The 71894-nt window shown below is 37.9% G+C and overlaps 3 protein-coding genes across 6 annotated transcripts; 2 read left to right on the top strand and 1 right to left on the bottom strand.

The window, feature by feature from the left end:
• Nucleotides 1-46449: 46449 nt before the first annotated feature.
• ALYREF (Aly/REF export factor) lies at nucleotides 46450-50335 on the bottom strand. The gene is made up of 6 exons (XM_007482854.3): nucleotides 50017-50335; nucleotides 49439-49570; nucleotides 47874-48021; nucleotides 47224-47287; nucleotides 46947-47124; nucleotides 46450-46745 (listed from the first exon to the last, which is right to left on the bottom strand). The coding sequence occupies exons 1-6, from the start codon at nucleotides 50254-50256 to the stop codon at nucleotides 46731-46733; spliced, it is 777 nt and encodes a 258-aa protein (XP_007482916.1). The 5' UTR covers nucleotides 50257-50335; the 3' UTR covers nucleotides 46450-46730.
• ANAPC11 (anaphase promoting complex subunit 11) lies at nucleotides 49419-65470 on the top strand. Of its 4 annotated transcripts, none has more exons than XM_016430714.2 (3): nucleotides 49419-49587; nucleotides 52449-52575; nucleotides 64833-65470. In XM_016430714.2, exons 2-3 carry the CDS (start codon nucleotides 52467-52469, stop codon nucleotides 64976-64978), a joined length of 255 nt encoding a protein of 84 aa, XP_016286200.1. In that variant the 5' UTR covers nucleotides 49419-49587; nucleotides 52449-52466; the 3' UTR covers nucleotides 64979-65470. The 4 variants fall into 4 exon arrangements, with proteins under 4 accessions (XP_016286200.1, XP_007482917.1, XP_016286201.1 ...); XM_007482855.3 differs by lacking the exon at nucleotides 49419-49587 and adding an exon at nucleotides 50477-50605; XM_016430715.1 differs by lacking the exon at nucleotides 49419-49587 and adding an exon at nucleotides 50948-50968.
• NPB (neuropeptide B) lies at nucleotides 50339-69542 on the top strand. The gene is made up of 3 exons (XM_001379652.4): nucleotides 50339-50586; nucleotides 68635-69132; nucleotides 69309-69542. Exons 2-3 carry the CDS (start codon nucleotides 68896-68898, stop codon nucleotides 69435-69437), a joined length of 366 nt encoding a protein of 121 aa, XP_001379689.2. The 5' UTR covers nucleotides 50339-50586; nucleotides 68635-68895; the 3' UTR covers nucleotides 69438-69542.
• Nucleotides 69543-71894: the final 2352 nt, after the last annotated feature.

Genomic DNA, 71894 nt, shown 5'->3' with positions numbered 1-71894 from the left:
TCGATAGTTAGATTCTTGGAGAGGGGCAAGCACCATTGGTTGAGTATCATGCCCTTTTTCTTGTTTATCCATTCTATCACTTAAAGATTTTAGTTCCTTCTGAATCATTTCCAGTAAATTGTTAGTTTCTTCCTGTTTCTCTTTATGGCCTTTAGAGACATAAACAGCTATTCTCTTCAACTCTTCAAAATCCATCTCAGGCCACCTTGGGCAATGCATTTTAAAATAATCCTATACCACTCTGCAACAGTTGTTGACAAATTGTCCCCTTGGTTGCTTGATATCCCTTTCAATAGAAAGGTCAAGATCCAGGTATCTACCTCTCAACTCAATGAGGCTATCCATGAACTGGGAGGGTGTCTCATCATAGAATTATTTAAGGTTTTAAAATTTGGTCCATGCACTCAGCCTTTTGGAGCATTCTCACATTACTTTGAAAATGACCCCCCTAGTGTGATATAATTGCAAATATTTTTCAGGGTCATTATAGTCCCATTTAGGATCCTGAGATGGGCTGCATTGTGTCTTCAGACTTCATTAACATGAGAGATGATCTTATTCCTCTCATGTTCTATTAGAAAGTCCTGGAGCAATTTTTTAACATCTTTATAAGAAACGTCATATTGAAAAAAAATGGCAATCTTTTTTATTACTGCTATCAGTTCTTCTTCATAGCTAGGGGTATCTTGTTTTAATTCCTTTATATCTTGGAGTGTGAAAGGCATATGTTGTATTAACGTTAACACATCCCCATTGCATCCTATTGTGGGCACTTCCCTTAAGGGGAAAAGAACTTCATAGAAATTGGTCAGTGGTTGTGCTTTCTTCAGAATTGTCTGTGTGGATACCAAGGCAGCACAGGTAGGAACTGGTATGGTAAGAAGACAAGGTTTCCTCAGGTCTGGTCATGGGGTGGGAGAAGGGATAGGAGAGGACAGAAAGTTGGGAGAAGTAGCAGGGGAGGGAGGATTAGCCAGGAGTAACACAACACAAGAGAGGAAGTTCTCCACCTGAGTCATAGGAGAGGGATCTTCTGTTTGCATTTCAGGAGAAATAGGATTTTTCTCTCTCGGTAGTTTATGAACAGGCTTACAAACATCAGACACTTTTTGGATGGAATCCTCCTTTTCCATTGGACCATGCAAGAAGTGCTTGCAATTGTCCAATTAATTTTGCACTTCTGCCTGCGTTTTACTCAGGGAATCCTGTTGAATCTTAACATTTAGGATCAGGAAAAGAAAATTCCTAGCAACATAAGGATAAGGAGACATTCCAAAACCATAAAGGTTCCCAATTGGGCAAAAGCCAGAAGGCTTTATTGCAGAGTAGCAATCATGCTGCTTGGCATTGTAATCAGGAGATTAAGAAAATAATTTCAATTTATGATGATGATGATGATGATGATTTTGGTGCTGCCCTCCAGTGGTCGAAAAGCAGCACCACAAAAAAGGGTTGCCAGGTCAGCAGAGGGAAAAAAAAATTGAGCGCTCAATACTAGCCTCTAGTGGCCAAGAGGCAGCATGACAACAGAGGGAGGGTAAGGGGCAGGGTTAAGATAGGCCAATGTACCAGAAACTAAAATGAAGGATCTGGCTGCAAAGGTAAGATGGGTGGATGGCAGGTGAGGAAATATTTTGCCTGAGGCTAAGTATAGGAGAGGCAACAGGAGGCAGCTGCCTCCCCGCCCCCACCCACCCCCGCCGCCCCAGGGTAAAACACTAGAACCACATGCTTCCTTCTGTGGGCAAAAACTCCTCTTTCCTGACTTGGCCTGGAGTAAAAAGAGTTTTTATAAATTATTTTTTAGCTTATTTGGGCTCTAAAAACCTCTTGAGATAAAAAGGACCAGTTTTTTGTTACTTTAATGCTGCTCTTCCTTACTAGTCTTCCCAGGTTTTACTTCTCACTTAAGTTAATTTCAGAGACATATGTGGGGCTTGGAAAAAAGGAAAGTAGATTTCCAGGAGCAAAAAAAGCTAAAACGTTGTTAATTTCAGCTTTACAAGCACTCACTCTAATAACAAACAACTGAGCTACGGTCAATAATTTTCTCCATTTTTTTTGGAGATTTTTTTGCTGTGGGATGGAGCAGAGGAGGGATGCTCCCCCCTGAGAGGGAGTGTAAGCTTTTCCCCATGTGTGGTCCTCACTGCTAGTTTTTTTTTTTTTTAAGGAACTCAAAAATGAAATGTATATCATTCATAACATGGCCAGGATCCACAGTGTGAGTGTACATAATTTTTTCACCAGGTAAAAGTATTTTAAAAAACAGTAGTACAACAACTTATACAGTTTCTAAAAAGTACCAAAATCCCCAAAATTATAAGAGTCCATTTAAGGATAACTGCAAACAAACCAACTATGATTAGGATTCACATTAGTTTCTGTGTGACATCCAAAAGAACCTATGAAATCATGAATATTTGTCACAAGTTCTACAGATTTAGCCAATCTTTTAACTTTGGCAAATATATTATTAACAAAGTCTATTATTGCCATCATTCCAAAATTTGGTAGGAGAGAAACCCAAAAAACTGTTGATGAATAATTTCAAAATATAATAAGTCCATTTTGAAGCTACAAGGCTTCACAGGAAAAATTATTCCCACCTCCAGGATTAGATTTTAACACATCACAGGGTAACTAAGCCACTTGGGCACCTCCCTCCCTCTTGGTATGAGACTGTAACAGTGTACCAGAACTGTCTCCAATATGTCCCAACCATTTTTATGTCGAGCTAAGGACTAAAAAGTGAAAATCATTGCAGATGTGTCATTCATTACATTTACAATAAACACAGAGATGGGAAAATACAACAATGTCAATGCACTCTACTTAAACTACAAATAGACCCTTACCTCTTATTACAAACAACTCAGAGACAAGCAAATAAATGATCAGTCAGAGGAAGGGATGGTCTCAGATATCTAAAATCAATTCTGAAGACCCATAAAAATCAATTTAAATTATTAAACAAGTAAATTCCCAAAACTTGTATACAGGTCAAAACCAATGTGATGGGGTCCATCAATCATCTCTGTGTGACAATTAACAAAGGCAAAAAAAAAAACCCCACAAACAAACCCAAAATGCTATTTATGGGCTTTTACAAAGATATTTTTCTACAGTACAATCATAATCATAGGGGAGATACAAATAAAGACAATTTAATAGAAAATTTCAATTTTGATAACTTATGAAGTGTTAACAATATTTACATACATCTTGTATTTAGAATTCAGTTACAGAGACTTCATTCTGGGGAAGGGAACAAACTGCAACAGTGAACATCAACACAGCAATTAGGTCTGAAAAGGTTTAAACTTCACATCCAGACTCTTTGAGGTTTCTTCCCCTCCCAAGTACTATCATTCATCACAATTTCTTTGTCCACACCTCTGGGATTCCCCCATACTGAGGGGAGTTCCCACATTGAGTACAGGTTTTTGGTTATGAGTTTTTATCTTCCTCATTGGAATATTCCTCCTATTAATATTACTATTCCTGAAACTTCTATTCCTGTTTTCCTGATTCTTCTTCTTACAATTCATAATTACATGATCAAATTTTCCACAAAATAACATGTTAGTGGTTGTTTTGCAACCTTTTTTGCAACCTTTGCAACAAGCTCCCTTGTAAGGGAGCTATGATCTTTCCTTGCTTTACCTTCACAACTGTTTCAATTAATTCATTTATTTCCTTCCTCAATGTATCTACTAAAGTGGTATTCTCCTTATCCTTCTCACCCTGTTTATCAGTCAATTCCTTTTTTCTTTCCTTAATGCTTCCACTAAATCAGGGTTCTCCTTTTCCTTTTCCTTATGTCCCTTAAAAGCACAAACGGACACTCTTTTCAATTCTTCAATGTCCATAGTAGGCCAGTTTGAACAGCTAGTCATAAAATAATTCCCAACTACCTTACAACTGTTTTTGACAAATTGCATTCTGATTTGTCCAAGGTCCTGTTCCCTATAAAGATCAAGCTCAATACATCTTCCTCCCAGCTCAGTCAGTCTATCCATAAACTGGGTGGGATTTTTGTTATCTTCTTGCTTAAGATTTTCAAATTTAGTCCATGTACCAGGCCTATCAGAACAGGCTCTCATAGCTTTTAGCAATGCATTTCTATCCTGGCACAGTTGTAAGTAATCTTTCTCTGAATTTGGGTCCCATTTGGGATCTTCAGTTGGCCAATGAGCCATTCCCACTCCTTGGGCCTGATTAACAAGAGAAAGCAGCTTATTCCTTTCCCTTTCTTTTAGCAAGGCCTGGATCAAATCTTCTACATCAAGCCATGTGGGATTATATGTGCAAAAAATGCTTTCAAACTTATTTATCACTACCACAGACTCAGCTTCATAGGAAGGTATTTTTTTCTTGAATCTCTAAATTTCCTGTGGAGAAAAAGGTGTATGATGGCTAATGTTTACTAAATCTCCACATCTGTTATATGTAGGGACAACTCTCAGAGGGAAAAAACCTTTATTTGAATCATCTGGGGCAACTGCTACTTGGCCCGTATCCTGGAGTTCAATGGAGTGGGTCATAGTGAGACAGGTAGGGGAAGGGGGTGGTGTGGTGGAATGGAGCTGGTCAGCAGGTGGAGAGGCAGAGCAAAAAGATCAGGGGTTGGGCTGGGGGTATGGTGGAGAGGAACAGGGGCAGGGTGGAGAAGAGTGGGGGAGAATATGGGGGCAGGGTGGAGAGGAAGGGGGTGGGACTGGGAACAGAGTGGAGAGGATGGGTGAGGTCTAGAGGAGTCATAGTAAGGCAAGTGGGAATGAGGGTAAGGAAAAGGCCTGAAGTAAGGATGATACAGGTGGGGATAGGGGAGATGGATGGGCACTGGGTAGTGGGATGTTAAGGGAGGGTAGAGAGGTAGATTGGGGGAGAGGGGATGGGAGGAGTAGGGGATGAGTGAGGTCTGACAGGGAGAGGAGCTGAGGGGTTCAGGTCCTGGTTTGGGTCAGTATGAGGAGAAACCAGGTGGGATGATAGAGCATGTTTCTTGCTAGCTTTCATGGAAGGAGTTAAGCTAGAATGGTTTGGTTCCAAAGAAAGAAAGTTTTCCTCACTGGAGGGGATGGTTAATTTATCAACATGATATGCCCATAAGTACCAGTATTTATAATCTTTGGACCCTTTGTTTTTAATGGCTAACTTTAAATCTTTTAAGATCTTGAAGTCAAAAGAGCCATATTTCGGGCAGGTAAAAGATATGTCCATCCATGCCTTACAAAGCTTTCTAGCTCCTTTCTTTGTCATCCAATTTTCCTTAGGCAAATTAGGATCTCTCCAGGAATTTAGAAATTTATGCAGGCACGAATCAGAAGGAGTATTTCCTGATTTCCCTTGTTGTGTTGCAGTATTTCCCATATTGTCTAGTCTGTATGTCTTATTTAAGCTAGTTTGAGTATTGCTAAATGATCAGCTTAAACAATGAAAAGTTCCTAAAACATAAAAAAAATGGAGACACAAAGTTCTTTAATGTTATTGTGGAAGGCAATAAGAGGAGGTTTAAAACAAAAAGCTAATGTAAGGAAACAGTAATTGTAGCACAGCAATAGTATCAATAATGAATGTGTATTCAGTGTAATAATTGTTGTTATTAATAATTAACAACAACATGAATTTATTATAACTATTGATGTTGTTATTAATAACAAACAATATGTATTTATTATAATTATTGATGATATTATCAATAATTAATAATATGTACTCATTACATTGTTATTAACAATTAATAACCATAAACCACAAACAATAAGTATCAATAATAAATAATAACCATTAGTAATTAATAATAATGACTGATAATAGTTATTGAAAATTAATAACTATTGTTATTGATAGTATTATTAATACTATTGTGGCCTAAATTATTCCTTAATAATGCATGTAATTAATTTGATTTAATGTTGGCTTTGTTCAATTTTAGAAATTTGGTTTTAATTTAAATTCAATATTATTAATATTTCCTATTAATAATCCTTTTATTTAAATGTATTCAATTTAATATTATTATTTTAGCTCACTATTAGCAGTAGCAAAGGAATTCTTTTTATTTTCCTGCAGTTTTAATTCTCGACAGTAGGTGGTGCTATAAATGAGTGTAGAGTGGAAGGCACCTGTGGGTAGACCTATCTAAGCAAGGAGTCAGATAAAGAGAAATAAAAAATGTGGCTTTTAATATGCTAAGGAAGGCAGGCAGTCTGCCAGGAAAGTTTCAGTGGCTTTTTATATGCTAAAGGAAGGCAGGAGCAAAGTTTGAGGATGGGGGAGGGAGAGAGAAAAATTTAAAGAGTAAAAATGCAGTTTCCCCTCCCCCAGAGGTTAGACAGTGGCCACGTTTTTTCAAAGTTGGGGGTGGGGAAGGGAGCTCCTAACCCTAGTTCACAGCCTTGAAGGACCCCCAGGATTAATTTAATGGGTGTTGCCAAGCAGGTTCCTGCAGCCCAGCAGGTGTGGCACTTGAGGAAAGTCAGGCAGACACTGGGCTGGGAAAGACCTGTTTGGTTCTAGTGCCCATTGGTTAAAAAAAACCAAACAAACTTGGTCCCATTTGGAATTGGAGGGGGTCTTACACCAATTCCTAGGGGGCCACCCCTATGCACTGTTCCCCCAGTCTGCAAGGGCTGATCTGTACTCAGTGCGGTGGGAGGGCTTTGCATCACAGTCCCAGCAGCCAGCTATGCTCACAGCAGCTAAAAGCCTGCATTTTCTTAAGCCTGGGAAAATCAGACTGTCCTTTACCTCCCCACTCTCATCTTAAAACGGGTCAGGTTGGGTCAGGTGAGGAGGAGAACCATTCCCAGGGAGCCCTTAACTCTAATTCACAGCCTGGAAGACCCCCAAGATCCATTCAAGGGGTTCCCCCCTGCCCTCCACTGCACTAGGCTGAAAGAAGGAACACTAAGACCTTGTGTGCTATGGAAAATAAAAGAGCAGAAGTTCTTGCTGGGTCTTAAAACCCACCCGATTCTGTATGGGAAAAAAGGCCCCTTCATGCCTATTCAAGCTGAAAGAAAAAAGGGGGGGGTGTAGTTGGGGGGGATGCCACCAGGGAAGGAGCTTTTCTCACCAGTCTGTCTGAAGAGGTGCTTAGATGATTCCATTTCTCTGCTCCTTTTCTCAGCAAGTTTCGTGAATGCAGGCAGGTGCAACTGAGTTTCTATTCTTAAACTAAGCACTAATAAAATTAAGATTTGTTTTGAAACCAAAGTGGCTCACCAACTGTAAGAATTGAAAATAATATTTCTACCCAGATATATATTTTATAAAGTTTATTGAAACGGGTAATCAATCATTCCTAAGTAACCTGACCACGTGATCCCTAGCTTGCCAGTCTCTTTCCTCTTTCCCCCTTCACCTGCCTGCTCTATTTTTCAACTTCTTACTTCTTCCTTATTCCTTTTCTTCTTGATTCTCCCCCAATTCCTTCTCAATTCTCTCTCTAAGAAGCCCCAAACCTTGACCTTTATTGATGCACAGCACATTGATCGACACAAAACCTGGTGCAACTGTGGTATGTCAGGAATGTTTGATAGACATGTAAAGCTCCTCAGGAAGGGGGAGGGGATAAATTCCATTGACACAATATGGACCAAATATAGCTAAAACTTTATTTAGGACTGCGCAGGGGGAAGTCAGTGGGTTCTGATTCATCATCCATTTTCACACACATGGGTCACAGTCTTATACATTTCTGGTGATTAAATCTAAAATATGGGCAGGGGAGAGTTAATCCCATCTTCACTGGCCTAAGGGGAGGAACCATTGGGACAAAAAAGGTACTTGACACCTGCTGGTATTTGCTAGCTCTACCTAAGCTACTTTAAATTCTATTGTTAATCTGAATTTGTGAAGTTGGGCTTTTCCCTCAGGGGGAAACTCATGTGACAAGGTCAAACTAGAGGTCTTCACCTTCAAGCTAACTAAACTGGGGGTATCAGACCTGATGGGGCTATAAATTTAGGGATTTCTAGATTTCTAGATTTCATATTGACACATGTAATAGAACATTAATGAAAAGAATATAAAGTAGGAACAGCATCCTAAGCTTTGCTGTCATTAAGCTAGTTTTTCCTTAGAAGGTATTATAACCATTTTAAAGACTTGATTGGCTCACATTACCAATTGATAAATAAAAATGGTTTAAGGATAGGAACAGGAATTTTTTTAAAGGAAGAAATATAAGATACTAAAATTCAGGTTAAAGATGCTCTAAATCACTCATATTTAGGGAAATACATGTGATAATAAGGTTTTTTGAGGTTTTACTTCATAACTACCAAACATTGGTAAAGTTACAAAAACAAACAAAAAATAAATTTTAGAAGGGTTATGGAAAAACAGGTACATTAATTCTCTGTTGATAGAATTAGCAACTGGTCCAGCCATTTTGGAAAGCAAGTTGAAACTATGCCAAAAAAATATTAAACTGTGCAAACCCTTCAACATATCAACACAATATTAAGTCTAAAGTAGCTCTTTTGGGGTTGAAAAAAATTGAAAACAAAAGGAGTCCATCAATTGAGAGATGACTGAATAAGTCATGGTATAGAATGTGATGGAAGATTATTGTGCTCTAACAAATGGGGGACAGCTAGGTGGCTCAGTGGATTGAGAATCAGGCCTAGAGAGAAGAGGTTCTGAGTTCAAATCTGATCTCAGAGCCAATGCACAGTATTGAGTCTAAGATGGAAGGAAAGGGTTTACAAAAAAAAAAGAAATAAAGAGAAATTTTATCATAGAAAGACTCTAAAAAAGAGGCACCAAAAATGTTGAAGAAAATAAGCTCTTAAAAATAGAACTGATTTAATGGTAAGAAAGGCACAAAAAGTCATTGAAGAAAAGAACTTCTTAAAAATTAAAATTGGTCAAGTGAAAGCTAATAACTCCATCAGAAATCAAGAAAAAAAAAACAAACAAAATCAAATGAATGAAAAAAGAGAAGAAAATTTGAAATTCATTGGAAAAACAACTGAACTGGAGAAAAGATCAAGGAGAGACAATCTAAGTATAGCTAGGTGGCTACCTGTCTAATACATAGAGTACCAGACCTGGAGATGAGAGTTCTTAAGCTCAAATGTGACCTCAGATATTTCCTAGTTGTGTAACCCTGGGCAAGTTACTTAACCTCAATTGCCTAGTCTTTACATATTCTTTTGTTTGGGAACTAATACTTAGCATTGATTCTAAACAGAAGGTAAGGATTGTTTTAAATGAATTATTGGACTCTCTGAAAGTGTTAAAGAAAGAGCCTAGATTTCATATTTCTTTTTTTTTTTGACCTTTACTTTCCATCTTAGTCTAAATACTTACTATGTATTATTTCTAAGATAGAAGAGCAGTAAGAGTTAGTCAATGGGGGTTAAGTGAGTTTCCAGGGTCACACAGCTTAGAAGTGCCACCTAACCACTCTCCCTAGACATCATATTTCAAGGATTTATAAAAGAAAACTGCTCCAATATCCTTTTTGATAATACTGCGTATTGGCTCTAAGGTAGAAGAGTGGTAAGGGCTAGGCAATGGGAGTCAAGTGACTTGCCCAGGGTCACACAGCTGGGAAGTGTCTGAGGCCAGATTTGAACCTAGGATCTCCCGTCTCTAGGCCTGGCTCTCAATCCACTGAGCCACCCAGCTTCCCCACTCCAATATCTTAAATCCAGAGGGCAAAATGGAAATTGAAAGAATCTACAGTTCAACTCCTGAAAGAAATCTCAAAAGGAAACCTCTCAAGAATATTCTAACCAAATTCCAGAGTTCCTAAATCAAAGAGAAAATACTTCAAGCAACCAAAAAGAAATAATTCAAATTTTATGGAACCACAACCAGAATCAAACAAGATTTTGTAGTTTCCACTTATTTATTTTTTAAAATATCTTATTCCTCCCAATTACATTAAAGTAATTTTAACATTCTTTTTTAAAATCTTGAGTACCAAATTCTCTTTCTCCCTTCCTTCCCCCCTCCTTGAGATGATAAGCAATCCCATGTAGATTTTACATGTGTAATCATGTAAAATATTTTTCCATATTAGTTCCTCTTATCAAGAAAATGATCAAAAGGCAAAAAAAAATAAAGTGAAATATAGTATGCTTTATTCTGGTTTTAGACTCCAATAGTTCTTTCTTTGGAAATAGATGACATTTTTTTCATTATGAGGCCTTTAGATCACTTTCCAATTCTTTGCCACCACATAAAGAGCAGCTATAAATATTTTTATATAAATAGGTCTTTTTCCTTTTTTTAATCTATGGACCTAGTAGTGGCATTTCTGGATCATAGAGTTTTATAGTCCTTTGGGCATGGTTCCAGATTTTTCTCAAGAATGGTCAAATCTGTTCACACACACCCCACTCCACTGCCCCAATGCATTAGTGTTTCAATTTCACACATACTCTCCAACATTTGTAATTTCCCATTTCTGTCATTATAGGCAACTTGATTGGTGTGAAGTGGTACCTCAGAGTTATTTTAATTGGTATTTCTCTGTAAAAATGGAGACTTGAATCCAGGACTTCAATCCCCAGAAGTCCTTGCTCCACTTCCCCAGAATGCTTTGTAATCTCACTGAATTCTCACCTGGGCCTAGAGCAAATTATTATTTAAAGGGTCTCCACCTACGGTGGGGTCTCTTGGCTTTCCTGTTTCCCCTTCCAAGCAGGCGGGTCTTTTCATGATGTAGGTGAGGTTGGTCTAGGCCTCTCTCTCTCTGGCCTAGACACGTGCTTTTCTTACTTGTATATTCTTAAATTCTTAATCTTAAAGAAACCTCTAAAAATATAATACTCCTTGCAGAGAGAAACTAATTTCTACCTGTCCCAGCTTCCCCCCAAATTTTAATATTATATCTCTCACCAATAGTGACTTAATACATGTTTTCATATAACTATAGATAATTTTGTTTACTTCATTTAAAAACTGTCTGTTTATATCCTTTGACCATTTATCAATTAGGGAATGGTTTCTTTTCTTATATATTTGAGCCAGTTCTCTATGTAGTTGAGAACTTTCTGTATATATTTTTCACAGTTATCATTACTATTTTTTTCTCTCTGTCCTTTCTCTTCCTTTTTCTCAACCTCTTTCTCTCCTTTTACTTTTCTATCTTTAATGCTTCTGATCATTGTCTCCCCTAATCTGTACTCCCTTCTATCAGCCTTCCTCCTTCTCTTATTCCCTTCCCCTCCTGCTTTCCTGTAGGGTTAGGTAGATTTCAATATTTGTTATTCCTTTTTTTGAGCCAATTCTGATTAAAGTAAGGTTCTAGTACTTTCCTTCCCACCTCCTTCATCTTTCCCTCCACTGTAAAAGTTCTTTCCTCACTTTTTAATGTGAAAGAATCCCCCCATTTTACTTCTCCCTTTCCCTTTCTCCTAGTCCATTCTTCTTTCTTATCCTTTGCTTTAATTTTTTTACATATCATCCCATCATATTCAACTCACACCCATATCCTCTTTGTCTATGTATACTGTAAGATTTAAACTAATTTCAATAACTCCAAGTATTATATTTTATAAGAATTATTAGTAATCACTTGAAGTAGAAGAAATAAAGAGCAAAAATAGAAAGCCTAAGTAAAAACATATGAGTAAAATTCTCCTACTTGGCTCAACAACAATGTAATATTTAAATTAATAATAATACTCCAAGTATTATATTTTATAAATTTATTAGTAATCACTTGAAGTAGAAGAAATAAAAGAATAAAAGTTTTTAAAAGCCTGAGTAAAAACATGTGGGTAAATTCTTCTGTCTGGCTCTTACCCAACCTCAACAACCACCTTCCCAGGAGCAGAAAGAGAAAGGCTGGGCTACACCAAAAGATATCCTCCCTACATTAGCAAGTAGCTAACCATGTAAATAGAATGCTGGGGAAAAGAGTCCTGGGGAGCAAATTCTAATTACACAATACTCCTTCAAACAGCTCTAATAATGATAAAGCTCTTAGGAGTTACAAGTATCATCTTCCTTCCCATATAGGGATATTAACAGTTTTAACTTTGCTGACTCCCTTATGATTTCTCTTTCCTGTTTACCTTTTAATGATTCTTTTGAGCTTGTATTTAGGAGTCAAATTTTCTTTTCTTTTTTTTCTCCAATTACATGTAAAAACAGTTTCCAGCATTTTTATTTTTTTTATCTTTATTTTATTTTTATAACAAATTTACATAATCTTTTTTCCCAAAGTTGTATGATTCATATTGCCTCACTCTCTTTTTCTCTCCTCATCTCCAGGAGTGGACAAGCAATTCAGTCTGGGTTGTACATATATTATCACTCAAAATATATTCCATATTATTAATTTTTGTAACAGAGTAATCTTTTAAAGCCAAAACCTCAAATCATATACCCAAATAAACAAGTGATAAATCATGTTTTCATCTGCATTTCTACTCCAACAGTTATTTCTCATAAGTCTCTCAGAATTGTCCTGGATTATTATATTGCTGTTAGTAGCAAAATCTATCACATTTGATCACCCCACAATGTTTCCATTTCTGTGTATAATGTTTTCCTGATTTTGCTTATTTCATTCTGCTTTAGTTAGTTCATGTAGGACTTTCCAACTCTTTCTGAAGTCATCCTGTTCATCATTCCTTTCAGCACAATAATATTCCATCACCGTCATATACCACAATTTCTTTATCCATTCCCCAATTGAGGAACATTCCTTTAGTTTCCAATTCTTTGCCACTACAAAAGGTGAAGCTATAAATATTTTTGTACAAACAGATCCTTTCCCATAATTTCCAGCACTTTTCAAAGAATATTGAGTCTTGAATTCTCTCCCTCTCTCCTTCCTCCACACACCTCCCCAATTGAGATGGTAAGCAATCTCATAAAGATTTTACATGTGCAATCACATAAAACATTTTTTTTATATTAACCCTTTTGTGGAAGAGAACATGAATTGAAAGTATTAAGAACAAAAGTGAAAAACGTTTTTATTTGATCTAGATTGAATTTCCATCAATTATTTTTCTCTGGAGTCAGATGGCATTTTTTTTTTATCATGAGTCCTTTGGGATAGTTTTGGATCATTATATTGCTGAGAATAGCTGTTATTCATAGTTGTTCATTGTTCAGTATTCGTGTCCCTTTGTACAATGTTCACTTGGTTCTGCTAATATTTCACTTGGCTTCAGTTTATGTAAGCCATTCCAGGTTTTTCTGAGATTCTCCTGCTTCTCATTTCTTACAGCATAATTGTTATGTTATATACAGTTGTACAGTTTTCCATTATAATCATATTCTATAACTTTCTCAACCATACCCCAATTGATAGGTGTTCCCTCATTTTCTCATTCTTTGCCCCTACAAAAAGAGTTCTTTTAAAAATCTTTGTACATATATGTCTTTCTCTCTCTTTTTTTTCTCTTTGGGATACAAACCTAGTAATATTATTGCTGGGTCAAAGGGTATATACTGTTTTATAGCCCTTAAGGCACTGTTCTAAATTGCCTTTTCAAATGACTGAATCAGTTCCCAGTTTCCCCAACAGTACGTTAATATCTCCATTTTCCCACATCCTCTCCAAGTTTTGTCATTTTCATTTCTGTCCTAATAGACAATCTGATAGGTGTGGAGTGGTACCTCAGATTTGTTTTAATTTGCATTTCTCTAATTAATAGTCATTTAGAACATTTTTTGCAATACTATAGAGGATTTTAATTACTTTGTCTGAGAACCGCCTGTTCATATCCTTTGACCATTTATCAACTGGAAAACGACTTGTATTCTTATATATTTAAGTCCTTCCTCTATGTATTTGATAGATGAAACCTTTATTTGAGACTTGTAAAAATATTTTGCATCATTATAATTACTGTGTATTTCTTCTTATCCTATTCCCTCCCCACCCCATTTAGTTTCTCACACTCCCCCCATTTGCCCTCTTTACTATCAGCTCCATCCCCCATTATCTTATCCTCTTCACCTCCTACTATCCTGTAGGGTAAAATGAATTTCTATACTCAATTCATGATGTATGTTCTTCCCTGGTTGAGTCAATTCCAATGAGAGTAAGGTTCACATACTCCCTTTCCTAACTCTCCCATCTTCCCTTACATTGTAAAAGCTCTTTTATACCACTTTTAGGTGAGATAATTTATCCCATTCTATTTTCCCTTCCCCCTTCTCCCAATGCATTCCTCTTTCTCATGCTTCAATTTTATTTTTTTTATAGCATTCCATAATACTCAACTCATACCCTTGTCCTCTGTCTATATATAATCCTTCTAACTGCCCTAATAATGTCAAAGTTCTTTGGAGTTGCAAGAATCATCTCTGCATGTAGAGATGTACACAGATTATTTAATCTTATTGAATGTCTCTTGATTTCTCTTTTCTGTATATCTTTTTATGATTTTTTTGAGTCTTATATTTCAGAGTCAAATTTTCCATTTAGCTCTGGTCTTTTCATCAGGAATGTTTGAAAATCCTCAATTACATTTGATACCCATTTTTCCCTCTGAAGGATTATGCTCAGTTTTGATGGGTAAGTCATTTTTGGTTGAAGTCCTAGATCCTTTGCATTTTGGAATATTATAATCCAGACCTTATGATTCTTTAATGTAGAACCTGCTTTATCTTGTTTTATTCTGGTTGGGGCTCAGTGATATTTTAATTTATTCTTTTTGGCTGCTAGAAATATTTTCTCCTTGACATTGAAGTTTGGGAATTTGGCTGTAATACTCCTGAGAATTATCCTTTTGTGCTATTTCAGGAGGTGATTGATGGATTCTTTCAATTTCTATTTTATTCTTTGGTTATAGAATATCGGGGCAGTTTTCTCTTGTTTTTATCATAACTTTCAGGTGGTCCAATAATTCTTATATAATTTGTCCTGCATTTATATTCCAAGTTAGTTGTTTTTCCAATAAGACAGTAAAATTTTTCTTTTCTTTTTTCATTTTTTGGCTTTGTTTCTTGAGTTCTCATGGAGTCATCAGCATGAAAGGAGACAATTTGGATCTAGTCTGGGGGTAACGACAAGCACTTTTTTCTGCCTTGGAATTGGGACCAGGGTCTCCTGCTCCCCTTGGCCTCAAGAAATGTTATGTGCTAGTGCTCCTCCTCCCCCTGAGTGTGTGACCCAGTATTATTTCCTGGATCTGCCTGTGGGTCATGCAACAAGAGTCTTGCACTCAGAATCAACATAGAGACTACTGTAATATCTTTCTGATCAGTAGTCTAACACCTTCCATCCCCTTATCACCTATGGCTAAGAACTCCAGAGACCTTTGCTGCTGCTTTGGCTGTGCTCAGAGCCTGTTGCCCCAATGGGGCCTGCTCTGGTACACTACTTTGCTTTCACTCCATCCCAGAGCTCTAGATCACCATGCTAGCCTTCTAATTTGTTTTAGACCAAAAAATTTCTTCAACTCATTTTTTTGTGGGTTATGCTCATCTCGAATTCATTCTGAGATGTTATATCATAGTTTTTTGGAGGGTAATTTGGTAGAGATCAGATGGATTCATGTACCTTCTCTACCATCTTTAGTTTCCAATTATTTGCCACTATAAAAAGTACAGTTATAAATATTTTTGTACAAACAGGTCTTTTCACATTGAAAAAAACTCTTTGGGGATTATAAAGGTGAAAATTAATGGTTGGACAATAATTTTATGAAATTATGTGGTTGCCAATATTTATTATATCTTGAATCAAAAATTTATTTACAAGTATTTATAAATAGAGAGGAAACAATAAAGAAGAGAAACGTGAGGGGGATAGAGAAGTTATCTATCCTATCAACCTAAATGGTTTGCCCCAGGTCTGCTTAATCCAGGCAGAGATTAATTAGCTCTCAACCAGTAAGGCTAGTGGTGAGCAACAACGGAACTTCCTTCAAAATGGAAGCTAGTCTCTTAGGAAACTAGGAAAGTAGTCAGCCTTTCACTCACCCAGCAAAATAGTCCAGGAGTCAGAGTCTAAACTGAAGCCAAAGCTCCCCGCCCATGATCCAATCTACAGTCTCCAGCAAAGCACCCTCGAAGACTCTCCCCATTTAGAAGACTATTTCCAGAAGACAATCTATTCAGACTATCTTCTCAAAGACATTCTCTTTTGAGGGAGTTCAGGGCTTGCTTTCATGGTGACTTCTTGTCTCCTCCCCTCTTTCTAGGGGTCAATCACAGTTTCCAAATTGTCTAGCACTGCTCAGGGGGCAGTGCTTGTGGGATCACCTTCTCATCTTCTGAATGTCAATTTCTCATCAAAAAGGTTCACAGTTTCCTGATTGAACAGTTTCTGAGGGTGTGAATTCTTGTGGGAATTCTTAAAAGAATTCACAAGTTTCTGACTGACTGAGTTAAAAAAGGGTGGAGCCCTCCAGTATCTTGCTGACTTCTCACCTAGTACTAAGTAGGTTGTTCAATCTTTTGTTGATTCAATTTAAAAGGTAGCCATTACAATCAATTGTGCCACAGTGTATATAGTCTCTGTGTATGAGGTTCTCCTGGTTCTACTCCTTTCACTCTGCAGGAATTCCTGGAGATTGTTCCAGGTCACATGGAATTCCTCTAGTTCATTATTCTTTTTAGAACAATAGCATTCCATCCCTAACAGATATCACAATTTGTTCAGCCATTCACCAATCAATAGACACACCCTCATTTTCCAATTTTTTGCCATTACAAAGAGTGCAGCTATAAATATTTTTGTACAAGTCTTTTCCCTTATTATCTCCTTAAGGTATAAACCCAGCAGTGGTATGGCTGGATCAAAGGGCAGGCAGTCTTTTAAAGCCCTTTGGGCATAGTTCCAAATTGCCCTCCAGAATGATTGGATCAATTCACAACTCCACCAGCAATGCATTAATGTCCCAACTTTGCCACATCCCCTCCAACATTTAATATCTTCTTTTGCTGTAATGTTAGCCAATCTGCTAGGTGTGAAGTGGTACCATAGAGTTGTTTCGATTTGCATTTCTCTAATTATAAGAGATTTAGAACACTTTTTCATGTGCTTATTGATAGTTTTGATTTCTTTATCTGAAAATTACCTATTTATGTCCATTGCCCATTTATCAGTTGGGGAATGGCTTGATTTTTTTGTACAATTGATTTAGCTCCTTATATATTTGAGTAATTAGATCAGAGGTTTTTATTATAAAGATTTTTCCCAATTTGTTGCTTCCCTTCTAATTTTGGTTGCATGGGTTTTGCTTGTACAAAACCTTTTTAATTTAATGTAATCAAAATGATTTATTTTACATTTTGTAATTTTTTCTAACTCTTGCTTGGTCTTGAAATCTTTCCTTTCCTAAAGATCTGATAAGTATATTATTTTGTGTTCACCTAATTTACTTATAGTTTCCCTTTTTATATTCAAGTCACTCACCCATTCAGAATTTACCTTGATGTAGGGTGTGAGATGTTGATCTAAACCTAATCCCTCCCATACTGTTTTTCCATTTTCCCAGCAGTTTTTGTCAAATAGTGAGTTCCTATTCCCAAAGCTGGAATCTTTGGATTTGTCAGACAGTAGACTGCAAGGTCATTTACCCTTAGTCTGTTCCATTGATCTACCCTTCTATTTCTTAGCCAGTACCAGATTGTTCTGATGATTACTGTTTTATATATAGTATAGTTTAGGATTTGGTACTGGTAGGCCACTGTTTTTCACGTTTTTTTTCATTAGTTCCCTTGATATTCTTGACATTTTGTTCTTCTAGATGAGTTTTGTTTTTCTAATTCTATAAAATAGTTTTTTGGTGGCTTTATTGGTGTGGTACTGAATAAATAAATTAATTTAGGTAGGATTGTCATTTTTATTATATTAACTTGGCCTACCCATGAACAATTAATGTTTTTCCTATTGTTTAGATCTAATTTTATTTCTGTGAAAAGTGCTTTGTAATTGTATTCATATAATTCCTGTGTTTGTCTTGGCAAATAGATTCCCAAATATTTTATATTGTCTAGAGTGATTTTAAATGAAATTTCTCTAACTCTTGCTGCTGATTTTTTTAATATATAGAAATGTTGATGATTTATGTGAGCTTATTTTGTATTATACAACTTTGCCAAAGTTATTGTTTCAACTAGCTTTTTAGTTAATTTTCTAGAATTCTCTAAGTATACCATTATACCATCTGCAAAGAGTGATATTTTAGTTTTCTCAGTGCCTACATTAATTCCTTCAATATCTTTTTCTTCTATAATTGTTATAGCTAGCATTTCTAATACAATACTAAATAATAGTGGTGATGATGGGCATCCTTGCTTTACTCCTGAACTTATTGGGAAGGCCTCTAACTTAACTCCATTGCAGATGATACTTGCTGATGGTTCTAAATAAATACTGTTTATTAGTTTGAGGAAAGGACCTTTTATTCCCATGCTTTCTAGTGTTTTCAATAGGAATGGGTGTTTTATTTTGTCATAGGCTCTTTTTTGCATCTATTGAGATAATTAGGTGATTTTTATTAGTTTGATTATTGATATAACCAATTATGCTGATGGTTTCCTAATATTAAATCAGCCTTGCATTCCTGGTATGAATCCCACCTGGTCATAGTGAATAATCCTTGTGATATATTGTTGTCTCTTTGCTAGTATTTTATTTAAGATTTTCGCATCTATGTTCATTAAGGAGATTGGTCTATGATTTTCTTTCTCTGTTTTTATGTTCTATGTTTCTTTCTCTGTCTTCCTGGCTTAGGTCTCAGCACCATATTTGTGTCATAAAAAGAATTTGGTAGTTCTCTTCTTTGCTTATTTTGCCAAATAGTTTGTTTAGTATTGGGAATAATTGTTCTTTAAAAGTTTGGTAGAATTCCCTCGTGAATACATCTGGCCCTGGGGATTTTTTTCATGGGGAGTATATTGATGTTTTTTTTTTCAATTTCTTTTTCTGAGATGGGATTAGTTAAGTATTCTATTTCCTCTTTTGTTAATTTATGCAATTTATATTTTTGTAAATATTCATCCATTTCCACCTAGATTGTCATATAATTGGGTGAAATAACTCCTAATAATTGTTTTATCTTCATTAGAGGTAAAATCACCCTTTTCACTTTTGATACTGGTAATTTGATTCTCTTCTTTCTTTTTTTTAATCAAAGTAACCAATACTTTATATATTTTATTTATTCCCCTCCCATAGAACCAGATTCTAGTCTTATTTATTAGTTCAATAGTTAGGATTTCCAATTTAATTTTTAACTGAGAATTTTAAATGTTTTTTTCTAGTTTTTTAAATTGCATACCTAATTTATTGATATGCTTTCTCTCTCTATTTTTTTTTATATAAGCATTCAGGGATATAAATTTTCCCCTGAGTACTGCTTTGGCTATATCCTATAAATTTCAATATGTTGCCTCCTCATTGTCATTCTCTCCAATGAAATCAGTGATTATTTCTTTGATTTGTTCTTTGACCCACCAGCTTTGAAGAATTAGATTAATTTCCAATTAATTTTTAATTTTCCTCTCCTTGAACCATTATTGATTATACTTTTTACTGCATTGTGATCCGGAAAAGTTGCATTTGTTATTTTTGTTTTTCTGTATTTGGTTGTGAAGCCTTTATGTCCCCATATATGTGTAATCTTTGCATATGTACCATGTGCTGCTGAAAAGAAGATATATTCCTTTTATTCCCTAATCAATTTTTCCAGATAGCTATTAACATTTCCCCCCTAAATTTTCTAAAATTTCATTCACTTCCCTTACTTCTTTCTTATTTATTTTTTGGTTAGATTTATCTAGTTCTGATAGGGGAAGGTTGATGTCCCCCACTATTATAGTTTTACTATTTATTTCCTCCTTTAGCTCCTTTAGTTTCTCCTTTAAAAATCTGCTTGCAATAACATTTGGTGCTTATATGTTGAGCATTGATATTTCTTCATTGTCTATACTGCCTTTTATTAAGATGTAATTACCTTCCTTATCTCTTTTAATCTGTTCTATTTTCGCTTTAGCTTTGGCTGAGAACATGAATGGATAGCCATCATGATCTCAGACAAAGATAAAGCAAAAATAGACCTAATTAAAAGAGATAATCAAGGTCACTACATTTTGCTAAAATGGTATAAATAATGAAGTAATAAAAATGTTTATGGTTTTTCTTTGATAAAGACCTCATTTCTCAAATATACATATGAGTTTCGAGCAGTTACATTTATATAATTAAAAGATATTCCTCAGATGATAAATGGCCAAAGGATATGAACAAGTAGTTTTCAGAAGAATCTATAATCATATGAAAAATACTCTAAATCACTATTACAGAATTTAAAATTAAAACAATTCTGAGGTACACCTCTTACCTATCAGAAATAACAAATGCTGGAAAGGATGAGGGAAAAATGTATACACTAATGAATCATTGGTATATTGTGAACCAATTTAACCATACTGGAAAACAATTTGTAACTATGTCCAAAGGGTTATAAAACTGTACATACCTTTGGAACCAACAATACCACTACCAAGTCTATATCCCAAAGAATGCAAATGTAAAATCTGTATCAGATTGCTGGCCATCTCAGAGAGTGGGGAAAGGGAGAGGGGAGAGAAGGAGGAAGGGGAGAACTTGACTTAAATGAAAAAAGCAATTAAAAATTGTTTTTATATGTAAGAAAAAAATTTATTCAAATGCTAAAAGGAAAAGATCTGCTATAAATATTTTTTATAAATAGGTTCTTTTCCCTTATCTTTATTCTCTTTGGGATACAAGCCCAGTAATCAAAGGGTATGAATAGTTTGATAGTCCTTTGGGCTTGGTTCCAAATTGCTCTCCAGAAAGATTGTAACAGTTCATAACACCAGTAGTTTATTAGTGTCCCAATTTTAGCACATTTCCCTCGAACGTTTTTAATTTCTTTTTGCTATATTAGCCAGTCTGATTGGTGTCAGATGGTACCTCAGAGTTGTTTTAATTTCCCTTTCTCAAATTAATAGTGATTTGGAGCATTTTTATATGACTAAAGATTACTATTTAATATTACTAAATTTCATCTAATTTATTTCATTTCATAATTCAGTTCCTTACTAAAAGTTTTTGTATTACTAAAGATTAATTTATTCCTCTGAAAATTGCCTGTTCATAACCTTTGACTATTTCTTATATAGGAAATGCTATGTATTCTTATAAATTTGGCTTAGTTCTCTATATAAGAAATGAGAGGGGGCAGCTGGGTAGTTCAGTATATTGAAAGCCAGACCTAGAGACTGGAAGTCCTAGGTTCAAATCTGACCTCAGTCACTTCCCAGCTGTGTGACCCTGGGCAAGTCACTTAACCCCCATTGCCTAGCCCTTACCACTCTTCTGCCTTGAAATAAATACACAGTATTGATTCCAAGATGAAAGGTAAGAGTTAAAAAAAAAAGAAGAAGAAAAGAAATGAGACCTTTGTCAGAGATACTTGCTATAAAAATTTCTTCTCAGTTGTTCTCCTTCTAATCTTGGTTGCACTGGTTTTGTTTAGGCAAAAGCTTTTTTAATTTAATGTAGTCAGAGTTATCTATCTTACATATTATAGTCTTTTTTTATGTCTTGATTAGACATAAATTCTTCCCTTATCCATAGATTTGACTATTAACTATTGTGTTTCCCTAATGTGTTTGTAGTATGGCCCTTTGTTTCTAAATCATGTATTCATTTTTACTTTACCTTAATATATGGTTTGAAGTGTTGGTCTGTGCCTAATTTCTGCCATATCATCTCCCAGTTTTCCCAGAGTTTTTGTGAAATACTGAATTCTTCCAAAAGCTTGGATTTGGGGATTTGTCAAACACTAGGTTATTATGGTAACTTACTACTTTGTATGTTGAGTGCTTAATCTATTACACTGATCCACTATTCTATTTTTAACCAATACCAGATTATTTTGATGGTTGTCTCTTTATAATACAGTTTTGAGACATTTGAGCTAAGTAACCTTCCTTTATATTTATTTTTAATAATTCCCTTTATATTCTTGGCCTTTTGATCTTCCAGGTGAATTTTATTATTTTCTTTCTTTCTTAAAAAAAATTATCTTAGAATCAATATGAAATATTGGTTCCAAATTAGAAAAGTGGTAAGAACTAGGCAATTTGAGGTTAAGTGACTTGCCAAGGGTCACACTGCTAGGAAGTATCTCAGGCCAGATGTGAACCCAGGGCCTTCCTCTCTAGGCCTAACTCTACCTGTTAAATCACCTATCTGCCCCTTAAATATTAGTTTTGTCTATATCTTGGATGCCAAATCCCTAACTAGGAAATTTAATAGAAGGGTCTTTTTCTATTGGACTGTGAATTTCAGATACTTGGAATAACAGAATTAGGTCTTGGAAACTACAGTCTCCACCCTACTCAGGGTAAAAAGATTTAGGAAGGGCTGCAGCAAAGCTCAAGATTTAATTATTTGAGAATATGGCCTTCAACAGACATGTGCAAAGGGGACAGACCTCTAGGTGGTCCTGGGTTAAGCGAGAGCCACCATTGGCACAGGTGAGACACAGGAAGTGTGGTAGAGGAGAGCTCAGGAGTGCTGGAACTTCCTGGGTGGAGGAGAGTGTGGTGGTTGGAGCCTGGTGCTTGGAGTGGAGGCCCTCAGACTGTTTCTCCATTTTGGTCATGTGAGTGATAGGGACTGATCTCTTTTTTTTTGCCTCAGCTATCCAAGGCCTTGGGCCTTTGGTCCAGCCTAAGCAGAGTGGGTATTTAAGCCCTATTCCCTTCTCTCCCCTTTTCTCTCTCTCTCTCTCTCTCTCTCTCTCTCTCTCTCTCTCTCTCTCTCTCTCTCTCTCTCTCTCTTTCTCTAATACCTTTCTTCCTCCTGTTTGTAATTAAAAACTCCATAAAAGGTTGACTGCTGACTTGAGTTTTCATTTAGGAATTACATAGCTGAATTCCTTGGCGACCTTAAATTAATATATATCAGTCTTTTAAAGTGATTTCCATATCACAGGACCCCATTATAACCTATGTAAAAGCTGTTCAGTTTCATATAATCAAATGATCTATTTTAACTTTTGCAAATAAAACTTAACTTTTTGTAAATCTGACTTATAAATGTGAAATTACATGATCTGTTTCTCTTCTAATTTTCAGGTGATGTGACCACTTCAAATTTCTTGTTGAATATGGTGTAAAGTGCTAGTCCAGCCCTAATTTTTGCCAGGTTGTTTCCTAGTTTTCTTAGTTCCTATCAGATCAAGTCCTTGTCAAATTGAATTTTTGTTTTAAAGTTTATTAAAAATTAGGTTACTAAGTTCTATAATTTTTCATTCTCTTTTGTCAAATTTATTCCATTAAACTATTTCTCTATTTTTAAAATTTTTTCTTTGGTCAATTTCAAAGTTTTTTCCTTGGCTACAAAAATCATATTCTATTCCTCCCTCCCTCCCCACACCCCTTCCATAGCCAACACACAATTCCATTAGGTATTACATGTGTCTTTGATCAGAGCCCATTTCCATGTTGTTGGTATTTGCATTAGGATGTTCATTTACAGTCTACATCACCAATCATATCCCCTAGACCCATGTATTCAAGCACTTGTTTTTCTTCTGTGTTTCTACTCCCATTGTTTTTCCTTTGAATGTGGATAGTGTTCTTTCTCATAGATCCCTCCCAGTTGTTCAGGATCACTGCATTGCCACTAATGGAGAAGTCCATTATATTTGATTGTAACACAGTGTATCAGTCTCTGTGTACAATGTTCTCCTGGTTCTGCTCCTTTCGCTCTGCATCACTTCCTGGAGGTTGTTCCAGTTCCCATGGAATTCGTCCACTTTATTATTTCTTTGAGCACAATAGTATTCCATCACCAACATATACCACAATTTGTTCAGCCATTCCCCAATTTTTTGCCACTACAAAGAGCACAGCTATGAATATTCTTGTACAAGTCTTTTTCCTTATTATCTCTTTGGGGTACAAACCCAGCAGCGCTATGGCTGGGTCAAAGGGCAGGCAGTCTTTTAGCACCCTTTGGGCATAGTTCCAAATTGCCCTCCAGAATGGTTGGATCAATTCACAACTCCACCAGCAATAAATTAATGTCCCAACTTTGCCACAACTTCTCCAGCATTCATTACTTTCCTTTGCTGTCATGTTAGTCAAGAGGTGCAAGTTGGTGCTTTAGAATTGTTTTGATTTACATCTCTCTGATTATAAGAGATTTAGAAGACTTTTTCATGTGCTTATTAATGGTTTTGATTTCTTTGACTGAAAATTGCCTATTCATGTCCCTTGCCTGTTTATCAATTGGAGAATGGCTTGATTTTTTGTACAATTGATTTAGCTCTTTGTAAATTTGAGTAATTAGATCTTTGTCAGAGGTTTTTTGTTATGAAGATTGTTTCCCAATTTGTTGCTTCCCTTCTAATTTTGGTTACATTGGTTTTGTTTGTACAAAAACTTTTTAATTTGATGTAATCAAAATTATTTATTTTACTTTTTGTGACTCTTGCTTGGTTATAAATTCTTTCCCTTCCCAAAGGTCTGACATGTATACTATTCTGTGTTCACATAATTTACTTATAGTTTCCTTCTTTATGTTCAAGTCATTCACTCATTCTGAGTTTATCTTGGTGTAGGATGTGAGGTGTTGATCTAAACCTAATCTCTCCCATGCTGTCTTCCAATTTTCCCAGCAATTTTTATCAAATAGTGGGTTTTGGTCCCCAAAGTTGGAATCTTTGGGCTTGTCATAGACCGTCTTGCTGAGGTCATTCACCCCAAGTCTATTCCACTGATCCTCCTTTCTGTCTCTTAGCTAGTACCAAATTGTTTTGATGTTTTGATGACCACTGCTTTATAGTATAGTTTGAAATCGGGGACTGTAAGTCCTTCCTTTGAATTTTTTTTCCCATGATTTCCCTGGATATCCTTCATCTTTGGATCTTCCAAATGAACTTTGTTATGTTTTTTCCTAATTTAGTAAAATTTAGTAAAAAGTTTTTTTGGTAGTTCAATGGGTATGGCACTAAATAAGTAAATTAATTTGAGTAGGATTGTCATTTTTATTATGTCAGCTCATCCCACCCATGAGCAATCAATGTTTTTCCAATTGTTTAGATCTAGTTTTAATTGTACGTAGAGTGTTTTGTAGTTGTGTTCATATAGTTCCTGTGTTTGTCTTGGCAGATAGAATCCAAAGTATTTTATATTGTCTAGGGTAATTTTAAATGGAATTTCCCTTTCTAATTCTTGCTGCTGAGATGTGTTGGAGATATATAGAAATGCTGATGACTTATGTGGGTTTATTTTATTTTATATCCTGCAACTTTGCTAAAGTTGTTGATTATTTCCACTCGCTTTTTAGTTCATTCTGTAGGATTCTTTAAATAGACCATCATATCATCCTCAAAGAGTGGAGCTTGATCTCCTCATTGCCAATTTTAATACCTTTAATTTCTTTTTCTTCTCTGATTGCTACTGCTAGTGTTTCTAGTACAATTTTAAATAATAAAGGTGATAATGGGCATCCTTGTTTCACTCCTGATATTATTGGGAATGCATCTAGTTTATCCCCATTGCAGATGATGTTGGCTGATGGTTTTAGATAGATATTGTTTAGTATTTTTAGGAAAGACCCTTCTATTCCTATACTTCCTAGTGTTTTTAATAGGAATGAGTGCTGCATTTTGTCAAAGGCTTTTTCTGCATCTACTGAGATAATCATGTAGTTTTTGTTGGTTTGCTTGTTAATATGGTGAATTATGTGGATGGTTTTCCTAATATTGAACCATCCTTGCATTCCTGGTATAAATCCCACCTGATAATAGTGAATAACCCTCCTGATCACTTGTTGGAGTCTTTGCTAGTATCCTATTTAAGATCTTTGCATCTATGTTCATTAAGGAGATTGGTCTGTAGTTTTCTTTTTCCATTTTTTGACCTGCCTGGCTTTGGAATCAGTACCATATTTGTGTCGTAAAAGTAATTTGGTAGAATTCCCTCTTTGCTTACTATGTCAAATAGTTTGTATGGTATTGGGATTAGTTGTTCTTTGAATGTTTGATACAATTCACTTGCGACTCCATCAGGCCCTGGGGATTTTTTCTTAGGGAGTTCTTTGATGGTCTATTTGATTTCTTTTTCTGATATGGGATTATTTAAGAATTCTATTTCTTCTTCTGTTAATCTAGGCAATTTATATTTTTTAGATATTCATCCATATCACCTAGATTGTCATATTTATTGCCATATAATTAGGCAAAATAGTTTTTAGTGATTGCCTTAATTTCTTCTTCTTTGGAGGTGAGCTCTTCCTTTTTATCTATGATACTGTTTCTTTGGTTTTCTTCTTTCCTTTTATTTATTAGATTGACGAGTACTTTGTCTATTTTGTTTGTTTTTTTCAAAATACCAGGTTCTAGTCTTATTTATTAGTTCAATAGTTCTTTCACTTTTGATTTTATTAATTTCTCCCTTAATTTTTAGGATCTCTAATTTAGTTTCTTCTGGGTTTTTTTTTAAATATATTTTATTTGATCATTTCCAAGCATTATTCGTTAAAGACATAGATCATTTTCTTTTCCTACCCCCCCCCCACCCCCCATAGCCGACGCGTAAGTCCACTGGGCATTAGATGTTTTCTTGATTTGAACCCATTGCTTTGTTGATAGTATTTGCATTAGAGTGTTCATTTAGAGTCTATCCTCTGTCATGTCCCCTCAACCTCTGTATTCAGGCAGTTGCTTTTTCTCGGTGTTTCCACTCCCATAGTTTATCCTTTGCTTATGAATGGTGTTTTTTTCTCCTGGGTCCCTGCAAGTTGTTCAGGGACATTACACCACCACTAATGGAGAAGTCCATTACGTTCGATGATACCACAGTGTGTTTGTCTCTGTGTACAATGTTCTCCTGGTTCTGCTCCTCTCGCTCTGCATCACTTCCTGGAGGTTGTTCCACTTCTGGGGTTTTTTAATTTGTTCATTTTCAAGTTTTTTGATTTGCATGTCCAATTCATTGACCTCTGCCCTCCCTAATTTGTTAATATATGAATTGAAAGATATAAATTTTCCCCTGAGTACTGCTTTGACTGCATCCCATAGATTTTGAAAGGATGCCTTATCATTGTAATTTTCTTCAATGAAATTATTAATTGTTTCTATGATTTGTCCCCTAAATAATCGATTTTGGAGAATCATATTATTTAATTTCCATTGAATTTTTGATTTGGCTCTCCATGTACCCTTACTGATCATTACTTTTATTGCATTATGATCTGAAAAGGTTGCATTTATTATTTCTGCTTTTCTGCATTCTTTTGCCATGTTTTTATGACCTGGTACATGGTCAATCTTTGTGAATGTACCATGTGCAGCTGAAAAGAAGGTGTATTCCTTTTTGTCCCTATTTATTTTTCTCCATTATATCTATTAACTCTAATTTTTCTAAGATTTCATTCACATCTTTTACCTCTTTCTTATTTATTTTTTGTTTTGATTTATCTAAATTTGACAGTGGTAGGTTCAGATCTCCCACTAGTATAGTTTTACTATCTATTTCCTCCTTCAATTCCTCTAGTTTCTCTTTTAGAAATTTGGGTGCTATACCATTTGGTGCATACATGTTGATTACTGATATTTCCTCATTGTCTATACTCCCCTTTATCAGGATGTATTTATCTTCCCTATCCCTTTTGATCAGATCTATTTTTACTTTGACTTTGTCAGATATCGTGATTTTGACTCCTGCCTTCTTTCTATCAGTTGAAGCCCAATAGGTCTTGCTCCAACCTTTAATTTTAACTTGTGAGTATCTACCCCCCTCAGGTGTGTTTCTTGTAGACAACATATGGTAGGATTTTGGATTCTAATTCACTCTCCTATTCGTTTATGTTTTATGGGTGAGTTCATCCCATTCACATTCATAATTATGTTTGTCACTTGTGAATTCCCTGGCAATTTGATAGCCTCTCCTAGTTCTGTACTTTCTTCTTTTGCTATATACTTTTAAACCAGTGGTTTACTTTTAATCAACTCCCCCTAATCACCTCCCTTAATATGCTTCCCTTTCTGGCCCCTCCCTTTTTGATCCCTTCTTGTTTTTTTAGGGTCTGTTAAGTTCCCTCTCCCTTCTCTTTCCCTCCCTTTTTGTACTCCCTCTCCCCTACCCCCCCCCTTAGTTTTCCCTTCTCGCTTACCCTATAGGATAAGATAGAATTCAAGACCCAGATGGATCTAGATGCTCTTCTCTCTTAGAATTGATTTCACTGAGAGTAAGGTTTAAGTATTACCTATTAGCACTCTCTTCCTCCCCTTCTTATAAGAGTATTCTTCCCCTCTCCTTCTCATGTGTATCTTTGTGTGATAAACATTATCCTATTTATTTTATTTCTTCAAGTGTCTCTTGGTGCCATCTTCGATTCCCTCCACCCTTTTTCTTTCTTTCTTTCTTTTTTTTTTGCATATCATCTTATAGCCCTTAATGCCCCAATCTCTTCCTGTGAGTGATTCTTCTAATTACTATAATAATGAATATAATTTTTGAGATTTACAAATAACATTTCCCCCATATATTAATATTATATATACATATATGTAATTTCATCTAATTGTAGCCCTTAAAGAAGAGAGTTTGAATAAAAAAAATTCTCCCCTTTCCCCTCTGTTTCTTATTTACCTTTTCATGTTTCTTTTGATCTTTGTGTTTGGATATCAAATTTTCCACTTAGTTCTGGTCTTTTCTTTACAAATACTTGGAAATCTTCTATTTTTTTGAATGCCCATACTTCCCCCTAGAAGTATATAGTCAGTTTTGATGGATAGGTGATTCTTGGTTGAAGACCCAGATCTCTTGCCTTTCTAAATATTATGTTCCACCTTGCGGTTCTTTAGTGTGGAAGCTACCAGGTCTTGTGTGATCCTGATTGGTGCTCCTTGGTATCTGAATTATCTCTTTTTGGCTTCTTGTAGAATTTTCTCCTTAGCTTGAAAGCTCTTGAGTTTGGCAATTACATTCCTGGGAGTTGTCCTTTGAGGATTTAGTGTAGAGGGTGTTCTATGAACTCTTTCAAAATATATTTTGCCCCCTTGTTGAAGAACATCAGTGAACTTTTCTTGTATTATGATGTCAATATTTCTGTTTATTTATGGCTTTTCAAATTGTCTCTCCTTCCTCTGTTTTCCTGATCTGTCACCTTGTCAGTGAGATATTTTATGTTTTCTTCTATTTTGTCAGTCTTTTGACTTTGCTTTATTAATTCTTGCTGTTTTGCAAGATCATTGGATTCCAGTTGTCCAATTCTTGTGCTTAAGATATGGTTTTTTGCTTTAATTTTTTGATTTTCTGTTATAATTTTTTGCTTTTCTCTTTGAACTATTTCCCACTTTTCTTGCCAGAAGGCTTCTATCTTTTTGATAAGCTTCAATTTAAATTCTTCCAGAGTTTGTGGATAATTTCCATTTTTTGGGAAAGTTTTGGTTTTGTTTGAATTTCCTCCTGTACTTCCTCTGTAGCCTGGGTTTTTCCTCCATAAAAAATTTCCAGGGTCAATGCCTTTTTTTTTTCTTGGTGGGTGGTTGTTGTTCCTGTGCACAATTTGCCATCACTGGGTGTTTTTGCTTCCCTTTTTAGTCAGAAATCTGAGTGATATGGGCAGACCCTCTGTGTATGGGGTTAAGGAGAAAAGATTTTGTCTGAGGCAAGCTCTTGAATCTCCGCAGCCCCCGCTGTTCACTGCTCTTCTCTGCATTACCTTCCCATGTGTAGCAGTCTAGCCCATAGGTATTATGGAGAGACAAGGATTGTGAGTGAGCACATGGCCATCCTGCACATGGAAATGGGCTCTATTCCCAGCATGGCTGAAGTTAGGGCGCGAAACCTTGCTTCCTCCTGTCTCACTCACCTGAGGATAATAACCCCACCTTCACCTTGTCATGATTTGCAATTATCCAATGGCAATACACTATGTAACTCATCCATATGTATTGAGGCATCATGTAACTTATCAATATGTATTGAGCTCATTTGTATATCAAAGAGATTAAAAAGAACGGGAAGCAGCCAGCTCAGCCACTTGGAGGATGTCGACAGGTTTGCCAAGGAGCAACTTCCCCCTTTCTCTCTCCTTCTATCTTTTTCCCTGAGGTCTGGCCCTTCAGTCAGGCCTTCCTGTCTCTCTCTCTTTTCCAATGCTAATACCTAGCATTATCTAACTCCTTTAGTTTCTAATCTCCTTTCCTACTGAACTAGTATTATCCTCTGACCAGTGCAGTGTTAAATTGGGATCATTGGATGGGATAGCCTGGATAGTAATGTCCAGTGGTCAGAGCAGGCTGTGGCTCCCAAATATTAATAATTGATTACTGACTCATTTATCTACATCTCTAAGGTCGGCTCTTTCACGCCCTTCGCGGGATTCAAAACTTCTATCCTGTTTCTATTTTCCTACCTTAAAACTTCTTGCGGGCCGGGAGGTTTTACCGTGAGAGCCCATGGTCTGTGATCCCCAGCCTGCCAGGGTTTCAGTTGTAGCTGCTCTCAAGGGTAGGTCTTTGGTAGTCTTAGCTCCCAAGGACCTAGAGGTACCCCTCACTCACTCGCTGATTCTGGCACAAGCTGGCTCTGACTCTGGCTCTGTAGGTGGGATGGGGGAGAGTGGACCAACTCATGTTTTGGTGGGAGCTTTTTCACCCCCTTATATTGTGGAAATGCCCAAATCCCACGTACCTTCAATGCTGTGTCCCTTCATTCTTATGAATTTGGGTTTTTGGTCTTTTGAGGTAGTCTATATCGGTGGGTGCTGAGAAGAGGAAGCGTCCCGTAGACTGTCACCATGCTTACCTGGAAATCCCTCTATTTCTCTATTTTTAAAAACCATTTCCAAATAGTTTCAATGACTGGTACTTTATAATAATAGTTTGAGATCTGGAGGTGCTATTCTTTCTTCATCCCTACTTTTTTGATATTTTCCTTGATAGTCCAGGGGGAATATTAATAGTAAATTATTGTTTTATTAATTATTAATTTTAATCATTATTATTTATTCATTAATATCAAATATTAAATTATTAATATTAAACCTATGCTAGATTGATGAAGTCTTAAAAACAGAATGAAAATCAATTTTCTATTTCAGGATTGCTTCATATTCACCAGTTTCTTATTATCTCATCTTCTAGCTAGATAATCTTGAAAAACAGAGAAAAATAAAGAACCTAACCTTCATATCTTTGTGTATGACAAATTTGTCAATTGCTATAAGATGTTTTATATAATTTCATTTCCAGGCCTTAGATCTCCAGTTTAGCCATAGAGTAGAGAGAATTGCTATAAGGGTTTGATGATATGTATAAAGGATTTCATTCTTAGTTCTTAGAGCTCCAGTTTAGCCATTAGAAAGAGATCCCTGAAGTCTGTTGAGGAAAGGACTTTATCAGAGACTTTAAGCAGTGTTACTATATAGTAGGACTTTCAACCTTTGATAGTGAGAACTCAATTTAAAAAGACTTTTGCCTTATGCACTGATAATGTGTAATTATATCTCTTTGTGACCCCATATAGGGTTTTCTTGGATAGATACCAAAATGATTTTCCATTTCCTTCTCCTACTCATTTTATAGATGAGGAAACTAAGGCAAATAGGGTTACATGACTTGCCCAGGGTCTTACAGCTAGTAAGTGTCTGAGGCTGGATTTGAACCTAGTTCCTCTTGATTCAAGACCTGGCATTCTATCCACTGTGTTACCTAGATGCCCTATGTTAAATAATCAACATTAAAAAAATTTTTTTTAAACCCTCACCTTCTATCTTAGAATCAATACTATGTATTGATTCTAAGGCAAAAGAACAGTAAGGGCTAGGCAAAGGGGGTTAAGTGACTTGCCCAGGGTCACATAGCTAGGAAGTGTCTGAGGCCCAATCAACTTTTATTTAGGGCCAAGGACTAGGATACAAAAAGAGGCAAAAAGAGACTGTCTCTGCTTTCAAGAAGCTTAGTCTAAATGTCAGCCTGGTGAATGTATAGCAATATATTTGCTAAGATGGTTGAGAGCACAGATTAATGAGGTTAATGGCAAGATCCTCTTGACTTCATTTCCCCATTGAATAGAAAAGTTTCTCATTTGGAAGATCATAGGTCAGTGATGGTGTACCTTTTAGAGACCCAGTGCCAATGCCTCTCCCCCTTCCCCTTTCCCCCAGACAGGGCAGGGAGGGAGCACTCCCATTGTCCTGTTGGGCAGAGGGGCAAGTCATGTAAGAAATGTCCTCAGGTGCATGTGGAGAGGGAGAGGGGAGTGGCTCAATGTTCTGCTCAGGGGAGTAAGGAAACGCTCCCATTGGGAGCTGGGCAGAGGGGCAGATCATGTAAAAAAATGTCCTCAGGCTCATGGAGAGGGGAAGGGGAACAGCTCAGCCTGAGTCCCTCTGGCTTTCTAGTAGTAAACTCTAGCATGCCCTCTCTGGCACATGTGCCATAGGTTCGTCATCACAGCCATAGGTCTAACTACCACAGCATTTGAATATGTAGAGAAGGGATGGATATGTGTCTATATAATGATTCTATAGGCCAAGTGCTATGCTAAGTGTTTTTACAGATATTTCATTTGATTCTCACAAAAACCTTGGGAGGTAGGTGATGTTATTATCCCCATTTTGCAATTGAAGAAACTGTGGCAGAAGTTAAGCAACTTGTTCAGGATCACACAGCTAATCAATATCTGAGGCCACATTTAAATTTGGATTTTCCTGATTCTAGGGCTGGCCCTTTATGTGGAATTGTGATACACGAGCTGGCTGTTCTAAGAAGTCTTTATTCCATTTGCCTGGGAGTTGTTTCTCCATTGGAGGCATAATGAGTCAGTCTGTGGCTTTGGGGCCTAACCTTGACAATAATTTGAATGTCCCTCTTCCTCTTTTTTTACAGCCATTTCCTCTGAATATGGTAGGGGAACTATAACCATTTTATGATGAATCTTATCTTTATCAGGCATGATAGAGTCCACAAGAAGGGACATGCAGAAATGGAAGTCTCCTGCTACTTATATTTTTACTGTTCTAAATTTGTAGATATGTTTGAGCCTCTCCTCCCAGCTCCAGCCAACTGAAGCTAATAGGCTCGATAAGAGCCCTTTGTCCAAGTGAATGGACACCTGGTAAGGGAACAATACTAAACCAAACATTCTTGAGTCAGATTTATTTTTCTTTATCTTATCTTTACTTTATTCCAATAACAAATTTACACATAGGTTTTCCACAGTTACACGATTCATGTTGTCTCCCTCCCATCATCCCTCCCCCAACCTGGAGCTGACAAGCAATTCCACTGGGTTATACATGTGTTATCTTGAGTCAGATTTAAAAATAAAAATGACACTTATTTTAAATCTTATGTACTTAACATACTATTTTTCAGTTATCACTCCCTACACATTCCCTTAACAGTCCTACTCCATTAATATGTATTGTAATGCTTTTTTTAAAGCAGCAAAATCATGCAGTAAATTAAAAAAATATTTTTTTGTTCAGTCATTTCAGTCATGTCCAATTCTTAGTGACCTCAACAACCTCTGACCATGGGGTTTCTTGGCAAAAATACTGGAGTGGTTTGCCATTTGCTAATCGTAGATCCCTTTTTTTTCTTGACAAGGCAAACAAAAGGTAAGTGGCTTAATATCACATTAGATAGGAAGTTTCTAAGGCTGGATTTAATTCACATGTTCTTGATTTCATGCCCAGCACTATGTACCTCTGTGTATTTTTACATTCTTATTTGTCTGTGTGGTTCAGAACCTGTATTTTAAATTCAAAGCAACACCATATTGCCCAGCAAGAAATTATATTTTTTCAAAAATTACTATATCACAAATATCATTTGTTCTTTTTTATTATTAATCAATTCTTTCCACTATTCTACCCTATTTGACCACACAAAAAGTACACACTTAAAAAACATCCCTCTATCTAGAGCTGCATTATCAGGCAAAACAAGTAGCCATATTGGCAGTATCTAAAAATGTCTATCTCTGCTTCTTAAATTTGTTACCCCTCTATCAAAAAGTTGAATGATGTGCTTCATCTTCATTCTTTTGGATTCATGATTTATTTTATTATTACATTGATCAGAGTTCTAAAAGTTTTTTAAAGTTTTTTCCCCCCTTTTCTATAATGTTCTCAATGCCTAAATTCTTCCAGTTCAATTTACCACTCAGTGTCAGTTCATAGACGTCTTCTCAGTTTCCTTTGGAATTGTCCATTTCATTTCTTTTGGGACTATAGTATTCCACCATATTCCCAAGTAACATGGGTTTACCTTTGTCCCATTCTGAGGATGATTTCTGCAATGTTTTATCAGACCCCTACTTTAAGATTCTCCTGTATCCTGAGGGAGTTGCAGAGTTTCTCTTCTTCTGCCATTGGCTCATCCTCCCACCAAGTGTGTTTCTCCATTTTAGGAGCCAGGGACTACCACCCTAGTTTTCTTTAACCACTCAACACCACATTATTTGTTTGTATGTGGACTCCTCCATTATCTTGTGAGCTCCTTGCCTTTCTTTGTATACTCAGTGCTTAGCACAGTACCTAACACATAGTAGGTACTTAATAAATATGTATTAACTAACAAAAAATATTTAAGGTTATAAAAAAAGAAGAAATGCACAGATATTTTCCCAAACAACTTAAAAGACATTACTTCCTCTGCATTCTATTATTCCAGTCTCTGGAAAGGGAAGGTTTAACTCAATTCCTATGGAGTAGCATTAATCCCACTGAGCTCATCTCCAAGGCCTCACTGGGCAAGCATCCCCGGCCCCTCTCTTCTCTGGGCTTCCCCAAGGTGATGAGCCAGCTGCAATGTGTAGCTTGCAATTCTTCTTTTTTTTAAACCCTTACCTTCCATCTTAGAATCAATATTGTGTATTGGTTCTAAGGCAGAAGGGTGATAAGGGCTAGATAATGGGGGTTAAGTGATTTGCCCAGGGTCACACAGCTAGGAAGTGTCTGCAGACAGATTTGACCCCAGGACCTCCCATCTCTATCCCTGGCTCTCAATCCACTGAGTCACTCAGCTGCCCATTGTAGCTTGCAATTCTAATTTAGCTTCCAGGATACTCATGCTCCCGCTCTTGGGTCAAGTCTCTGGACTTGTGTCTAGAAAAGGACAAGGAAAATAGGACCAAAACTTTCATCCCATTTTTTGTGGCCATATGGCTGGCATTGGGGTCCTGGAGGAGAGGAAGGCCCACCACCTGATCAAATGGTGTTATTTTCTGAGTAAAGGAAAAAACTTTGCATATTTGGGTCCTTTAAGTGATATAGACAGTCCTAGCATATCCACCAGCTCAACAGAGAATGTCCACTGTGAAGATTAAATTAACTCTCCCCTGACTGTGAAAATGAAATTAACTTTCCCCTGATTTTGAATGTTTAATTACATCTCCCCTGCCTGTTTTTAGATTTAATCACCAAAAGAGTATACCCCCAACTCAGAATTGAGTGGGGGAGATCTGTGGTGTGTGATAGTGGGTGATGAATCAGAATCGATTGACTTCCCCCTGGGCAGTCCTAAGCAAAAAGCTTTAGCTATAATTGGTACATATCAAATGAAGGAAGTCACAGGAAGTGATGAAAAGAAACGGTCTTTAAAAATGCCAAGAAACTTCCTGTGATGGCTCTTCTCTCTTGGGTCTTCAATCTGACTTTGGAGGAGCTTGGGCTTGAGATCTCAGACGGCATCTCTTTGGACTGACATGTGGTGAGTGAAAAAGGCTGACTCCTTTCCTGGATTTTCTGAAGAGACTAGCCTCAGGAGAGACCTATCCTACTGAGAGGCTCCCTGCATCCCCAGGTCCTCAGCTTAATGCTGAGGTCCCTCCAGCAAAGAACTAATTAGCTCTGCCTGGGTTAAACCAGAGATCAGAGCAAATATACTTAGTGTGTAGGTTAGATATCTTACCCTACTCTCTCTGATTTTTCTTACTTTCACTCTTTCTATATTTTATAAATAAATTGCTAATATAAACCTCTTTGGAATTAATTAAATTCCTGATGACCCTATTCTTAAATAATCCAGTCCAACCTTTTATAAAACCCCCTCACATTTCTATCTCGTTTACACCATGCATGAATCAGTTCTCCATTCTCCCAGAAACAAGTCCCCAGCACTTTTCATTTAGATGAAAATCTAAATGAATTGAATGAAATGAATCACCATCTTAGATGATCTGGGCATGTACCAACACCCATTACAAAAATAACAGAATTTGTTTAGCTTTGCCCAGTAGGAAGACATCTAGTTTTCCATTTATAAAACAAACAAACAAACAAAAAACAGTACCAAATAATTTAGATGACTGCTGCTTTTATAATTCTGTATTTTAGGGGGCAGCTGGGTAGTTTAGTGGATTGAGAGTCAGGCCCAGAGATGGGAGGTTCTGGTTTCAAATCTGAACCTCAGAGGCTTCCTAGCTGTGTGAAGTCACTTAACCCCCATTGCCTAGCCCTTACCACTCTTCTGCCTTGGAACCAATATACAGTATTGATTCTAAGATGGAAGGTAAGGGTTTTAAAAAATAATAATAATTCTGTATTTTGAAGCCACTTCTAGACTTCAGCAAGTGTATGGGTCAAAAATGCCAGGAATAGAGACAATGACATGAAAAGGTAAGGCTTTTACAGAAGTGATTGAAAAATTCCATACAAATGGGGTAATTGAGGCTTTGAGTAGCTCATTTTTTATAGGAAAAGGGAAGTGAACTTGACCTGGGCAACAGACAGATGACTTATCTACCATTCTCCCATCCCAGCTAATCTTTTGCATAGTCCAACAGGAGAATATTTTTTTAAAACTAGGAAATGCAGCAGCAGTTAAGTGGATCTAGAACCAGGCTTGGAAATGGTAGGTCCTGGGTTCAAATTTGACTTCAGACACTTCCTAGCTGTGTGACAAGTCATTGGATTCCAATAGCCTTACTGCTTGAAACTAATCATTAGGTTCAATTGTAAGACAGAAGTTAAGGGTTAAAAATAAAACAAAACAAAAACCCCTAGGAAACCCTGAACCCTGGTTTGGTAGTTATTGGGCACATGGCCATTGTTTGGTTTTGGCCTAGTTAGCAGAGACAACTATTTGGGTTATATTTAAATTTATATTGAATTATACTTAATGGTGACCCCGAGTTAGAAGTCTCACATTGAGGTAGGGAACTATGAACCAGGAAGAGCTCTTGAAAGGATTCCCCCATACCTTTCCCAGCTGCTATTTAGGTTGAGAAACCCCAGAGCTCGTTCCTTCAGGGAACAAAGCTCCTACCCACCTAAGTGCCCTCTCTACAAGGGCACAATAGCAGCCTAGGCTGGGGGTGGTAAAGACTGGATCTGCCCATCAGAGAGACCTTATAAGGAACATGCTTAGCAGCAGGGTGAGCCTCCTCACCCAGGCTGCTTGTTCATTGCCCCCAACACTCCCTGCACTGAACTTGGAATAGAATCTCTAGAGAAAAGACACTGAGGCCCTGCGAGGTTTCCTTGGAATCTGTGAATATCGCTCAGCAATGTGATGATCTGGGACAATCCTGAAAGACTTACGATAGGGAGTGCTATCCATCTCCAAAGAACTGTTGGAGTCATCTTTCACATCAGTGAATTTTTGGTTTTATTTTGGGGTTTTGGTTATGTATGACTTTGTTCTTAAAACCAATTTGGAAGTGTTTTGCATGACAATTAAAAAAAGGTATCTGTGTAGATGTGGGAATGTGATCCCCCAGAATGTTTTATACCAAATGTTCTTGCAATGTCATTTGTGTAAATGCCTTTGATAAGAGCTAATTTAGTATACTGGCAGATTGTTAATAGGAAGCACAAAGCTGCAGCTGTAGAAATAGTTTAGCTGCCCACAGGGTTATTACCCTTAGAATCGGAGGCAGCAGTGGCCTTTCTGAAAAGCTGACCAGGGAGTCTGAGTATAGGTTGGAGGTGTTTCTTATGGAGAAATAAATGACATTATATTTGTGAACCACAATTTGTTTCACCATTCCCCAATCAGTGGGCATCTGTACCTTGCTCCCGTTGTTCCCACAAAAAGTGCTGCTGTGAAGATCTTAGTCTTCTGTCTTTTTCTTCCTTAGAGTATATACCTAAGAGTGGGATTCTGGGTCAAAGGTTATGGTCATTGTGGCCATTTTCTTAGCATAATTCCAAATTGCTTTCCAGAATGACCAGGCCAATCCTCTCTGAGTTTCTCCAACATTGTATTAACCTTTATCTTTCCATGGTCCTAAAATGTAAACTACTCCCATCTTTTGTCATCATTTTGCCAGTTTTCTGGGATATGAAGAAAAAACTCAGTTGTTTTGATTTGCATCCCATCTCTCTATTAGTGATTTAGAACGACCTTCAATTCTTTTAAGAAATGTTTGCTCATATTCTTTTACTATATTCACTGGAGGATGACGTTTTTATCTATGGCTTGGAGACAAGCATTAAGAAGAGATAAATGTTTATCAGATCTGCAGTTTATGCAAAGCTGGGAGATATAGCTTAAACTCATTTGGAATCTAGTTCCAGACTCCATTTTCAGATTAATTACACATTACTCTCCTTCATATAGTCTCCATTCTAATCAAAATGACCTTTTTTGTGTAGGCTGCCCATCATCCCTGGAAAGCAGTCAACTGCTTCTTAAAAACCCGTTTTCTTCAAAACTTATCTTAAACAATACCTTCTACAAAAGCCCTTTCCTGACAGTTTCCACCCTCTTAAATCACCTAGTATTTAATGTATATGTATGTGTATATATATATGTATATATATATATATATATATATATATGTGCTTCTGAATTTTAAAATTCTTTAAAACTCTACTTTCCATTTTAGAATCAATTCTATGTATTGGTCCTAAGACAAAAGAACAATGAGGGTTAAATGACTTGCTCAGGTCACTTAGCTAGGAAATGTCTAAGGTCACATTTGAACCCAGAACCTCCCAATTCTAAGACCGACTCTCTCTCTACTGAGCCACCTAGCTGCTCCCTAATTTCTATACATTGTTGATTGTTTTAATGTTTGTTGTTTCCCTAGAACTTAAGTTCCTTGGGGCTTGGTCTTTGTTATTTCCATTGCCTATTACAATATCTATTTAATGAATGCTTAACAACTGATTAAACAGTCCCCTTGCTGTTCCTTAAAACAGTCATCTCCTGACTCCAAGCATTTTCACTGGTCATCCCCCTCATACCTGCAACTCTCTCTTCTCATGTCTGACTCTGATTTTCCTTTGGGTCCCAGATAAAGTCCCACATTCTACAAGAAACCTTTCCCAATTCCTTTCAGTGCTAGTGCCTTCCTTTTGTTGATAAGTTTCTGTGAGCTTCTTGAGAGCTTTTGCTTTCTTTGTACCTTCAGTACTTCTTGACTAGCACATAGTAGGCATTTAATGTTTGTTTTCTGACCTCTGATTTGATTCTGAAAACAGAATCAAGATTCAAAAAGAACTTGAACAGCTAGTTCTGAATCCCCATCTATAAGATGATATTTAGTAGCAATAAAAGTTGATAAAGCACTAAAAGACATTTGGGTTCACAATATCAGTAACACAAGTGCCAAATGGGAAACATGTGGTTAGACATTGCTCATGCCAAAATACATGAAATTTTAGTAGAGTACAAGCTCAGTATGAGCCGATAATGTAACATGATACACAGCTACCACCCCCTAAATTCCATCTTGGACTCCAGGGCTAAGAATCAGGAAGGCGATAATCCTCCTGTCCTCAGCCCTTGTCAGAACACATAGAAAGTTATTGTATTTGGTTCTGGGAGCTCTATTTTGAGGACATTGACCAGCTGGGGATTGTACAGGATGTCAATCAGAATCTTAAGGCAACTACAAACCAGGCCAGAGGAGGATCAGTTGACTGTCTTGGCATGTTTAAACATGGAGCAAACTTAAAAGGGATATTATAGTTGGAAAGGATTGGCATAAATTGGGAATTTTAGATGAATAAAGAAAAACTTGAATTCCCCATAACTGGGGATATTGAAACAAGGACTTGGACTTTTAAGTGGGATGATGTTGTGACAGGTATTTCTTTTCAGATACACATTGGACAAGTTAACTCCTGAGGTTCCTTCCAATTCTGTGATTCTGTGGCCACAAAAAGGAAAGAATTTGTGGATACAGGGAAGCAGAATAAATTAGTTCATTATTTTCAATTTTGTTAGTGCTTCCTATGATAGATATGTCTAAACTTAACACCTCCTCCCACTTAATTTTTTTAAGTAGTCACTATTTAGCAAGATTCACAATTTGATAACTAGGAAAAATTTGAAAGCAGTGTTAGGAATTACATTTATATCAACACTTCACATCATTCATCAAGATAAGCTCTAAATGGACAGATGACTGAAATAGAAAAGGTCTCATCACAAAAAATTAGATGATAGAAGAGGATATCTTTCAGAACTATGGCTAAGGGGAAAGTTTTTGTTCAGACAAGGGATAGAAAGGATCACAAGAGACAAAATGTACAATGATGATAGAAAATGAAAAGTTTTAACATGCAAGTAATGCAGTTAGAAGATAGATCATTAACTGTGGGGAAAAATCTTTGCAGCAAATTTCTGATCAAGGTCTGATATCTAAGATATATGGGGAATTATAATAATATATGGGGAATTATAATAATCAGATAGGGACAGGAAAAGAGAGAAATAGGATGAGACCTATAATTTCACTGGCATAGGGAACTCACAAGTGAGGAAATCCCCTTTACAAAGGCAGGCCAAAAAGGACAGCCAAAGACAAATGGTGAAATATAAACAGGAAATTTTCTTACTTCTTTTTTTAATCATGTAAAGTATTTTTCTATATTAGTCATTTTGTGGAAGAGATCTAGGGGAAAAAAGAAAATGAAATATAGTGTTTCCATCTGTATTCAGACTAATAGGAAATTTTCAACATAAGAAATGCAAGTTATCAACAACCACATGAAAAAAATGCTCCAACTCACTAATAAGCGCAAATTAAAATAGCTCTGAAGTTCTACCTCAAACATTTTATATGGGCAAAATGATGAAAAAGGAAAATAACAATTTTTGGAGGGAACACTAAAGGGCTTTTGGTCAGGCTATGAAGTAATCTAATTATTCTGGAAAGCAGTTTTTAAAAACTACATCCCAAAGGTCACTAAATTCTGTGTTACCTTTTGACCCACTGATACCATTTCTCAGAATATACCCTGAGGAGGTCAAAGGAAGAGAGCAAGGACTCTCATGTACAAAAATATTTATAGGAAAGAACTGGAAAGAAAAATAGGTGCCCATCAATTGAGGAATGGCTTCTCAAACAAAGGCATCTAAATATAACAGAGTACAGCATTATAAGAATGGATGAAAAGGGATAGATTTGGAAGAGTGAAGTGAATAGAACCAGGAGAAAAATTTATACATTAACTATATCACTGTAATAGGAAACAACTTTGAAAAACTTAAGAATTCTGATCAATACAAAGACCAATCACAGCTCTAAAAGACTAATCATGCTTCCCACATCTTAACAGGTGATAATCTAGAGAGAAGGGCACACACACACTGCAGGGCAGTGTTAGAACTACCATGTTAAATTTAATTTATACTTTTAAAAAAATCCAGCCATACATCATAGATTTTCAGTGTCATATACAATCCTTTTGTTTTTGTTTTTCTTTGTGTAAGGAAATGTTCATGTTTGTTGTTATTTGTCAAGTTCAAAAATAATAAAAATTTTACAACAATTTTATATTTATGTGGTTTTCCTTCCTTTATATAACAGCATTGAGAATGAAGTCACAGGACCTAGATTTGAATCTTGGACCTGCCACATAAAACCTGTGTGACTTTGGGGATGGACTAGATGATATCTAAGGTCCATTCCAACCCTATAAACCACTGTCCCTGTCTGTGAGCCTTCTCTTGTAACAAAATAAAACAAAATAAAAAACAGGCAAAACAACCTAAATTCTGATTAAGTCTGATAGCAAAATTCCAAAACCATAGTCCACTACCCTTCTAACTAAAGGAGACCCATCTTTAAAATTAAACTTCCAAGCCTCAAATTACATTATAAAACAGTAATCACCAAAACTATTTGGTACTGGTTAAAAAAAATAGTAGATCAGTGAAATATACCACATGAAAGACAAACTCAATAAGCCAGTGCAAGGACACAAACTACGTAAGGGATAAAATGCTGAGAAAACTAGTAAACATTTTGTCAGAAATGAAGTTTAGGTCAAGATATCATAATAATCTTAGATGACTCAAACATAAAAGGTCACTACAAAAAACTAGGAAAGAACCAGATCAGGTACTTGGGGATAGTGGGAAAATTCTTAACTAAGTAAAAGTTATCACAAAAGATTTTTTTAAATGTTGATTACATGAAATTTAAAAGGTTTACACAAAATCCAACTAGCAACTAGCATAAAAAGGAAAAGGTCTGAGTAGAGGAAATAAATTTTCATCAAATATCTCTGATATGGGTCTGATATGCAAGATATATAGTAAATTAACACAAATATAAGATCACCAAGAATCATTCCCTAATATACACGTAGTCAGAGAATATAAACAAAAAGTTTTCAAAAGAATTGAAAAATATTAGCAAACATATAAAAGTGTTCCAGATCACTAAAAACCTAAGTTTTTACTTTATACCCAGCAAGTTGGCTAAAAAGATGACAAAAGATGTCAATTATTGATATTTGAAGGGCTGGGGAAAAGGTAGGCATGCTAATGTAATATATTGTTAAAGCAATCTGGAATCGCTCAAGAAAAGTTAGGTAAAATGTCTATAACCATTGTTAAACATATATCCCAAGATCAAAAACAAAAAACCAAGCAAGGTTAGTTCCCATTGACTAAATGACTATACAAATTGTGGTTCATGAATGTAATCAAGTAACATCATTGAATAAGAAACTTCATTTGTGGGGCAGCTGGGTAGCTCAGTGGATTGAGAACCAGGCCTAGAGACGGGAGGTCCTAGGTTCAAATCTGGCCTCAACCACTTCCTAGCTGTGTGACCCTGGGCAAGTCACTTGACCCCCATTGCCTAGCCCATACCACTCTTCTGCCTTGGAGCCAATACACAGTATTGACTCCAAGACGGAAGGTAAGGGTTTAAAAAAAAAGAAACTTCATTTGTGAAGAATTCAAAGTATGGGGAAAGTTATGAGCTCATGCAGAGTGATATAAGTGCAACCAGAATACAACATACACAATAAGTACAAGGTGAATGGAAGGGGGAAAAGAAGAAAGGAGTAAGCATTTATATAGTGCCTATCATGTGCCAGGCATTAGTGCTAAGTGCTTACACAAACATTATCTCATTTGATATGGAAAGAAAAGTTGAAAGTGAACATTTTAATTATGATGACCAGAATTGCATCTACCTCTCCTCATTCTTTGCAGAGGTGGGGAATTATGGATATACAATATTGCTTATACTACCATTTGCAGATTGATAGACTTGGACATGACTGTGATATGTAACCTTTACAAATATGATTAAAAATAAATTTAAGGTGGAAAATTTTATAAGAATGACAAGTGGCAACGAACATTATTGAAATGCTTACTTTGTGCCTTGCACATAGCAAGTGGCTGGTAACATAAATGGTTAAGTTGTTTGAAATGCATCAAGAAATGGGCAATGGAAATGTAAGAAAGTGCCTTATATCTGACCTGTCCATTACTTTAGCTCCAGACACCTTTTTGGCCTTCTATTTCCTATGATTATTTCTGTAAAATTTCTGAAGCCAGAGGGCATTCAGTCATTTCATTTTCCCTATTAAACAGCTGCCCTATTAGAGCATTCCTTTAAATGTTTAAGAAACAGAAGCTCTCTTTGGCTTGCCTCTGTTCATATAATAAATAAATTTACAACATCTTTAACTGTTTTTACCTTTTGATCCTTTCTTCTAAATATATACCATTCATTGGGCCAGGAATAGTGTTCTCAAAAAGTGATTCACATTGTGACCTAACTGCTTCCAAGTGCTTAAATATTCTATCTCTGCTGCTCTCATTCTATTAACCATTCTACTTAGAAATCCCCAATATTTGTAGGGAAAAGTTTTTTCTTGGTTTATTTGCTAAAGTAAACTTCCTTATGATTGGGAGTATCTCAATCCATCCATTTTTATAATTCTCATTTTCCTGGTAACTCTTTTGGCAAATCACTTGAAAAAGAAAATGCTTTATCCTACCAATTATGAGTAGAATGGACCCCCCCCCCCCCCCCCCCAACAACAATAAGACTCTCAGTCAGAAGACCTGGATTCCAGCTCCAATTCTATCCATCACTAACTCAGCTGTGAGACCTCTGGCCAAGACACTGAACCTGTCTAAGCCTTTGCTTCCAAACTGCAAAGTGGTTAATAATATTTGCTTTGTCTATCACCCAGATTATCATGAGGGCAAGGACTCAGTAGCTATCTCATTAAATCCATAGCAGAAAAATAATCCTACTAGAGAACTGATCTGTCATATTTGAGTATTTTCAATGAAGGGAAATCTACTACCTCTTGAAGAAGTCCATTCCTTTAAAAAACAAACAAAAAGCCCTCTAATTTTTAGGAAGTTTTCCCTTCTCTCATGTCTAAATTCACTTCAAAATTCCTCACTTATTGCTTCTAGAGTTCTGAACTTTGGGAACAATCAGAACAAATTTAATACATCTTCACAGTTTAGCCCTTAAATACTTTTAAAATATTTCTCATGCTCCTAAATTTTCTTAAAGGAAAACATTTCCATTACCTTCCACTTATCCTCAATATGACCTGGTCTCAAGACTCTTCACTATTGTTTGCCCTTTTCCAGATGTCTCCTAGTTTTTCAACTGTTGTCCTAATTGTGGCACCTAGCACTTAACACAATATGCTGAACATGGTCTTATCACTGTTCAGTACAAAGTGACTACAACCTTATTCCTGGAAGCTATGACTCTCTTACCATAGGTAAGGATAACAAAAGATTTTTTGGCTGCCATGTATCTCTGTTGACCCATTAGTTGGCAATCCACTAAAAAATTTGAGGTATTGTTCAAAGTTCTACATATGCCCCCATCTTGTATTTTTAAAAATCCAACTCTTATTAAAGACTATATTTATTGCCGTTATATTTCTTATCACTCAGGGATCATACAAGTTGTTCAGTCTTGATCCAAGGCCAAGAGCCAACAGGGGTAAGGCCAGTAATTTCTTAGCTTTAGTCTCTCCCTTTGGATTTCTAACAAGTAGAGGTTCAGGACTTTACAGAATTTCTACCTTGAGCTGTTTGGTAGAGTAAATATTGAAATGACTTTCACATTCTATACTAGCTCCCATGAGCAAAAGGAAAGCTACTAAAGGGAGGCCACAGACTTCATGACAATTAGGCATTAAAAGGGTTACCCATTCAGTCAAATTTTAGCATGGCAGTCCAAGTCATGCCACTGACTTTTTGGTCCTTGAACCACATGGACTTCCACTGGCTTCATATTCATAGGACACTAGCTTTGTTCTGATGAGGAAAAGGCCTCTGGCATGCAAGTAGTCCCAGTAGAAGAAGCCTGACATCCCTAAATCCTTAATCCAATTCATAATATTGGTGAGCTGGGGCTTTACCAGCTCAGCTCACTCTCACAGAAATCCCATGCATTTTATAAATAATTCCTGAGTATGCAAGGAGTATGTTTTCCCTTTTGAATAATCCAGTGAACCAAAAAGCACAGAGATAAAACAATTTAAGATTCAGTTGCCCTATTACTGCACAAAAAAATTCCCTCTAAACAAGGGTGCCAGGGAGCACCTTGAGGAGTTTATTTTAAAGAGAGCAGAAAAGGGAAGAGGCAGGAAATCTGAGAAATGAGCTGCTAATTTACCTTTGCTATAAAATACAGGGCACACAGGAGCAGCATTATTACTGAACTGGGGCATTCTGGTGTGGGATCGGAAACAGTACTGTTCAAAGCAGAATAAGTAAATCTTAGCGTTCCCTACCCTAGTTTTTCACAGGCCATCCTGTCTACTGTAGACTACCAGCTTCCCAGATAGGAAGTAATATGCTCCATGTGTCCCAGAAAGAAGCTAACTGTATTCTAATTCTTTGTTCCATAAAGCATGAAATAAATAGGGAAAGCCAGGATTATTGTAAAATTAAAAAAAAAAGTAAATTCTAGGATTTGATTCAGAGCAAAAAGAACTATCAAAAACGTTTCAGTTTCTAATCTTGGCTGAAACCCCCTTTCACTCCATGCTTAAAAGTATATTTCAACATTGTCTCATGTTGAATACATCATCATTTTTAAATAACCCATCCACCCCCCCCTTTGAACCTCACCTCTAAATACACGCGACCCTCACTATGCACCTCTGGACCAAAAATAGGTTTCAAAATAAGATTCAGTTTTTGAATGGCTTAAGACCAAACCATCCAGTCTACTTAGCAACATACCAACTCAAACACGAAAGCGGTGCACCACGTACACAGCCCACTAATAGCGGGATGAAGCAAACAGTTCCACTTCTACACACATTTCTATTTTATTATGGCAAAGGTGAAAACGCCACCTCCTCCACAACAGCAACCAGTAAAATTTATCCCAAAAATAACTTGGTACAAAACAGGTCTGTTTCAGAATTAAAAAAAAAACCTTTACATGAGTTTTAAATCCTATTTCGAAACATAAAAGAAACAAATCCATCATTGATAGCAGAGCCACAGTCCTCTACTCCGCCCTCCAGCAAGAAGGGTAAAGAATGAGATTCCTGGGTCCTGTTCCATGCAGGGAATATGTTGGCTAGTTTAACTGGTATCCATCTGAAAGAAACAGTAAACAAGCACTATCAGAAGAATATCCTAACACACAGCAAAAGGTAACTCAGGTAAAGTCTGAGAATGCTTGACCTCAACCATCTGACTTGCTCTGTCTCTGAGAGATAGTGGCTGTTGGAAAGGGGATATTCCCAACCCAGTTCTAGAACCACTTACCACCCCCCACCTACCTACCTTGGTACTTACCCTGGCATTATAAGCATCCAACTGTGCATCTAGTTCTTCTGCAGAAAGCTGTTGTTTTGAATTTCTTCCAGTCCCTCTGCCTCGTCCTCTATTGCCTCCACGACTGCCTCTCCGGGTGCCGCCACCACCACCAAAACCTCCAGAGCCACGGTTTCTAGTCATTCCACCTCTATTTACACTAAATGCAAAAAATAAACAGCGTTCACTCTCACATCTGGAGATGGCTCCCCAAAAGATTATAGAATCCTGACTCCATTCCACAAAACCAAGAACTAACCTCTGTGCAGGTCTTCGTTGTGTATCAATCTGTGATGTAACAAGCTGAATATTCATAGGGCGGCCTATGGGAGAAGGGGAAAGAATCATCAATCGCTTTTCTATGGAAAAAGTATATAATGCTAGCAATGTTCTAGGCTCCATGCAAATAATACTGGATGGGGTCCTTGCTGTCTCATTCTAAATGCAAACATGGGAAAAGACTGGAAAATATTTGAGAAAGACAAATGGCAAGAGAAACCACCAACCTTCTCTTTGACAAAGTTATAACTGGGCAAATATTCAATAATTTTTTCTTTGGTGGATATGGGTGAAAGAGGGAAATACACCTGGCTGACCTAGTGGGAAAAAGATCCAGTACCTTTTTCTTTATCAATTTAGCCCCGTTCTTTGAGGTGTACTATGGTGGTTCTGGGAAGGCCTCACAGAAGTGAATCTTCAGGAAGGATCTGAAGGAGGGGGTCACAAGAGGTTGGTCCAGATGTATGGGGCAGCACGAAAGGTGGCAGAACGGAAGAGAGAGACAAAGCGGGCAAATGCAAAGTGTGCTCGGCCAGAGTGGGCAAATCATATTCCTACATGGGCAGATGACAGCCCCACAATCCACAAAATGTAGCACCCAGCCCTTCAATGATAGAAGGCTCAACTTACCATCCAAGGGGACACCGTTATACTGTTTCATGGCCTTCAGAGCATCTGCTTTTCGCTCAAAGTGAACATCTGCTGTTCCTAAGCTCCGGCCAGACCGATCATAATGTACAGCTGCCTTTTTCAGAGTTCCGAATTCAGCAAATAGTTCCTGAAATCAGGAAAGAAAAGTAAAATAATTAATATGACTCTAGTGTCCAAAGAAGAGGATACCTGTAATATTTGCTTTAGATTTTAGGTTACCAAAAGGGAAAATGCATCTAGGGAGTAAAGGGTGTGGGGAGTGTTATAGCAACTTCCAAAAGCAGCTGGGCCTGTCTGGGATCCTGCCAACTTTGGGGCATGCCATCCGCATGATGCTATGGGCCAAAGAGTGCTTTGCCCAGTGGTTAGGGGTATAATAATTTGCAGCTGTCTTTTCAGATCAACAAAACACTCTCTTAACAAATGAGTGTTTTAAGAAATGATGAAAATCTCCAGGTCACAGAGCAAGGGAAACTTTTCAGGCCACTAGAACAGATTTAAGGGCCCATTAATTCAGTAAACCTGATCCCCAACCCACCCCCAGAAGGCAGATTCTGGCTCACCTGCGTTTCCCTCTCCTCCTACTCAAGCCTGCCGCAAAGTCTGACGTCAAGCGCTGCCATGGAAACTGCCCTGACCTCACGGCAGGCTGGGAGTTGGAGAGGGAACCCAGAGTGTGGGGATACTCCGGCCGCAGGCACACAGCGGGAAGTGGAGTTCACCAAAAGCGGTTTCCAGTGGATGCCAGAAACCACCTTAAAAAGAGTGTTGACACACCATGAGTGCTTGTCTGCCTTGCTCTGTCCTCCCCACAGCAAAGCCATATGGCTGGGCTCCAGGAAGTGTGACCCAGGAAGGCCTAGCATCCAGTCCCAAATCATCTCCAATCTCCAAAGTTTTACTCTCCAGAAAGAAGTTTCTTAACAAGAGCTGGTTGGTTTCTTTCTTTTTTAAAAAGAGTGCTATTTTGTATTTAATCTAAAATCAGATGCTTTGCAGAAATTCCTATCAATAACAGAAGAACTGACACTGGGCATGTTTTGTTTAGAGTCAATTGGGCTTACAAGGCTGCAATAAAGGAAAATAAAACAGCCCCAGAAAAACTAGACTCCCTCTCTCAACAAACCCAGCATTTTCAGCACAACATAAATTACCTAAAAAACTGTCCTAATTCAATCATCAATCAACCAGGCTCAACTTAATAATTTTTGCCTCCTGGAACAAGATTAACTCTATCTTGGAAGTAAAAGACATCGACTACAATGTCCTCACAGCCCTGCACGGGTAAGTCCCATTATTTTCACTGTACCCTGAACTCTAAGCCATTGCAAAAACATTAAAGGATGGGCACAATCTTTTCAACAGAGAGATAAGGACAAGTCACCCCCAGGACAAGGTAGATCCCTGGTGATGGTGCACCCACCTTTCTTAAAGCTTGGGGGGTGGGTGGGATAGGCCTTAGGGGTTGAACCTCAAAAAGCAAGATCCAAGTAGGAGACTTAGCTCCCAAAGAGTCACTTAATGGAAATCTCCATATCCCTTACCTGAATATCCGCATCTGAGACCCCAAAATCAAGATTGGAGACCAGCAATTTCCCACCGGTCTCTACGCCGGCCCCGCCTCCAAAACCGCTGTCGAATAGGTCGTGTTGCCACTTATCTGGAAGCTGTTTTGGCTGAAATAAATACAAAGGTTGGTGAGTGGTCCCCCCCACCCCGGTGGGGGCCTGGTGGGTTCCTCTTTTCCTCCCTCTTCCCCGCCCTCCCCAGCCCGCCGCCCGGGGCAAGAGGGGGAGCCGGCCGCCTTCCCGCCCCCACGTTCCCGCCGCCCAAAGCAGGCCCCAGTTCCCGCCCGCGGGGTCGCCATGAGGCTCCAGGCCTAGGGCCTAGGTAGCCCCGAAGAAACAAAAGACCTCGGAGATGGGTGGGGTAAGGGGGGGGTCTGCGATCCCGTGATCGCAGTCGATCCCCCATGCCCACCCCCCCACGTCCCGGCACCCGGTCCGTCCACTCTTCCTTGTCCTCCTCCGCCCCGGCCTCACAAGGCTCAGCCCCCTCGGGCATCGAGGCTTCCCGCCCGGTCCTCTCCGGCCTCCCACCCTCCTTGGGCTCGCTCACTCACTCGGCTGTAGGGCGCGGGTCGGTTCCTGCCGCCGCCCCCGGCGCCTCCGCGGGCCATGGCTGGCCTGTTCCGGATGGGCCCCCCGCCTCGGCTCACGCGGGCGGCCGCCTGCGCGCCCCCGCCACCGCGGCCGCCCTGGGCCCCGGCCCGGCCTCGGCCTCGGCCCCCGCCGCGTCCGCCCCGCTGGCTCCGGTTGAGTTTAATGATGTCGTCCAGGGACATGTCCATCTTGTCGGCCATGGCGGGCGCGGAATCGGGGCCTCAGCACGAACCCCGCGCGTCAGCACGCCGGCGCGTCACTTCCTCCCCGGCCGAAGGTTCAGGGCACTTCCGGAAAAACCTTGATCTGCCTCCGGGCTGCGGGGCGGGGGGTTTGGTGGGTGCCGGCGGTCGACCGCTAGGCGGGGGCCTGTTTCATTAGCTGGCTGTGCTCGGCGTCGGAACCTCGCTCGTCCTCTATTTTGGCTGGAGTACTTTGCTCTGCTCCGGACGTCTCCACAGCCCCTTTAATTCTTGTCACGAGGGCGTCAACGGAAGGGCGCGAGCTCCGAGAGACAGGCACGAACTCAGGTGCAAAATGGAGCTGGAGGTGCTAACTCGGGAGGGGTCCTGTAGCCCTCTGGGTCTAGGAGCTCGGGAATGGGGGTACCTGGGGGTGGGGAGAAGGGGCGAGGCCGGAGGCCGGGCGATGGGGTGGGGTGGGGCGGGGGAGGGAACGCGGGCGGACGGGGTTCGAACTCAGGTGAGAAATCGAGGGGGCGGGGCTAGGGCTCAAGTGGGAACTCCCGAGGAGGTGGGAACTCCAAATGGGAGTAGGAGGAGACGTAGGGGCTGGGACTCCGGTGGGAACTCCCGAAGGTGGGGGGGTCTCACCCGGGCTAGAACTTTGGGACCGGTTCGAATTCCGGGATGAGAGGTCTTGGGGGAGGAGGCTTGCCCTGGGAGAGAGAGAGTGAGTGTGTGGCGGGGTGTATGAATTCCGGTGAAGATTCTGGAGAGGAGGTGCAGGGACAGTGATACGGTGAAGTCTGGTGTGAGTTAGATGTGTGGAAACGGACTTCTGAGAACCTGGAAAGGGGAGGAGGACTGAGAGAACCCAGGGAGGGGCGTCATATCCTTCACGTTTGGGCTTAAGGTGGGACCCGACTGACTTTTCTTCCTGGCAGCAGACCTCGGAAAGGTCCCCCCCTTTTGCTTTGAGGGGAGATTTCTTTAGATTTCATACCGCCCCCCCCCCCCCCTTTCTTTAGCGAAGCATCTAATAAGGCCGGTTGGATGCTAGAGTCTGGGAATACAAGACCACCTTTGCCTTAAAGGAGCTTTCATTCGGGGTCATTGTTGTATTCCAAGGTAGTACTGTGCAAATCTCACGTCTCTCCATTTTATTAACACTACAAATTTACATTTTATATGATCCTTTAAGATTTACAGGAAATCTTTCTCTGGCAAACCTATTAAGCAAATAGGCCAAATGTTATTGTCCCCATTTTAGATAAAGAAAGAAATAAGCTCAGAGAGGTGAAAATATACGACAAGGATCACATAAACCTAGTATTGCAAAATCTAGATGGGAACACTGAGTGTGATGATTCTGGATTAAATGTTCTCTCCATTATACCAAGAAGTAGTGGAATCTAGAACACTCTGGGAATGGATTTTGGGAACAGTGGGTTTTCAGGGGAGAATTAAATTTATACAATAATTTTATTGTTTTTGTTTAATTAAATATGCTTTCTTTATTATTTTGGCATTAATCTTTTTAGTGTGCAAAACTTTCCTTCAGCCTTTTCCCACAGGAAGGTGGAAAGGAAGAGAGTGAGTATAGACAGAATATAGACTTTTAGAAAGTGACCCATCTTTTCCCCTCCATCTTTTTGTTTTGTTGCTTTGTAATGAGCTGGTTTTTTAAAAGTGAAAGTTAAATACAAGTGGTAACTTTTGTGCTTTTCAAAAAAGCCCTTTGAGATAATTTAATGGATCACAAAATCAAAACTCTATTAAATGGATAGAGAGCTCTCTGTTTGCAACTTTCCTTTCTATGTGTGTGTGTGTTTTTAAGTTTCTTGTTGGAAATATCTGGCATGTTTTAAGAAAGTGAAGGTGATTCTTTTCCTCTGGGGCAGGCCTTTGTCTTTGTCTTTTTGAACTTCAAGTAGATAAAGGTATTTCTTGTGAGCCTAAAACCATTTCTTGGCAAAAAGATCATTTATTCCTTTGTGGTGAGTTGCCTCTTACCCTTTAAAGATATCCTGTGGTTCCCCTAGATTGATGTTGATTATGAATCTCTGAGATACAAGGACATAATCAATATACTTAAGTTACCATCTTTACCCAGGTCCTTCACCATTGAATAGATTGTCACCCTTAACTTCTGTCCCAGTTTCTGTCCTTTCCAAACTGTTCAACAAGATAATCTTCTTTCTCCTTCCTAGGCTACAAACTCACTTACCATGAAGGTGAAGATTAAGTGTTGGAATGGTGTAGCCTCCTGGCTTTGGGTTGCCAATGATGAGAATTGTGGTATTTGTCGAATGGCTTTTAATGGCTGCTGCCCAGACTGTGAGTGTACCTGTCTTTTCCTGTTGTCCTTGCTTTTACTTTTTTCTTTTCATTTAGATTTTTTCCTATGTTAGTATTTAATCAATCAAGATGAACTCATTGAATGAACTCATTTCTGATTGCATAGGTGAAGGGATTTCTCAACAGTTGACCAAAGGTATGATGCTTTTACAAAGAAAGTATCAGGGCTTTTGACTGAAAAGAGAAGCTAATTTGGATGTGTGCATGAGTGTATTTTACATAATGAATATAAGAAATTAACTCTAGACATATGAAATAAAGTAACTAATTGGTTCTTTAGTCAAAAGAAGTCTTTGAACCAGGCATTTTAACCATAATCTAGGGCATGTGTGGAATAAGAAAACTACAGATCCAGAAACGAAGGGCCTGCCTTTGTTTTACAGGTGAGGAAAGTTAAATGACCTGGCTGAGTCATTTAGAGTCATGACAGGGGCAGAGGAAGTAATTTCTGCCTCATTCCTCTTTGACTGTAGGGCCAGTGCACTCTATTTGGCCATGCCTCCTTGTTTTACATTTGTATAGTACTTTACAGTTTATCAAGTGTACTGTTTACCAAGTTCACACTCTTAAAAAAAAAAATTGAATGGGATGGGTAGTATGAGCATTATTGTTAAAGAATTTTTTTTGTGACTTGTGATTTCATTAGTATAGGAAACTACAAATGAGAAAACTTCTACCAATGCAGAACTTCCATCTGCTTTGCAATTTATAGTCTTAGGGAGAGTTGCTTGGGGCAGCTAAGAGGTTTAGTGTCTTGCCTACGGTCAAAGAATCAATATGTATCAGATATGGGACATTAACTAGATCTTACTGACTTTTAAGGCTAGCTCTTTCTCCATTATATCATGCCTCACATCACAGATTGTAGAATACTGTTGAGAAAAAAGACTTCAGAATAGTGAATGGACTGGCTGGCTCATGGTCACCCACATTAGGAGAAGATACTGGGTTAGGTTGAAAGGAGTACTCTTTAAAAGGATACTGAGAGGTATCTTCTTATCTGTTTGAATAATTTATGATTCTGTGATTGTGTGGTTCTGTTACTGAGATAGTAGTCTGGCTCATTCCACTTGGGAGAATAACCTCTAGGGAACTGTCCTTATGTGCCCTACCTTTTTTTCAGTTTTCATTCCTTTTTCTAATTTTCCTCTATTCCTTCTCTTCTTCCTAAATTAATACCCTCCATGAACTATTAAGCATATCAGAGAAATTTCATACTTTTCCTTTTTCCCTCATGGGACCTTAATAGATTGTAGGACCATAGATTTAGAGATTGATGGGACCTCAGGTGTCACTGAGGGGATTTGATCCATTTTATATATGAGGAAGAAAGCTCCAAAGAAGGTAAATTACTTCTTAGGGTCACACAGCTAGTAAGTGTCTAAATTGACTTTTATTTATTCCGCCTTAGAATCAATACTATGTTTGGTTCCAAGACAGAAGAGTGGTGAGGGCTAGGCAATGGGGGCCAAGTGACTTGTCCAGGGTCACACAGCTGGGAAGTGTTTGAGGCCAGATTTTAACCCGGGACCTCCTATCTCTAGGCCTGGCTCTCAGTCCACTGAGCTACCCAGGTGCTTCTATGAATTGGCTTTTAAACATAAGTTATTCTGACTCAGATCTAGCATGCTTTCTACTATATTATGCTGCATTTTTATCCTACTTCTTCTTTGAGGCCACATGAAATTCTCTTTCATGAAATCTTTCCTGAATTGTTCACTTCATCATTTTAATTATTTGTCAATAGATAGTCCCCCTGCCCACACACAATACTGGGAATTCCATAAGGGAGCTGGTTTCTTCTATTTCTATTGCTACCACTTGACCATGAGTGATTCTAGAATTGAATTGGGTTTAAGAGAAATATAATATAAATAGGACTGCAGAACTCATAGACTTCAGAGGCCTTATTAAAAAGTTAGTTATTTCTAAAACTGAACCAGTGGATATAGTATGTAGCACAATTTTGTTAATCTCTTAATTGTAAAATTTGATGTTGGTAATCTGATGCAAATACCTTTTTCTAGCCTTTAGTTAAGGTAGAGAAAACTTTTTTTCCTCATGTTTTAAACACATCATTTGGGGATGTGAGCTAGAAGTTTTGGAAATCATTAACCATATATGTTATAAAATCAAGCTGAAATGATGGAAAATGCACTAAAATTCTTTCCACACTAGAAATTTCAGAGTGATGTTTGACCCTTTTCACTCACCATATCTAATCAGATACCAGATTCTGGCAGTTCTACCTCCTAGATATCTCTTACATCCATCTGCTCCTCACTATTTACACTGTAACTACCCTGGTACAGGCCATCTTTACCTCTCATCTGGAGAAATGTAATATCCTCCTAATTGGTCTCTTAACCTTTCATTTGTCATTCACACTAATGCCAAAATAATTTTCTTTACTGTATAATCCAGTAAAAGAGCAACAACACAAAAACACAAATTCTGGAATGGAAGCCTTCCATTCTCTAGCTCCAGACTATCTTTCCAGCCTTATTCCCCTTCACATCCTCTCTATTCTAGCCAAACTAGACTGGTAGATGATCTCCTTGATCTCTTATTGCCTTCTGCTACTATTCATTAGCACAGAATGTCCCCTATATCTGTAGATTGCCACTTCTACATCTTGTACTGTTAAAGATCTTTTCATTCAAGATGAGCTCAAATATTGCTTTTTTTTTTTTATTTTCAAACCCTTAACTTCCATTTTAGAATCAATACTGAGCATTGGTTCCAAGGCAGAAGAATGGTAAAGGTTAGGCAATTGGAGTTTAAGAGACTCGCCCATGGTCATATAGCTAGGAATTCTGAGGCCAGATTTGAACCTGTGGGACTACCCTCTCTAGGCCTAGTTTTCTAGCCACTGAGCTACCTAGCGGCTCCTAGGTTATCACTTTTTTATGAAGCTTTCCCTGATTTCCTTGCTGACAGTACTCACTGCCTCCTCAAATTTCTTTTAACACTGTCATTCTGTTCCCTGCTTTTAGACTTACTGGTTCTCCAAATATGGCCTAGGGATCTCTGGGCAACTCAAGAGAGAAAAACCTTTTCATAATGATGCTAGGATTTAAATAATCCACATAATCCAGATAAATAATAATAAAATAAATAAAATAATAAATAATCCAGATAATCCACATAAGAAAGCAAAAGTTTTGTGGGGATCCTCAGCAATTTTGAGTGTAAAACATTCCTTAGACCAAAAAAATAGTCTCCTCAGTCCTAAAATGGGAATAATAGTAGCACCTACTTTCAAGGGTTATTAGGAGGGTCAAGTGAAATAATATTTGTAAAAGACCTTAGCATGGTGCCTATATCAATAGGCCCTATATAAATGCTTATTTCTTTATTCCCTTGGAACTCTGAGCTTTAGCTAGAATGAATTGGTTACTTTATGGAGTCAATCACCATTTCTTCTACCTTGGTTTTTACCTAGTTCATCTTGACTGTTTTTATTCTACCTCTGCCATCTGCCACCCTGATTAGATTTGCCAGTTGTTAAAAACTTTTGCAGACATTCTTCTGCTACTGTCTTTTATTGTGATTTAGTGAAAAGAATGCTCAACTGTAGGCAGAATTTGGCTTTGAGTCATAGTACAAGAGTTCATTCAATAATCATTTATTTAATGCTTGCTGAATATATGGTATTGTACTAGGCGTTAATAAAGTTTAACTATATCAGGTAGTCATTTAAAAAGGATTGTACTGAGTTCAAGGACTTCAGAGGAAAACCAGTCTTCCTTTAACGTAGAGTGTTCTACTTACTGATTATGGGAAAATCATTTAGAATCTTTGGGCTTCAGTTTTCTCACTTGTCTAATGAGAAAATTTGAGGGCATTAATAGCTGAAGTTACTGCAAATTTTAAATCTTATACTGTGATATGAAAGCTCTCTTCTCTCATTAAGATTATAGTCTTATCTAGTTGGAGAATACTTCTTTTAAAAAATAATATATTCAATTTTTTCCCAATTATACTTAATAAAATTTTTAACATACATTTTCTGAAATTACAAGATCCACATTCTCTCCTTTCCTTCCTTCCCTCCCCCTTCCCTGAGGTGGTAAGCAATTTAATCTAAGTTATACAAGTATGATTATATAAAACATTTCCATATTGGTCCTGTTGTGAAAGCATACTCATATAAAACCAAAACCCTATATATATAACCCTATATAATAAAAAGCACACAAATCCTTAATTGTCTTGGGTCATTGTATTGCTGAGAATAGTGCTTTCATAGTTGATCATTGTACAATATTGCTATTACTGTGTACAATATTCTTCTAGTTGTAATCACTTCATTCTTCAGTTCATTATAGACGTTTTCAGGTTTTTCTGAAATTGTTCAGCTCATCATTTCGTATAGCACACTAGTGGTCCAGTACAATCATTATACCATAATTTGTTAAGCCATTCCTCAGTTGAAGGATATCCCCTCACTTTCAATTCCAAAAAGAATTGCTAAAGATATTTTTGTACAAATAGGTCCTTTTCTCTCTTTTTTTTTTCTTTCTTTGAGATACAAGCCTAGTAGAGGTATTGATGGATCAATGGGTACATGCAGTTTTATAGCTCTTTGGGCATAGTTCCAAATTGCTTGGAGAACAGTTCTTGGTAAGGTGGACAAGTCCTAGAGGAACCCAGCTCTCCTATAAACAATCCAGAAAATTTTTTTGTATGCATCAGAAGGAAGAATGATAAAACCAAAGAGAAATGGCAGAACTACACAAGAAAACTGCTGGAAGCCTGTGGATACTTTAAGTGGAGTAAAGAAGCCAGAATTGTGAACTGGGGTCTCTAGCCTGTTGGAGCAGCAAGTGTCAGAGTCTGCTCTTCCCAGGAGTTAGGAGAACAAGGATGGTTAAGCAGTATATGTTCGCCTGGGACTTTCTAAAATTCCTGAAGCACCCTGGCAATCCTCTCCAGATTCACAGCACCAACTTAGGAGGTAGGGAGGACATTAAGATCCCTGAAACCAGCACTCCTATTAGATTCACCAAAAAAGACAGACAAAACAGCAATCAAGACTCCTCCCCTCCCTTTTTATTACAATAGAGAGTTTTAATCACACATAATAATCGTTGCAGGAGGCAGAAAATGGAAATAATAGAAAGGCTGCTGTGTGTAGTCATGCACACACCACCTCTTCCCAAGAGCAAGGGGATTTTTTTTTGTTTATTTTCATTGTGGTTTATCTTTTTTCTTTTTTCAAATTTTTCCAGATTACTTCATTACAATTTTAAATCATAATTTCTTGACATTTTGCAGTCCCTATTCTCTCCTTCCTAATGTTTCCCTCCACCCGAGGAAAATAAATAATATGGTAAAGATCATACACATGTTATACAGTACATATTTTCATATTAGTCATGTTGGGAAACAAGACACATATTGCTTACACTGGAGAAAAATTCATAGAGGAAATAAAGTGAAGAATGCTTTAGACTGCTTCAGATTCCATTAGTTCCTTCTGTGACAGCAGATAGTCTTTTTTGTCTAAAGTTGTCCTGGATCCCTGCCTGGTTGGTAATAGTTGAGTCATTCACAGTGGATCATTGTATACAATTATTACTGTGTACAACGTTCTCCTGGATCTGCTCACTTCTCTTTTCATCACTTCATCTAGATCATCCAAGTTTTTTTTTGTGGTCATCTTGTTTATCATTTCTCATGACACAGTAGTATTCCATTATAGCCATCCTATTCCACAACTTGTTCAACCATTCCCCAAATAAAGAACATCCCTTCAAGTTTCTAGTTCTTTGCCACCACAAAAAAAGCTGCTAAAAAATATTTTCCCTTATCTTTGAGCGCTTTGGGATACAGATCCCATCGTTGTATTTCTGGGTCAAAAAGTATGCACACTTAATGACCCTTTGGGCACAGTTCCTAACTGTTCTCTAGAATGGTTATAGTCACAGCGCTACCAACAATTTATTAGTATCCCAGTTTACCACATGGCCTCCAACATTTATCATTTTCTGTTTTTGTTATGTTAGTCTGATAGGTGTGAGGTGGTATGTCAAGAGTTGTTTTAATTTACATTTCTCTAATAGTGATTTAGAGCATTTTTTCATGATTAAAGAACATTTTTAATTTCTTCATCTGAGAACTACTTGTTCATATCCTTTATCATTTGTCAATTGGAGAATGCATTGTAGTCTTATAAATTTGACTCGGTTATCTATGTATTTGAGAAATGAGGCCTTTGTCAGAAACATGCTATAAAAATTTTCCCCCAGTTTTCTATTTCCCTTCTAATCTTGATTATATTGATTTTGTTTATGCAAATTATTTTTAATTTAATATAATCAAAGTTATCTATTTTATATCTTCTAATGTTCAGCCTTGTTCGGCCATAAATCCTCTTATCCATAGGTCTAAAAGGTGTAAACTATTTTCTGCTCACCTAATTTGTTTATGATTTCTCCCTTTATTTCTAAATCATGCATCCATTTTAACTTTACCTTGGTATATGGGATGAGGTATTGATCTATGCCTAGTTTCTATCATACTATTATCTAATTTTCTCAGCAGTTTTTGTCTAATGGTGATTTCTTCCAAAAGTTTGGGTTTTGGAGTTTGTCTAACATCAGGTTACTGTGGTCATTTACTACTGTGTGTTGAGTGTCTAATCTATTCCATTGGTCCATTACTCTTCTTTTTAGCCAGTGATGTGTTGTTTTGATGGTTTCTGCTTTATAATTCAGTTTGAGATATGGTACAGTCAAGCCACATTCCTGCAGATTTTTAAAAAATTAATTCTCTTGATATCCTTGGCCTTTTGTTCTTCCAGATAAAATTTTAAATTATTTTTTCTAGTTCTATGAAATAATTTTTGGATAGTTTGTTTGGTATGGCACCAAATAAGTATATTAATTTCGGTAGAATTGTCATTTTTAACATTGGCTTAGCCTACCCATGAGCAATTTATGTTTTTCCAATTGTTTAGCTCTGATTTGATTTCTGTGAAAAATATTTTGTAGTTGTGATCATGTGGGTCCTGGGTTTGTCTTGGCAGGTAGACTCCCAAGTATTTTATATTGTCTACAGTTATTTTACTTTACTTTTTAAAATTGTTTATTATTATTTTTTTTTATTTTAATAACAAATTTCCACATCAGTTTTCTGAAGTTATATGATCCAAATGATCTCCCTGCCTTCTTCCCACCCCTTCACAGAGCTGGCAAGCAATTCAGTCTGCTCTACAGTTATTTTAAATAGGATTTATTTTCTATCTCTTGACTGTTGGACTTATTGAGAATATAAAGAAATGATGATAATTTCTGTGGGTTTGTTTTATATCCTCCAACTTTGCTAAAGTTGTTAATTGTTTCAATTAGTTTTTTGGTTTTCTCTTGGATTCTCTAAGTATAGCATCATATCTACAAGGTATGATAGTTGTTTTCTTTATTGAATATTCTAATTCCTTCAGTTTCTTCTTCTCTTACTGCTATAGATAGCATTTCTAATACAATAATTCTTGCTCTTTACTCTGATTTTATTTTATAGACTTCTCATTTATCCCCCATTAGACATAATTCTTGCTAATGGCTTTAGATTGATGCTATTTATCATTTTGAGGAACGATCTATTTATTCCAGTGTTCTTAGGAATGGTATTGTATATTGTGAAAAGTTTTTTCCTACTTGAATTAAAATAATCATGATTTCTGTTTGTTTTGCAGTAGCAAGGATTTTACAGGAAATCTATGGACATCTAATGTAGTTGTCAGGGCCATAGCTATAGATTGTTATCTAGATAGCTAGAGCCAATTATCAGTTGAGCTTTGTGTAGGGAGAAGGAGAAGGAAACGATTAATGATTGAAACCTGTGTTGGATTGCAAAGAGATAACCCAAAAACTCATTGATTTTCCTGAAGGATAGATCCGATCATTTCACCCTCCTTGTTCCCCCAAATACCCTTCTATTCCATAAACTCCAATTTCTCCTTCAGGATCAAATTGAAAATCTTCTGGCATTTGAAGTCCTTCATAACCTAACTCCTTCTTCCTTTTCCAGTCTTCATTTCTGTGACATTAGTCTCCTTTCTGTTCTCTCGAAAGACAAATCTCCTATCTATGCATTTTCATTGTCTGACCCCTATTTCTAGGCACAGACTAAAAAAGTTTAATAAATACTTGTTAATGACTTGGTATAAAAAATTATTTTATTCATTCATGTCTAACTCTTGCAAACAGGTTTAAGTGGCTTGCTTATCACACAGCTAGTAAGTGTCTGAGGCTAGATTTGAACTCAGAAAGATGAGTCTTCCCTAACTTCAGGCTTGGCACTCTACTTAGCTGTCCTGATATATGATGACTTAGAAAATTCTAAAGAGTCAACTAAAATATTAATAGAAACAAAACAATATGTAGAATAAACTCACAAAAGTCATCAACTTTTCTGTTCGTTACTACGAAGCATGACAGAAAAAGAAATCCCATTCTAAAATAGTGCAGAAAGTATAAAATATTTGGGAGTCCATTTGCTAAGACATAACACAGGAATTCTTTGAAAAAAAACTACAAAGTATTCTTTATAGAGATAAAGGAAAATAAATAGCAGAGACATATTTATTACTCATGCTTTGGCCATGGACCCTCCCCCTCCCATACTACCTTAATTTGCAGGTTACCATACTCATGAAACTATTAATGGATTACTTTATAGAATTAAACAAAGTTACGATAATTCTTCTGAAGAAACAAGAATTTCAAAGGAAATAATGGAAAAAAGAAATCAGGAAGGAAGCATGCTGAGCAATACAAGACCACAAACCATGTTACAAAGCAATAAATATTCAAAATACTTTGGTATTGGCTAAAAATGAGAAAAGTTGATAAACAGAACAGATCAGGTAGAAGCAAATAAATATGTGTATAATGTTGAACAAACCCTAAGACCTCCAACTGCTGATGTAAACAAATCCTTGAAAAATTAGAAAGCACTCTAGCAGAAATCTTTACATCAAGGATCCTTTTTTTTTGTCCATCATGTACCCCTTTGACAATTTAGTGAAGCTTATGAACTTACAATAGTTAATGATTTTTCTTTTTAATCACAATTGAATGAATTGCTAAATTTTAATTAGAGATGACTGAAAATAAAGATGTAATTTTTTTCCCATCCAAGTTCACAGACCCCCTCAGACCTTTTGTTTAGATAAATATCTCATACCATATCCTATATAAAGTTTCAAAAGAATAAATGACCTAGAAATAAAAGGTTATAGTATAAACAGACTAGAGAAATGAAAAGAAGATACTTTTCCCATGCTTTAGACAGGGAAGAGCCCTTTACAAGGGATAAGAGGATTAGGAGATAAATTTGACAATTTTAATCACAAAAATTAAAATTTTGCATATAAAAATCATTTCAATTAAATTTGATAAATTTAACTGAGAAAAAAAAATCTTTGCATTACATTTATCTGATATATTTTCCCCATTTTCCAGTTGAGGACACTGAGGTTAAATGACTTGCCTTGGATCACAAAGCTAGGAAGTATCTTGGGCCACACTTGAAGTCAGGTATTCCAGACTTCACTGTTCCACCTAATAGCTTCTTTAGATAAATAGTCAAAGGATATGAATAGGCATTTCCCAAAAAATAACTGAGAAAAAATAAATAAAGCATATATTAAATACTATGTGCTAAAAGTACCTGTGATACAGGATGAGAAGCTGGTCTCAAAGAGCTCACTATTTAAGAAGGAAAGTGGGTCATGAGAACACAATGGAAGAAGTTACAAGCCAGATGGAAAGGCATCCCCTGGCCCCTCCCCCATGCCATTCTTTATTTTAAAAAAATTTTTTTCCCCCTGATACCATTCTTAAAGTACAAGGACAAAACAGATGGTAATACTTTATTACTGTCATTTCTACTGAGAATCATATTGATTTCTAATGTCAACAGTGCCAAAGTCTTTGGTGTCAGGAACTTTCATTTCTGGGTCTTTAGTAGCTGTGGCTGTCCTACCTGTCAGGCTGTATCTCCACATTTACTGTTTTCTAGGATTGTGGCTGGAGACACTGAGCTGGAAGTATTGCTATTCCCTAGGTCTTTGGGTTTAGAATCCTGGACTATCTGCATTGGGTTTTGAGAAGAGATGGTGGTAAAGGTGGGCATTGTTTGTCTTGCTGGCCCATGCTGCTTCCTGCCTAAGGGACTTGCTACTTCAGTTAGGCAGACCCTGTGAGGATCAATTAGTTGGTAGTTAGTCGATATGGTCCTTTCTCTGTGGGAGCTGTGTCTCTGGATGAAGGCTTTGAGGGCTGGACTGGAAGCAGGACTAAGGAGATGCTTCTACTCCCAGGTTATTATGTTCTCATTTTTATTAATTTTCACATTCATGAAGGGAAATGCAAAAGAATGTGACTTCAAGATTCTACTTCATCCATCAAATTAGCATTGAAAAAAATTGCTTTTATAGGCATTGTCTCATACCTATGGACTGCTGTCATCATGGAGGAAGTATTTTTTCATATGTCTTTGGGGCCAAGCTTTTTCTTTACAATTTCACAAAATTAATTTTCATTTGTTTTCTAGTTGTCCTTCCTGTGTACATTGTTGTAGTTGTGTATACTCAGTTTATTATATTTTAAAAGAAAACAAATTGTTCATTAGAGATATTTGTAGTTTAGTGTGTGAGTTAGCCTCTTTTTCTATTTTACTATATTGTGTATGAAAATGCCCATTTTATTTTGTTTTTGTGAAGTTCTTTTTGCTACCCTGTTCCAACTTCCTTCCCACCCCAAGTTGAAATGGGGTGTGGTATGGAGGGAGCTTTTATAACAAATTTGCATACCTGAGCAAAACAAATTCCTATATTGATCATGTCAAATGGTACGTCTTGGCAGCTAGGTGGCACAGTTGATAGAATACTGGGCTTGGAGTCAGGAAAACCTGAGTTAAAATCCAACTTCAGCTACTTACTAGCTTAGTGACCCTGGGCAGGTCGCCTAACCCATTTGCCTCAAAAAAAAAAAATAAAATGCATGCCTTATTTTGAATCTCGTCTATTAAGAGGTAGGTAGTCTTTACTATCACTGATCTTCTGGAATCGAGCTTGGCCATTGCATCATCATAGTTCTTAAATCTTTCAAAATTGCCTTTCTTTATGTTTTTAATTTGAAATATCTAATAGTCAGTTTATAGAGAATAGCTAAAAACCCAAATAATTAAGCAAAGAAAAAAATTACATGATTGTAGTGGGGCTCAAGAGATTGCAAAAACATCCAGTTAACCATATCTGACCATAATAGCTACATATTATAATCATAGTCCCCTATCTCTCCAGGGGAAAATTGGGAGCTTAATTTATCATTATTTGCATTTCTCTAATTAAATGATTAGAAAGAATTTTTCATATGGTTATAAATAATTTATAGTGCTTTAAAAATTCTAATCTTTACCTTTTGTCTTAGAAGTGATATTATCAGTTTCAAGGCAAGCATGTCTTCCACCAAGTCTTTGTTTTCCAGGAAAATGGCTTCAGTTCCTTCAACTCATTGTTATTAACTTAATTAACACTCTGACTAGAGTTGGAGGCAGAAAATGTCAGTTTTTGAATCCAGAAAAATGGGAGCCAAGGAAATTCTCCAGATGATCCCTTGTAATAATATTTTTGTGTTTGTTTTTATATAGTTATTTGTATTTGTGTTTATTCTCTAGAATGTAACTAAAGGGCTAAGCTACTTTCCCTAATTTCTAGATGGGAGAACTTTGAATTAAAGGCAGAGGCAAGATTTCTTGTTCCTATTACCCCATTTTATTTTATGTTATTTTTAAAAATCCTTACCTTCCGTTTTAGAATTAATACTGTGTATTGGTTCCAAGGCAGAAGAGTAGTAAGGGTTAGGCAATGGGGGTTAAGTGACTTGTCCAGAATCACACAACTAGGAAGTATCTGAGAGCAGATTTGAACCTAGGGGCTCCTTTCTCTAGGCCTGGCTATCAATCCACTGAGCCACCCAGCTGCCCCCTAATACCTCATTTCAGAGTATTTTGAAGTTCTTCCTCCAAAAAAGACCCAGTTTATAATGAGAATAAGTTTTGGGAACTGGGCTCTCAAAGAGTCTTAGTTTATAACCTTGCACATAGTAGGTACTGAATAAATGTTTGAGTTACAGATAAAGGTTGAAATGTAGTCTATGATAACTTTTAGATTATAAACTTGTTTCTTCCTTCCTAAATCAAAAATTTTTTTTTTTTAATGGCAGGTAAGGTGCCTGGGGATGACTGCCCCCTTGTTTGGGGACAGTGTTCACACTGTTTCCATATGCACTGCATTCTCAAGTGGCTTAATTCTCAGCAAGTACAACAGCATTGTCCTATGTGTCGACAGGAATGGAAGTTCAAGGAGTGACTGATACCTGCTGTGATGTCTGCCTTCTACCTGTCATGTGGTGAAGAACTCTGTGACCTTGGGCTTATAGATCCCCTTCCCAAGCCACAATAAGAGATCATTTTTACACTTCTGTAGGCCTTGATCCTCTTGACAGGAACTTTGAGACCACTCACGTAATAGGAAGGACAAGGGGGAAAGGGTGGGCACATAGACACCTTTCTTCCTCTGATGTGTTTAATCCCTCCCTCTTCATCAGATAGAAGCTGGAGTGGTTCACAGGATTAGGCTTCTTTGATTATAAGAGGGTTGGAAAGAGGACTGGACTTGATTTTGTTTTTTTCCATTGTCAATGTTGACACTTTTTATCTTGAGAACTAAAATTCATTAAACTGTCTGAGCTTTGCTAAAGGCCCCTAGGGGTCCTCAGTTCTTCATTTGATAGGTTTATAAGAGCCTCTGATGTGTCTTGATATGAAAATACTCATGAATAAACATTTCTGTGAAATACCAGTGAGTTCCTCTGTTAAAACAAGGGGAGACTTACTGCTGCTTTAGGGCTTTTTAATATACATTAAACAGGTAAGAAGACACAAACACTAGGAGAGGCACAAGTGAGTGCCTAGGACTTGCTGTGGATGAGACAGTAGCTATTTTTACATGCACAGCATTCTCAAATAGCTTAATTTCCAGTATGTATAAGGGAATATCTAAGGGAATAGAAGGGAATTCTCAGACTTCAGAGAAGTTTTTATTGGCAGAATGGAAAAAGGTTTTTTTCAGAGAGTGGTGAATACTCTAGGATGAGAATATTTGGAGAGAGAAATTGGACTTAAATGAAGATAGACTTTCTACCCCCAAATGACTCCATGAACTCCGCAATAAATAGAATAAGAAAAATTAGAAGTAGCTCATTGTAGAAGGCATGCCCTGAATGTGTGGAGTCTCATGTTCAAGCCTTAACCTCTCTAAGCCAGGACTTTTTGAAAGATTGTGTGGTATTTGGATCTTATGGTTTCAGAGAGCGTGCATAGAAAATTGTTTCATGTAGTTGGGAAAATAAAAATATTTTGTAAAAAAAAGGAAAGGAAAGGGGCAGCTGGGTGGCTCAGTGGATTGAGAGCCAGGCCTAGAGAAAAGAGGTCCTAGGTTCAAATCTGACCTAGCTGTGTGACCCTGGGAAAGTCACTTAACCCCTACTGTCTAGCCCTTTCCACTCTTCTGCCTTGGAACCAGTACACAGTATTGATTCTAAGACAGAAGATAAGAATTTTTTTTTTAAAGGAAACTACTGTGGCATAGTGAATAAGACTTGGGAGTCAGGAAGGCCTGGGCTCAAATTCTGCTTCATCAGATGATGACCCTGGATACAAATCTCTGTGCCTTGGTTTCCTTATCTGTAAAATGTGGGAGTTGAACTAGATGACCTGTAAAGCCTCTTCCATTTCTAAATATGTGATTCTTTGAAACCACATCAGCCACTCAAGCTTTTTTCCCCCTATATTTCTTTTATTTTATTGATGTTCTTATTCATATCTTAACTTGTCAATAGCACCTGAACCATTAAAACCCTCCCTTGTAACATTATTACAAAGTGAAATCAATATATTGGACATGTCTGATAATGACTGGTCACTTGATATTGATATTGCAACGAACAGAAATGTGAAGTTTTTTTTTTTCCCTTAAAAAGTTTCCCAATTTTGTGTGGACTTAAAATTCATGGACCTAAACCCATTCTTGTGAGCATAAGAGCTCAGATGGATCTGCCAGCCTCAGCCTCCCTAATGCCAGGGATTACAGATAAGCACCAGCACACTAGCTTGTCAAATGGTTCATTGTTATCTTTCTTTACATCATAGTCATTTTCAGCCTTGTGGCATTATAGAATCATAGAATGTTAGAAATGGAAGAAAAAAAGTACTTTAGAGATAATCTAGTTCAGCTTGCTTATACATAGAGCTTATTTTCCACTCTCACTGTCTCTTCTTCAGAGTTCAGATAACCTTTACTAAGCAGGCTAGACAGGTGCCAGTAATGCTAGGTTGCTGGAGGATGTTTCCCGAGTCATAACATGACAGCTGGAAGCATTACTTTCCCCAGGGAAGCTATAAAAAATATAATCTGACAAAAATTGTAAGCACCTCAATGGGGAAGTCCTTTCAAACATTTTGTGTTTCACAGGACACTTAAAGTAAGCCTGTGCTTATTATTAAATGCAGGGTGCATTTAATTGTCTTTAGATAGTACTGAATACCTTTGCCCCCCCCCCCCCTCAAAAAAAAGGTGGTAACCCAGGTTTTATCAGCCTTATAACCCTGGATTTTGTGTAAGGATAGTTGAAGAAAACCATCTCCTTCTGCCCCCAGTCCCCCCCCCCCCTTTAAAACCCTTACCTTTGTTACCAAGAGAAGAAAGGCAAGGGCTGGGCAAACAGAATTAAGGAATTTGCCTGGGCAAGGTAGCTAAGAAGTGTCTGAGGCCGAATTTGAATCCTGATCCTCCCAATTCCAGGCCCAGCTCTCTATGCACTGTGCCACTTCACTGCTCTTCTCCCTCCAAATCTTAAAAACATCTTTCAGATATGGGTCGCCTCAGCAGTGTGGGATTCCCAAGCCTTGGCTGTTATATTCTCAGTCACCCCTTTCTTCTCTGGAATCCCAGGAAGTGGCACCAACTCCAGAAAGGTCTTTGTTCTTGTTCTACTAAGAATTTCCTTTTTTGTCTACCTTACTCCTTTGTCCTTTTTAGTCATCACTAGCCCAAATAGATTTTCCTCCCTTGACGAGAAACAATCTGCAAAGCTTTGGGGATCTCTTTAGACTCTTCCTGATGCCAATTGTTTACGGGTCTTTTAAATGCTGGTGTCTGGAGGGTGCTGTTCTTTTCACTTCAAATTATGCATTAATTCTGCCCCTTTCCATCACCTACTCTGTAAGGACATCCTCGTTGGGCAGCTCTTGCTGTAGAGTTTGGTCAGCAGCCAGCCCTTCTTAGGCCACCTTTGGCACCATTGCCCCTGACACCTCCCAGACCATGTTTCTGCCATTTGCCTTTCCTGGCAATGAGTTGAGGGTTCCTAGGGCTAGCAAAGTTAGACCACACTCCAAATACTTGAGGTCCTCTTCCATTAAATTAAATTAATTTATTTACAGCCTTATCTTCCGTCTTGGAGTCAATTCTGTGTATTGGTTCCAAGGTAAAAGAGTGGTATGGGCTAGGCAATGGGGGTCAAGTGACTTGCCCAGGGTCACACCTTTTCCATTTTAAATAGTGTGCAGCTTTCACAAGGAAAAGTGGTCTTTGATTTTTTTGCTTGAGTAAAAGGGGTGAATGAAAACAGGCAGAATATAAACCATATTTAGGGAGACTGGGATGGTACTAGGTTCTAAGGTCATCTAGCTTAGTACATACCTGGGCCCTAAGCATAGCTTGTCCGTGTAGAGGGTGCCTGATGCCCTTATGTTCATTGAGCTATTAGATGTGAAAGGTTCAGGCTCCAGATTCTGAACCAGGGGGAGGGGAAGCATGGTGAGGCAGCTCCAGGGAGTGGTGACCTTGGGAGATGGCCAGGACTCCCAAGTTCCAAGCCTTTTTTTGCCAGGAGTTTCCCCGACTTTGAAGGGGAGCAAAGAATTTCACCCCACTCCTGCCTGACACCCTCTTCTCTCCCCCAGTTGAGGTGGTGCTGTGGAGACTGGCTCCGCCCCCGCAGGCGCCCTCCCACCTTTCTTCGCTTGGTTCCCCACCTGCCTTTCCCCGGTGTGGGGTGAGGGAAGGCTCAGAGCCCCCAGGCCCTCCTCCGCCTCCGCCACCACCGCTACCACCACTGCCAATATAAGGAGCAGTCGGGCTCCCCCCAAGGCTCAGAGCTTCTGGTCCTGGAGTAGAGTGTCCCACAGCTCGGCCGTCGTGAGTCGTTTCACCGGCGCTCCCCAATGCCTCCCTCCAGGAAATTCGTGGTCAGCCTGGTGCTCTGCCTCCTGCTGCTGCCACCTGGGCACGCCTGGTACAAGCAGTCAGCTGGCCCCAGCTACTACTCGGTTGGCCGGGCATCGGGGCTGCTGTCTGGTATCCGGCGTTCTCCGTATTCCCGGCGCTCCGACCCGGTGCAGGACGCCGGAGACACTGGAGGCAGCGCCTTTCGAGAGCCTCGAACCAGCCTTCGGAGCCTCGTGAGTGTTGGGCGACTGCGGCGCCCCGCGATGGGGCAAGGCGGGGTGACCTGAGAGGGGCCAGAGGGCGGGGGTGCCCCGGGACCGTCCAGATAGTTGGAGTGGGTGATAAAGGAGGGAAGGGAGGAGCGTTCCTTCTCCAGAACAGTGGCTGGAGAGAGGCTCGTCTTCCCCAGGCGGTGTGTGTGAAGGAGGTCGCTCCCAATCTGCAGAGCTGCGAGCTGCTCCCGGATGGGTTCGGGACTTTCCAATGTAAGGCAGATGTTTTCCTATCTCTGGATTCTGCTGACTGTCTGAGTACCTGAGGCCTCGGGCTCCAGCCATCCCCGGGCTGGATGGAAATGGTGACGTCTTAGCCCACTTCCTACCCTTTCTCACCCCAGAATAAATAAAGTGAACAAATAAGCCAACTGCAAAGTCTCTGTGTGTTAGCTTCTGGGGGCCGAAAGAGGGGTGAGGATTGAAGCTCCAAGATGAGATTAGATCCCCTTCTTGTTCTGATTCAGCCCTCTCCATTTTCTCTCTGTCTCTTTGTCTCTGTATCTCTGTCTGCCTCACACATACATCTCTATCTCTCTGTCCCTCAGTCTGTCTCTGTCTTTCTCACACACATTATCTTTGTGTCTTCATTCCTGTCTCTCACACACATCTTGGGCTCTGGCTCTGGCTCTGGCACTGGCTCTGTCTTGGGAGATTTTGAGAGCTTGGGCTGTGGTTTTTGGAGGAATCTCTCTCGCTTCCCTGCCCTTTTCTGGCAAACTCTTTAATATGCAAATATTGCTAGGAAAGAGAAAATTTGCACTCAAGTGACATTGGATCAGCTGTTTTTGAGGAAAATAAACAGAAAGGGGAAGAAGACTCAATCTTAGGGTGACAGGAACCTCTTACAAGGAAGGGAAAGAATTTATGAAAGGTAATGGAGTGCCATGGAAAGAATACTAGATTTGGAATCAGAAACCAGGTTTAAATTCTATCTCAAGTCTACATTGTGAAATTGGGTAAGTCATTTTTTACTTACTGCACCCTCAGTTTTCTCATTTGTAGGAGGAGCAAGTTAGACCAAATTCTCTTCTAATTCAAATGAAATTTGCCTGGTGATGAAAACATTTAATATGAAATGGGATGGTGTTGGTAGATAAAGTGAAATTCAAGTCATGCCTCTGACACCTTTAGATTTGGCCTTTAAAAGGGAAAACTTAAACATTTTTGCAAAAATAAAATCAGTACAGCTAGAATAAGAAGATAAACTGTCAGGTTGAAAAAAAAATCATAGCCTCAAGTATCTCAGATTAAAGCCAGATAGAGTAGAATACATATGGAATGAATACATACATTTTAAAAGAAAAAACATCCATTCTTCAGTAGATAGAAATCTCAAAGGATACAAATAGTTTTCAAAAGAAGAAATGTGAACTATCAACAACCATATAAAATACTACAAATCACTAACAAGAAATGAAAACTAAAACTTTTTGTTAGTTTTAAATTTTATTTGGACACATTTTTGCTTTATTTCATTAAATATTTCCCAATTACATATAAAATTTTAACTAAAATTTTTTTTGAGTTCCAAATTCTCTCTTCCCTCCCTCATTATTTGAGAAGGCAAGCAATATGATACTGATTTTACATGTGAAATCATACAAAACATTTCCATATTAGCCACAAATTTAAAATCTTTTTTAAAATTATCAAATTAGCAAGAATCATAAAAATGTAAATAATGTTGGAGGAACTGAAAAACTGGACACATGGACTTCTGTTGGAGAAACAGTGACTAGGTCTAACCATTCTGAAATCAGTCAACAAGTATTTATTAGGTCTCCACTATGCCAGACTTTTCAGACTGAAAAAATAATACAAAAGTGAAACAGTCCTTGACCTCAAGGAGGGAAGACAAGTACATATATGTGTGTGTGTGTGTGTGTGTGTGTGTGTATACATTTATAATATATAAGGGATATGGAAAATAGCCACAACATAATTTGGAGGGATGTCACTAGCAGCCAGAAGCGTGAGTTTTGAAGGAAATGAGAGATTCTGACATAGAGTCAGGGCATCTCCCTCAGATTCATAGAGGTTTGGGAAATGGAATGTAAGTCAAGGGAAATAATGTGCAATATAAAATAATGTGCAAAAAATACTAGAAAAGGAGGGTTGGGGTCAGGTTAAGAAGGGTTTCAAATGCCAGAGGTGTTTGTATTTGATCCTAGAGCTAATCAATTAAAAATAGGAGGAAGAGGTTGCCATAGACTTGTACATTAGGAAAATCATTTGGTGGAGGATGAATTGAGGTAGGTAGCAACTTCAGTCAGTGAAACCAGTTAGGAGACTGTTGTTATAAAACAGGTGAGAGATGTTGGAGACATGAACTAGAGTAATAAATGGTTGTTTGAATGGAAGGGAGACTTAAATGATAGATTTTTTTGCAAGGAAAGATGATAAACTGGATAAGTGGGTGAGAGAGGGAGGAAATAAGGATGGCATCACAATTTTGGGAAACATTTTGGACTCAAGGGAGAAAAGTTACTAAACTATTCATACCCAGCAATCTCATTCCTGGGAACCTACTCTAGAGCATGGTTGGCAAACCTTTGTCCAGTTTGAGTGCCCAGAGGGCAAATTAAAGCCATCTGTGAGCTGTTCCCACACACACATACACATAACCAGAGAAAGTTGAGGGGGAAAGTGCTTGCTTTGGGTGACTGGGCAGTGGGGCAGGCATGCAAAAAGTGTCCTTGGGTGCTGGGAAGAGGGGGACT

Source organism: Monodelphis domestica, chromosome 2, assembly GCF_027887165.1.
Source record: "Monodelphis domestica isolate mMonDom1 chromosome 2, mMonDom1.pri, whole genome shotgun sequence".
In the NCBI taxonomy this organism is placed as follows: Eukaryota; Metazoa; Chordata; class Mammalia; order Didelphimorphia; family Didelphidae; genus Monodelphis; species Monodelphis domestica.
The sequence above is the reverse complement of the archived record's forward strand: the minus strand, read 5'-3'. Positions and strand labels throughout refer to the sequence as shown.

What these genes read in the sequence shown, in the direction of transcription:
- ALYREF (XM_007482854.3), bottom strand. Translation starts at nt 50,256, where the DNA reads ATGGCCGACAAGATGGACATGTCCCTGGACGACATCATTAAACTCAAC. An exon ending in TAACGGTGTCCCCTTGGATG is followed by an intron (nt 47,288 to 47,873) that starts GTAAGTTGAGCC and finishes CTTCTCCCATAG; the next exon opens with GCCGCCCTATGAATATTCAG. An exon ending in CAACGAAGACCTGCACAGAG is followed by an intron (nt 47,125 to 47,223) that starts GTTAGTTCTTGG and finishes TTTTGCATTTAG; the next exon opens with TGTAAATAGAGGTGGAATGA.
- ANAPC11 (XM_007482855.3), top strand. An exon ending in TAATGGCTGCTGCCCAGACT is followed by an intron (nt 52,576 to 64,832) that starts GTGAGTGTACCT and finishes TTTTAATGGCAG; the next exon opens with GTAAGGTGCCTGGGGATGAC.
- NPB (XM_001379652.4), top strand. Translation starts at nt 68,896, where the DNA reads ATGCCTCCCTCCAGGAAATTCGTGGTCAGCCTGGTGCTCTGCCTCCTG. An exon ending in GAACCAGCCTTCGGAGCCTC is followed by an intron (nt 69,133 to 69,308) that starts GTGAGTGTTGGG and finishes CGTCTTCCCCAG; the next exon opens with GCGGTGTGTGTGAAGGAGGT.